This window comes from Ranitomeya variabilis, chromosome 4, assembly GCF_051348905.1.
Source record: "Ranitomeya variabilis isolate aRanVar5 chromosome 4, aRanVar5.hap1, whole genome shotgun sequence".
NCBI lineage: Eukaryota > Metazoa > Chordata > Amphibia > Anura > Dendrobatidae > Ranitomeya > Ranitomeya variabilis.
Window position 1 is genome coordinate 152975305 of NC_135235.1, and position 72089 is coordinate 153047393.

General features: G+C 46.2%; 1 protein-coding gene across 1 annotated transcript; it reads right to left on the reverse strand.

Moving 5' to 3' along the window:
* Positions 1–28054: 28054 nt before the first annotated feature.
* On the reverse strand, positions 28055–53877 carry LOC143770081 (glutamate dehydrogenase, mitochondrial). The gene is made up of 13 exons (XM_077259329.1): positions 53395–53877; positions 47593–47673; positions 43194–43249; positions 43048–43111; positions 39546–39640; positions 35088–35267; positions 34818–34955; positions 32900–33037; positions 32735–32815; positions 31144–31267; positions 30972–31063; positions 29624–29686; positions 28055–29240 (listed from the first exon to the last, which is right to left on the reverse strand). Exons 1-13 carry the CDS (start codon positions 53780–53782, stop codon positions 29121–29123), a joined length of 1620 nt encoding a protein of 539 aa, XP_077115444.1. The 5' UTR covers positions 53783–53877; the 3' UTR covers positions 28055–29120.
* Positions 53878–72089: the final 18212 nt, after the last annotated feature.

Consider the following 72089-nt stretch of genomic DNA (forward strand, 5'->3'; position numbering starts at 1 on the left):
TGGTACACTGGGCCCTGGTGGATTACATCTGGTCTGTGAGGGAGCTCCACTGGACTTTCTATCGCCAGGTCTACCAGCAGGGAGAACCAACTCCTTCTTGGCCAGTATGGAACTATCAACATCACTCGGGCCTGTTCTTCCTTGATTTTCCTGAGAACAGCCGGGATTAGAGCTAGAGGAGGGAAAGCATACGAGAGGGGCTCCGTCCACCTCTGGCTTAAGCCATCTATCCCTTCCGGCAGATCTTGAGGGTTCAGCGAGAAAAACCTTGAGACCTTCGAGTTTCTCCTGTTTGCGAAGAGGTCTATACTGGGAGTGCCCCAACGCCGGCACAGCTCCTGAAAGATGTCCTGGTTGAGTTCCCACTCTGTTGCAAACACTCTTCTTCTGCTCAGGTAATCCGCTACAACGTTCTGGGAGCCCTCTAGGTGGATTGCCGAGATGGAAAGGATCGACCTCTCTGCCCAGCGAAATATTCTCCCTGCCAGCTCTTGGAGAAGATGGTGTCTTGGGCCTCCTTGGTGTTTTAGGAAGGAGACAGTTGTCACGTTGTCGGACAATACTCTGACGTGACGATTCTCCAGAATGTAATGATTCCTTCTCAGGGCTTCCCAGACGGCATACAGCTCTCTGAAGTTGGATGAGTTGCGAGCGACGTCTGGAGGCCACCTTCCCTGGAGGATCCTTCCTTCTAAGTGAGCTCCCCAGCCCCAGGCGCTGGCGTCTGTAGTAACTACTACGTAAGGGTCGGTAGTCCATAGTACTCCTGTTCTTAGCTTCTCCGGGTCTGTCCACCACAGGAGGGATCTTCGTACCGGATCTGGTATATGTAAAGTATTGTCTAGAGAAGACTGACGACGGTCCCACTTGGAGAGGATTAGGCTCTGTAGAGATCTTGAGTGGAACTGTGCCCATCTTACGCATGGTATGCATGCCGTCATTAGGCCAAGCACTCTCATAGCCATCCTTATCGAGACTCTGCGTTCTAGTAGGAGTCTGATCTGAATCTGAATTGCCTCCAGCTTGGATTCGGGTAGTAAGGATATTCTGTTTGCAGAATCTAGACAGACACCCAGGAAGACCTTCTTGTGCTCCGGAATTAGGTCTGATTTTTGCCAGTTTATAATCCATCCCAAGTGCTCCAATACCGCGATGGTTCGGTTCCTGTGGTCCAACAGGATATCTGGTGTTCTTGCTATCAGGAGAAAGTCGTCGAGATACGGGACTATAACAATCCCCTGATTTCTTAGGAACGCTACAATCTCCGACACCAGCTTTGTAAATACACGAGGTGCTGAGGCAAGACCAAACGGCAGGCACTGAAATTGGTAGTGACAGGTCCCGGACGGCAGGACTACCGCGAACCTCAGAAGCCTCTGAGATAGATGGTGGACAGGAACCTGATAATAGGCACTCTTCAAATCGAGAGTGCACATTACCGCGTTCTGATCTATAAGGAGGATTGCAGAACAGATGGACTCCATACGAAACCTCTTGTACCTGACCCAGGCATTTAGAGGTTTCAGGTTTACGATTGTGCGTGAGTCGCCGGACGGTTTTGTTATGGAGAACAGGGAAGAGTAGTGTCCCTGGCCTAGCTCTAGCGGTGGTACTGGTATAATGACTCTTGAGGACAGCATGTCCATTAAGTCTTTTAGCATGGGAGAGTCCTGCATAACCACCGTGGGTACGATGTACCTGTCTGGAGGAGGGGAGTAGAACTCTATACTGTAGCCCTCTGATACAGTGCGGAGGACCCATTGATTCTGCGTGACTGTGCTCCAGTTTACCGCGAAATGGCGAAGCCTTCCCCCTATAAGAGTGGCGTCATTGTGATTTGGACTTAGAGGAGGGGCTGAAGAAGAAACTCCTGTTCTTACTGCTGTGACCGCGGGAACCCCTATTAAAGCCTCTATTGGACCTTCCCCCTCGGAAGTCGGACCTGTAGTCGGACTGTCTCCTAAAGGGAAACCCTCTCCGAAAGGACTGAGGCCTCTTAGGCTTGTCCTCTGGGAACCCTTTTTTCTTGTCCGAAGCCGACTCTAATATAGTGTCGAGGGAAGGACCAAACACCCTTGCGCCTGAGAAGGGGATTGAACACAATTTTGTCTTGGACGCATTATCACCCGACCAAGACCTTAGCCAGACTGCCCTTCTAGCCGCATTAGACAATGAACCATTTCTGGCTGAAAATCTTACAGACTCAGCCGTCATGTCAGATAGAAAGGCAGTAGCCGATCTCATTATTGGGAGAGAGTTTAGGATCTCTGATCTTGGGGTCTTATTAGAGAGGTGCTCCTCTAATTGACCCATCCAGAGGTGCATAGACCTGGCAACCGAGGTAGCTGCGATGTTGGTCTTAATTAGAGCCGCAGAAGACTCCCAGGCTCTTTTTAGCAATATATCCGCCTTTCTGTCCATTGGATCGCGCAAGCTTGATGAGTCCTCGAAAGGAATAGCAGTCTTTTTTGCGACCTTCGCCACCGGGACATCCACCTTGGGTATCTCATCCCAAAGTTTCACGTCATCCGGCTCGAAGGGTAGGCGTGCCTTAAATTCTTTAGACAGAGTCAGCCGACGTTCTGCCTCCTTCCATTCTTCAAGCACCATAGCCTTGATATGTTCACTAACTGGGAAGACGGTCTGCCGACGCGACATAAGTCCCCCAAACATCAGGTCCTGCCTGGATTGCGGCTTAGATGCCTCCTCTACTTGCATGGTGCACCTTACAGCCTGCACCAGCTCGTTTGTGTCCTCCGCCTGGAAAAGGTACTTCCTTTGATGGTCCTGGCTTCCAGATGGAAGCTCGCCCTCTTCCTCAGAGATAGGCTCTTCAGAATCGGACCTGTCGTCCAAACTATAATCCACCTCCCGTCTGGCCCTTTTCCTGCTGGGCATAGGGCTGGACTTTTCCGTCAAGGTGGCCAGAGATGCTTGGACCTCTTTTCTTATTAAGGACCTCATCTCGGACAATAGGGAGGGCTGCTCGTCTCTCATAACCTTAGATGTGCAGTCTGCACATAAGGTTTTGCCATGAGTGTCCGGAAGCTTTGTACTGCATATCGGACATCTACTGGACTTTGCTGAAGCCTTCCCAGATTTCTTAGCTTGACCAGGGGGGACCGCTGAAGTTCCCTTATCCTTAAACAATATAAGATAGGGAAGGTAACAGGGAGGCTCTCACTACCAGGATGCAGGGGGAGTTTGCGCTCTGCGCACTTACCCCATCCTCAGGTGGCATGCTTTCCATAGCTCCGGAGTACTGGTGCTCCCTGCGGCTTGTCGGCGTCTGAGCGCTGTAGTTCCTGAGCTGTTGGCTGGAGCGCACGCCTCCCCTGTATTCTCCGGCGTTACCGGAAGTGCCGGCAACGAATGGCGCAAACCGGAAGTGACGCGGTCCCCGGAACTTCCGTTGGAAGAGTCAGAGCCGCATGGAGGCTGCTGACCTCGGGGACTGCGTCCGCAGCCGAGAGCCCCCCCACCGGGAGGAGCGGCCGCTGGTCTTTGGGACTGAGGGACCCCCCTCTGGAGGGTTTCGGCCCTGAGCCTCTTGACAGGGGGAAGGATCTGGACGAGCCGCACGATCCCCCTGAGCTCCGGTAAGCAGCGCAGCTTTCTCTCATGTGTCCCTTGCAGGGACAGGAAAAACACTGAGGAATGGGGGTGGGACCGGACCTTTTAAACTCTCGTGTGTTTCCTGTCCCAGCAAGGGGGAGGAGGACGTCCTCCCCATAGTGCTGTCAGGATGACGTCCTGGAAAAGAGGCTTTTATTGATACAACACACACATATTTAAAACATAATTAAAATGCAACACAGCAAAGAACCCGGTCCATTAAAGATGATATCCACAGGACAACACATGTATAATATGATACCTTAAACATAGTCTATGCCACTACTGGCTCAAGGGACTGCTAATCTAAGCTTTATAACCCGTCACAAAATTATGACTCACACATAAATATCCTACAGAAGAAGGAATAGGGCACAAACCTTCCCAGGGCTGATCAGCCCCTGAACAGGAAACACATGCAGGATTGCAAAAATGCCCATGAAGCAGAGACCCTAGAGAGCAAATAGAGTATAGATTACCCGTTTGTAGATATTGGCAGGGGCAGGTCTTCCCGTGCACAGTGTGGACGGACCCAGGAACAAGGCCCCACGCGTATCGCCTTCCAGAGAAGGCTTCGTCAGGGGAAGTGTGGTGTACCTGTTAGCCTCTGTTTAAATAGACCACTGTGGGTGAACCCGATAGCAGGATGAATAACAAGCTGCACCTGAGCAGGAAACGGCAGAGTCCAAGCTTGCACCAGTATAGACGGCGGTGCAGTGAGCAAAGCCACGCATGCGCGGATCAATATGCGGCTGCGGCACCTGGGAAAGACGTGCAGCATGCGAATGTGCGGCTGGAGTAAGCAGACACGGCCACGCCTGCGTAGACTGGAGCGCGATGTAGCATGCCATGATGGTGAAATGACGGACCGCAGGGCGCGTGCGCAATGTGCCGTGATTGCGCAGGAATACAGCCGCGGCATCTGGAAGAAGGGCCGTGCAATGTACAGCTGCGCATGCGCGGCAGGAGTGAACAGGAAAAAGAAATCTCGTTCCGCTCTCGCGCAGAGCCGCCGAGAACACCACCATAGTGGGACCGCCCCCAAGATGGCGCCGCGCGTGTGCTGGTTCCCGGAACCCCCGGGAGGCTCCAGTCTTATGCTTTGGGAGGCGGCTTTCATAGTGGGATCGACACTGCCTCTTTCCCCCAGAGGGACCCCCGTGTCGGGATGTTGCTGCTGCTTCACGGGGTTTCCTCCTTGCCGCCTCTCCCCGCACATCCTAGAGGCCTACTAGCCCCAGTGGTGGTGCCTCGGGTCACCACACCAGCTGAGACAAGGGGACCCCCCGTTGTCTGTATCAGACTGATTGGCACCGGAATCCCACGACAAATCGAGGTAGGCTTCTGTGGGTCTCCCATCAAGGACAGGAAACCAAACTGATGCGGGAGAGAGGTACTGCCTTTTAACCTGTAGGTTTCCTGTCCTTGGTGGGCGGACCCCCTCTCTCCGTGGCGCCATCATGGGGGACAGAGAATAGCCGGATTACTTACGGTAATGCTCTTTTAATGAGTCCATGACAGCACCCACTGGAGAGATAGGGATCCGCCCCAAGGAACAGGAAACCTACAGAGACATAAAAGGGGGCGGTCCCCCTCTCCTCAGTTTAATTTCAGAGTACCCGGAGGACCGCCAGTGTTAGTCAATCATCACAATGTATCATCAGAATATAAACTTCATAGAAGTAATTACTTTGGCTTTATTAGGGAGGGATGTGACTGGGTGCTGTCATGGACTCATTAAAAGAGCATTACCGTAAGTAATCCGGCTATTTACCCTTCGCCATGACAGCACCCACTGGAGAGATTTCCAGAGACCAACACGTAGGGGGGGACCACCGTGCTGAGGATAGTCCTGCCAAAGTGTAGGTCAGAGTCAGAAGACAGGTCGAGCCTGTAGTGATTATAGAAAGTGGAAGGAGCCAACCAAGTTGCAGCCTTACATATATCTTCGATTGGCACATTCCCTTTTTCGGCCCAGGAAGAAGCCATGGCTCTGGTGGAATGTGCTTTGATGCCCTCCGGAGGTTCTTCATTTTTCATGGAATAGGCCAACCGGATAGCGTCTCTTATCCACCTGGATAATGTTGCTCTTGTGACACCATATCCTTTCTTTTTGCCCTGGAAGGATATGAACAGAGCCCTACTCTGCCTCCAACTACTAGTTTTCTCAATATATTGCAAAACTACTCTCCTGACGTCTAGAGTATGGAATTTTTGTTCTTCAGGAGTAGAGGGGTCTTTAAAGAAGGTAGGAAGATGTATCTCCTGTGACCTGTGGAACTTCCCTGCTACCTTAGGAAGGTATAGGGGGTCCGGTTTTAAGATTAGTCTGTCATGAAATGTGAGAAGGTAAGGTTGATCTATCGACAAGGCCTGAATGTCGCTGACTCTTCTAGCCGATGTTAAGGCTACTAAGAAGGCTGTTTTTAACGACAAGTGTTTTAAAGATGCTGTGTCTATAGGCTCAAACGGAGATTCTGTTAGAGAGTCTAAGACTAGATTTAGATCCCAAGGAGCTACCCTAGGTATGTGGACAGGAGTAACTCGTTCACAGGCTGTGATGAAGCGGGATACCCATTTATTACCAGCAATATTATGGCCATAGAGGGCACCCAGAGCAGACACCTGGACCTTTAATGTGTTAACTGACAGACCTAACTCTTTCCCTTTCTGTAGAAATTCTAATAAAGATTTTATCGGGACTTCAGAGGGGTTTGAACTAGTATGGAACTGTAGAAATTTCTTCCATACTTTGGTGTAAATTTTTGTCGTAGATGGTTTCCTGCTAAGCAGGAGTGTATCAATTAGGCCTTTTGAAAACCCCCTGGAATTTAATATCTGCCTTTCAAATTCCAGGCCGTCAGGTGGAGGCTGTCCACCTGAGGGTGGAAGAAAGGTCCCTGAGAGAGAAGGTTTGGGATTGAGGGAAGGACCCAAGGATCCGTCACCGACATTGACCGCAGGCACGAGAACCATGGTCTCTTGGGCCAGAATGGCGCTATCAGTATTATCCTGGCCTGCTCTTCCCTGATTTTCCGTATTACTTGTGGAAGCAGAATTATCGGAGGGAAAGCATACGCCAGCTTGAATTGCCATGGTGTTTGAAGAGCATCTAGAATGTCCGGGTGATCTGCACGGGACCGAGATGCGAATTTGTGGACTTGTTTGTTTTGTTTTGTAGCGAACAGGTCTATTTGGGGTTTGCCCCATAACAATGTTATCTTGTGGAAAATGTGAGGATTGAGACACCATTCTCCTTGATGAAGAGTGTGTCGACTTAAGGCCCCGTCTCACATAGCGAGATCGCTAGCGAGATCGCTGCTGAGTCACAAGTTTTGTGACGCAACAGCGACCTCCATAGCGATCTCGCTATGTGTGACACGTACCAGCGACCAGGCCCCTGCTGCGAGATCGCTGGTCGTGTCGGAATGGCCTGGACCTTTTTTTGGTCGTTGAGGCCCCGCTGACATCGCTGAATCGGTGTGTGTGACACCGATCCAGCGATGTCTTCACTGGTAACCAGGGTAAACATCGGGTTACTAAGCGCAGGGCCGCGCTTAGTAACCCGATGTTTACCCTGGTTACCAGCGTAAATGTAAAAAAAAACAAACAGTACATACTCGCCTTTCTGTGTCCAGGTCCCTTGCCGTCTGCTTCCTGCTCTCACTGACTGCCGCCGTACAGTGAGAAGTGAGAGCACAGCAGTGACGTCACCGCTGCGCTCTGCTCTCGCTGTACGGCCGGATCTCAGTCAGAGCAGGAAGCAGACGGCAAGGGACCTGGACACCGAAAGGCGAGTATGTACTGTTTGTTTTTTTTTACATTTACGCTGGTAACCAGGGTAAAAATCGGGTTACTAAGCGCGGCCCTGCGCTTAGTAACCCGATGTTTACCCTGGTTACCCGGGTGCTGCAGGGGGACTTCGGCATCGTTGAAGACAGTTTCAACTATGCCGAAGTCGTTCCCCTGATCGTTGGTCGCTGGAGAGAGCTGTCTGTGTGACAGCTCCCCAGCGACCACACAACGACTTACCAACGATCACGGCCAGGTCGTATCGCTGGTCGTGATCGTTGGTAAATCGCTTAGTGAGACGGGGCCTTTAGAAAGTCCGCTTGTTGATTGTCCTCTCCTTTGATGTGGACTGCCGAGAGGGACAACAGATGCTTTTCGGCCAGGATTAAGGTACTGTTTGCGGAAGACATTAGAGCGTCTGATCTTGTGCCGCCTTGTTTGTTTAAATACGCCACTGTCGTAGTGTTGTCTGAACAGATTCTGACGTGGCTTCCTCGTAGCTGTGGGAGAAATTGACGCAGTGCATAGTTTACCGCATTCAATTCTTTCAGGTTTGATGAATATAAATCCTCATTCTTATCCCAGGTTCCCTGGCAGAATCTATCTCCCATGTGTGCGCCCCACCCGTGGGGACTAGCGTCCGTAGTTATCGTGTGGGATGGTGATATTACCCAAGGGACACCCCCCGCTAGGTTGTCTTTATTTAGCCACCATTCTAAGGAGGATAAGACTTTCTCGGATAAAGTTATTTTCGATTCAAGGTGCCCCAGAAATTTTCTCTGTTCCCGAAGTATCTGATGTTGTAATGTTCGGGTATGAAGTTGTGCCCACTGAACGGCTGGAGTACAGGAGGAGAGGGATCCTAGCAAGGACATTCCTGCTCTCAGGGACATTTGAGGTTTGTGAATGGCCGCCACAACTTTACCCTCTATAAGAGATATTTTTTCTTGGGGAAGTAGACATTTTTGCTTTATGGAATCTAGATTAAATCCCAAAAATGTCTGAAGAGAAAGTGGGATGAGTCTGGATTTTTTATAGTTGACGATCCAGCCCAGGCTTTCTAAGGACGAGACAGTGTCAGCTAATCGTTCCGCACACTGAAGGGATGAATTTCCTACAACTAAAAAATCATCTAAGTAGGGAATGATTAATGTGTCTCTCTGGCGAAGGTAGGCCATTACTTCTAACATTACCTTCGTGAAGATCCTGGGTGCCGTGGAGAGACCGAAGGGCATGGCTGTATACTGGAAATGATGAATCTCCCCCTCAAGAGTTACTGCCACTCTTAAGTATTTTTGATACCTACTATGGATAGGGAGATGGTAGTAGGCATCTTTTAAATCAATGCCGCCCATTCTACAATTTGGAAAAAGGAGCTTAATGGCCGATCTAATAGACTCCATTTTAAACGTATAATTTTTAATAAACGTATTGAGTTTTTTAAGATTTATAATTGTTCGAAATGAACCATCGGGTTTAGGGATTAAAAATAACGGAGAGTAGAACCCTTTACCCTCTTGTCCCTTTGGCACCCTAACTAAAACATTTTTAACTATAAGACTTCTAATTTCCAGTTCAAGGGCCTTCTGTTGCACTGGTGAGGAAAGGGCTGTTAAAATAAAGGAATCATGGGGAATTTGGAGGAATTCTATTTTCATTCCTTCCTTAATAATATTTAGCTCCCAGGAACTTGACGTGATTTTTCGCCATTGGGGAAAGAAAAATTTTAACCTGCCCCCTACTGGGGTGTCTGGTGTTTCAGAATTTGTTGTCTCTACGGAAGGGGGGGCCTTTGAACATAGTGCCACCCTGTTTTCCCTCTCTTGTGGCCCATCGTGACGATCTTTCATTTTGTGTTCTTTTCCCGAACGGCCTCTTCCTAAAGGTCTTCCTATAGAAAGGAATTGAGGGGTCAGGGAAGGCTTTTTTCCTCTCTTTTGCTTTTTTGAGGATCTCGTCTAATGCTTTCCCAAACAAAAACTCACCCTCACATGGAATAGCGCAGATCTTAGCCTTTGACTGCGTATCCCCCTTCCAGCTCTTCATCCATAACGCACGTCTGGCATTATTAATTAGACCGGCTGATCTTGCTGCAAGGCGAAGAGAGTCAGCTGAAGCATCGGCCATGAATGCTGCTGCACCTCTAATTAGTGGTATCGCATCCCGCAATTTTTGTCTGGAGACCCCCTGTTCGATCTGTTGATCCAGCTGATCAATCCAAACAAGCATGGATCTAGCTGTGCACGTGCTGGCAATTGATGGCTTAAATATGCCCGTGGAAGCCTCCCATGATCGTTTCAGTGACGATTCTGCCTTCCGATCTAGAGGATCACAAAGTAGGCCCGCATCCTCGACTGGTAGAGCTGACTGTTTTGAGGTGGAGGCGACTGCAGCGTCCACCTTAGGGATTTTAGTCCATGAAATTAACTCCTCATCATTAAAGGGGTACTTCCTTTTGGAGGCTGACGGGAGAAAACCTCTCTGGTCCTGTTTCTCCCACTCCCTCTTTATCAGTGCCTTAACCGCAGGAATTACTGGGAATGCTCTTCTCTTCCTCTCCGCCAACCCTGCAAACATGATGTCTTTTGCAGTTTGGTCGTCTTTTGTATCCTCACAACCTATAGTATTCCTGATGGACTTTACTAGGTTGTCCACCCCATCAAGGGGAAAACAAGCTCGACCCTCAATGTCGGAATGTGTTGAGGAAGAGGATGATGCCTGCGAGGAGTCTGAGTGGATAACGCCTTCCTCCTCGGACTCAGAGCTGGATATAGCCTTTTCTTTCCCGGATATTTTAGGGGGGGTACTGGCTTGTGAGATGGCCTGTAATTTCTCTCTAATTATGGCCCGTATATCTGTGACCGACATAGATGGACTCTGCATTGTTTCCGCTATACACTGATTGCAGAGTTTTTTGGGGTGGGAATCTGGGAGAGGCTCGTCACATAACGCACATTGCTTGTGCTTAGATTTCTGTCTCTTTTTGGCCTGGGAGAAGAAGACATTTGTGGAAAAGGGTGTCAGCTTTATAGGCAGAGGGGAAATCACACTCACCCAGTGAAGCTGTACGGTACCGAAATAGGAGGCTGCGACTTTCTGGATCTTGAATCCTTGGTCTCACTCCTGTGGCTGGCATCTGAGGACCTTCTGCTGGCTGGCTCACCTGCTGGGTCCACAGTCTTGCCTGGGGACGACATGTTGCATCGCCTGTGCGTTTGCAACTTCCCCCTTTTTATAGGCCAGGATCCGGTCAGTAAACTTTTTTTTTTTTTCTTCCACAGCGGTGCACTGCGCATGCGCGAAACCGCGCTTTCCCCCACCGCTGTGTGAGTGACCCGGAAGTGCTCCTCTACCTCCGGGTCATTCTGGGGATTCTTACACCGCTCCACGCATGTGCGGCCGCCATTATCCCGGCCTGCGCTATGGAGCGGTGTATCGGCTGCCGCTGCAGCTGTGCCGCAGATCCCGGACCCTTTACCTGGTGGTCCGCGTCTGGAGCCTCTTCAAGGCCGCACCTCTGCAGCGTTGCTCTTGTGGAATCGGCGTCGTCTCTCCCGGACTCAGCCATCCCACAGGCCGGCCAGACGAGGGGGGAGCCGTCTAACGGAGTCTCCCCCGACGCTGCATCTGGACTGCATCCCCTGCCGTTCCCACAGAAACCGCACAGGCGGATGCTCCTAGCCCAGGTAAGATCTTCTGTAGTCTTCAGAGATCCTGTCCCCTGGGAACAGGAAACCTAAACTGAGGAGGAGAGGGGGACCGCCCCCTTTTATGTCTCTGTAGGTTTCCTGTTCCTTGGGGCGGATCCCTATCTCTCCAGTGGGTGCTGTCATGGCGAAGGGTAAAAACTGCAGTAACACAAGTAGGAGGAGAACTGGTCATACTGATATAATAGAAAGCTCCACAATATCATGTCTTCAACACATCTAATAAAATGTGACCAACCCCAGTAACTCATTAGCCAGCAATAGACCGTAAGTCCAAATTCACACATTCAGTATTTTACGTCAAAAGTAATGTATCCAGCAAAGGGTCCAAAACCACAATTTTTTTCTTGCAGTATTTTACAACAGCATTTAGAAGCGAAAACCAAAAGAGGAACAATCAGGGGAAAGTATAATGAAAACAAGCCACCATTTCTGTATTTTTCACCCACTCCTGGTTTTGGCCTACAAATATGGATGAAAAAAAAAAATTTAGACTTACCGGTTATTCGGTTTCTAGTAACACACCATGACAGAACACTGGAGGATGTTACCCCTTTCCTAATAGGGACAGGAAATGCCAAAGAGGCTAAATAACCTCTCCCACATCCTTCCCCTCAGTGTTATTAGAAAGAACCACAGGAGAAGGAATGCTTCAAATTATATTTATTCTCTTTAAAGAACAAAAATTAAGCAAAGGGAGGGATTACCCATGCTGTTGTGGTGGGTTACTAGAAACCGAATTACCGGTAAGTCTAATTCTATCTTCTAAAGTAACCCCCCACGACAGCAGTACCCAAGAGTAATGTTTTATGGAGGGCTATATAGAGCTATAGCTGGGAGGACTTTTCTCCCAAAGGCTAAGTCCTCTTCTGACATCAGGTGTAGACTGTAATGCTTGGAGAACGTATGGACAGAGGACCAGGTAGCAGCTCTGCATATCTGCTCAATGGAAGCACTGGCTTTCTCGGCCCAGGAGACAGGTGTTGCTCTGGTAGAGTGAGCTGTAAATTTCTCTGGTGGTGGAAGGCCCTGGACATGATATGCCTCCGAGATTGCTCTTTTGATCCAGTTGGATCTGGATGTCTTCTTTCCCCTTATTCTGGCATCGAAGGTAAACAAACAGCTTTTGGTTCTTCTAGTTATTGCCATCACTTGAAGTGAATGGAATACCGTTCTGTGAATGTCCAAAGTGTGGAATGGTTCTTCCTTATTTCCCGGCTCTTGATAGGAGGGAAGAATGATCTCGTGAGACTTGTGAAACTCAAGATTACTTTGGGAAGAAATGACGGATCCAACCACAGAATAAGTCAGTCCTGCAATATATTCATGTAGGGTTCCTTGATCTAGAGAGCTTTTAATTCACCCACTCTCCTGGCTGTAGTTATTGCTACCAGGAAGGCTGCTTTCCAGGAGTCCGTCTACGTCTATGGATGACAAGGGCTCGAAAGGTGGTAGTGTGAGCCCTTTCAAGACCACATTGAGGCCCCAGGACAGAACTAAGTTCGTACCTCTTGGACGTATGAGAGATGCTGCTGTCAAACCTCCTAATCCATCAGTGGTCAGCCAACATCTGGTCAAAATATGAGCTTAGGGCCGTCAACTGGACTTTGAGGGTGCTAGGTCTGAGACCCTTCATTAGCTCTTCTTGCAGAAAATCCAGGATCAGAGCGAAGTTTGGCTGGTGTGGGTTAGGTCGTTCGGGTGCACTCCATGAGATAAAGGTCTTCCATATCTTCTGGTATATAGAGTTTGTTACTGCCTTTTGGCTTTTCTGTAGTGCCCCAATGACCCTTTCTGACAATCCTCAGGTCTTCAGGATTGAGAGTTCAGAAGCCAGGCCTTCAGATGTAACCTCTCGGGATTCAGATGAAAAATTGGCCCCTGGTGGAGGCTTCTGACTGGGGGTAGCTCTACCGGTCCTTCTATTCTGAGGTTGGCAAGGGTCCCAAACCAGCTTCTTTTGGACCAGAATGGTTCTACAAAGATTACCTTGACCTTTTCCACTCTATCTTTTGTAGAACCCTTGGTAGGATTGGTAATGGAGAGAAGGCATAGGCCAGTCTGAAAGCCCACCCATGGATAAACACATCTACACCTAAGCAGGGATCGGCTGGATTTAGTGAATATTGATCCACTTTCACGTTCTGTCCAGTTGCGAATAGATCTACCTCTGGATGGCCCTACCTTCTGGTCAGTATCTACAAGACCTCGGGGTCTAGAATCCATGCCCCTGGATGGATTTCTGTTCTACTCACAAAATTGGCCTATGTTTACCACACCCTTATGTGCAGAGCGGACAGGGAGAGAAAATGTTCTTCAGACCACAAGAATATTCTGGCTAACATTCCCTTCAGGTCCTCGTGTCTTGTACTTCCTTGTTGACTCCAGCACCTACCATGTGATTAGAGGACCTCCTCCCTCCGATGTCCAGGTGTGGGGGTAGGGCCTGCCAACACCATCTGCGCTGTAATGTGCCTATGCGTTCCAGAACAGAACACAAGAATCCTATGTTGAAGCTGGCGTGTGATGTCACATCCGGACGCAGGCTTCAGACCCAGAAGTGTTCGCTCGTGTGCGCCCAGCATGACACGCTGCTCCACAATGCTGGAGAGCGCATAGGCATCCAGCTAAAGATTCCCCCACAGACCTTACCCAAAGGTGCGGACTGGAGGGGGGGGGGGTCCCGAGTCCAGGATGGAGAAGGGAGCAGCGCCCGGGATGGAGAGGCAAGTCTGTTCTCCAGCCTGAATCTTTCCCCCTGGTTGACTGTTGCCACCACAGCACACCATGGATGACCTCTTCATCCCTAGTAGGAAAATAACACTGAGGGGAAGGATGTGGGAGTGCATATTTAACCTCTTTGGCATTTCCTGTCCCTATTAGGAAAGGAGTAACATCCTCCAGTGTGCTGTCATGGGGGTTACTAGAGAAAATACAATACTGAATGTGTGCATGTGGCCTTTTTATGGAACCCGACTGCAAAAACGGTAATTAGTCTTACCGATAATTGTATTTCCAGGAATCCATCCTGACAGCACCATGGAGGACGTCCTTCTTATCCATAGTGGGACAGGAAACCACGAGAGTTTAAAAGGACCCTCCCCACTCCACCCTTCAGTGATCTTCCAAAGTAACACATCTGGATGGATGCAAACAGAAAATTTATTCCGAACATAACAAGTTAAATACAAATGTTACTCCACATAAGTATATCACATATTTACATTAGGGAGGGAACTAACTGTGCTGTCAGGATGGATTCCTGGAAATACAATTATCGGTAAGACTAATTACCGTTTTCCAGGTCACCACCTGACAGCACCATGGAGAAGTACCAAAGGAAACTTCCTGTTCTAGGGTGGGACTACTGCCTGAAGCACCTTTTTGCCGAAAGCCACTTGGGAAGAGACTACGTCAAGTTTGTAATGTTTTGAAAAGGTGCTAATATTAGACCAAGATGCTGCCCTGCAAATTTGGTCTACCGAGGCCCCCCCTTTCTCTGCCCAGGATGCGGACATAGCCCTGGATGAGTGAGCTTTAAGGCCTTCTGGAGGATCCTTTCCCTGTGCTTGATAAGCTATGCCGATAGTGGATCTAATCCATCTAGCAATGGTGGACTTAGAGGCTTTTTTCCCCCTATTAGGACCCCCGTAAAGGACGAAGAGATTGCTATCTCGCCTCCAAGCGCTAGTAATATCCAAATATTTTAGTACCGTTTCCCTAACATCTAAATTATGAAAAAAAGATTCTTTGTGATTTCTAGGGAATTGGCAAAAGGATGGAAGTATGACTTCCTGGTTTATATTAGAGACTGAAGCTACCTTGGGAAGGAATCCCGGGTCAAGCCTTAATACCAGCCTATCGTCAAATACCTGTAGATAGGGGTTCTGAATGGACAGAGCCTGAAGTTCCCCCAACCTCTTGGCCGAAGTGATGGCTACCAAGAAAACTGCCTTTAGGGTAAGATTGGTGACGCTTATATCTTTTTTTATATCGAAGTGCTCTTTACATAATTCATTAAGGACCAAGTTAAGGTCCCAGGGAGGGGTAACTTTCCTAATTACGGGTTTTAACCTCATAACTGCCTTAGAGAATCGAGCGATCCATGGGTGAGCAGCCAGGGAGGTATCATAAAATACGCTAAGGGCTGAAATTTGAACCCTTAGGGTACTTGGACTAAGCCCCTTCCTAAATCCCTGTTGTAGGAAGTCAAGGATTTTGGGTATGTTAGGACAATCAATGTCGATTGTTGTATCTCCACAAAAGCTGCAGAATGTCCTCCAGATTTTAAGGTATATCCTTGAGGTGACTGGTTTTCTACTTGCTAGTAGGATAGAAATTACATCTTCTGATAAGCCCTTTGCCTTTAGGATCTGCCGTTCAGGATCCATGCAGTTAATTGAAGATTTTCTGGGTTCTGATGGAGGACTGGACCCTGGGAGAGTAGGTCCCTTAACTCTGGAAGATGGTACGGGTCGTCTACTGCTAGTTTCCTTAGGAGAGGAAACCAGCTTCTTCCGGGCCAGAAGGGAACCACCAAGATCACCTGAGCTCTGTCCTCGCATATCTTCCTGAGGACCCTTGGTACTAAGGCCAGAGGGGGAAAGGCATACAACAGACCCCTGCTCCATGACTGAGAGAGAGCATCTATCCCTGCCGGATTCTCCTGGGGGTTCAGGGAATAAAATGTTGTTACCTTTGCATTTCTTCTGGTTGCGAATAGGTCGACAACCGGCGTTCCCCAGCGTCGACACAGGGTATCGAAAACCCTGCTGTTTAATTCCCATTCTGTGGGTGATAATTTTTTCCTGCTCAGGAAGTCCGCGATCTGGTTTCTTGAGCCTTCTAAGTGGACCGCTGAAATTGAGAGAACCGATCTCTCTGCCCAGGCGAAAATCTGATCCGCCAGGAGCTGTAGTTTCGGATGCCTTGGACCCCCCTGATGACGAAGGAAAGCTACCGTTGTAACGTTGTCCGATAAGACCTTTAGGTGTCTGTTTTTTAACAAGGTCTGGGCTGAACGTAAGACCTTCCAAACCGCATGAAGCTCTCTGTGGTTTGATGAATTGTTGCTGTCTTCTAGGCTCCATTGTCCCTGGAAGTATCTTCCGAGTACCTGGCCACCCCAACCTTGTTGGCTTGCGTCCGTTGTCACCGTGACTGCTGGAGTCTGGACCCAAGAGACACCCCTCTGGAGGTTTTCCGACACCATCCACCACTGTAGGGACCGTCTGACCTGGTGGGATAGTAGGAACTCCTTGTCCAACGAAGACTGTCTTCTGTCCCATGATGTCAGAACCGACTTTTGTAACTGACGGGAATGGAACTGACTCCAGCTGACACATGGGATACAGGCTGTCATGATGCCAAGGATCTTCATTGCATCTCTTATTGTCACGCGACTTCTTGTGAACCGTCGAATCTTGTGTATTAGGCCGGATTGCTTTCCCTCTGGAAGAAATGACTTTCTGATCTTTGAATCCAGTATTACACCCAGAAACTGTCTTCTTGATTTTGGAGTTAGATGTGACTTTTCCCAGTTCAACACCCAACCCAGTTTCTGCAGTGTGGAGATTACCAACTGGGAATCGACATTGAGTTGCGCCACTGAGTCTGCTACTAAAAGGAAATCGTCGAGATATGGGATTATCGTGATATCCCGTTGTCTGAGATAAGCCACGATTTCTATGACGAGTTTTGTAAAAACTCTTGGAGCCGACGCTAAACCAAATGGGAGGCAACGGAACTGATAGTGGAAGATTGACCCATCCTTTTCCACCGCAAACCTTAGATATCTTTGATGATGTGGAAATATTGGAACGTGGTAATATGCACTTTTTAAGTCTAAAGTGCACATTACCACGTTCTTTCCTAGTAGGGGAATTGTGGAGCGGATGGATTCCATCTTGAACCTCTTGTACTGTAGCCATCTGTTTAGAGGCTTGAGGTTTATGATGGTTCGGGATTCTCCTGATGGTTTTTTTATAGAGAAAAGACCCGAATAGTGACCCGTCCCTATTTGATGAGGAGGAACAGGACATATCGCCCCCATCCGGAGGAGATCCTGAACATCCAGCCACATTGGGGAGACTGAAGAGAGATGGACGTTGGACACGAAATATCTCTCTGGGGGAATGGATTCGAATTCTATCCTGTATCCCTGAGATATAACCTGCAGGACCCATGGACTTCTGGTAATCTCTTCCCACTCCCTCAGGTAGTTCAGTAACCGCCCCCCTATCCTGGTGGCGTCATTTTTTACGGTACTCTGATCTAGGATTTGAGGAACCCTGATCTCTACTTTTGTTTCTATCACCCCCTTTCTGGTAGCTCCATCTACCTTGTTTACCTTTGCCCCTATAGTCAGATCTCTGACTGTAATAGGGCCTGCGAAAGGGCTGGAATTTTTTCTTTTTTTCTTCTGGAAACCCCTTCTTTTCATCAGAAGCTTTTTCCAGAATGTCATCTAATATAGGCCCAAAGACTCTGCCTCCTGAGAAGGGAATGGAACATAACTTGTTCTTTGAGTGGACATCCCCGGACCAACTTTTTAACCATATGGCCCTTCGAGCTGCATTTGACAATGACTGACCCCTAGCAGTGAATCTTACAGACTCTGCAGTAGCATCTGCCAGAAACCCCGTTGCTAGTTTTAATAAAGGGATAGCATTTACGAGAGATTCCCTAGGAGTCTTGGCTAACAATTGTTCTTTTAGATCGTCCAGCCACAGATGCATTGATCTCGCCACAGAAGTTGCTGCTATATTTGTGCGGATCACTGCAGCCGAACTTTCCCATGCTCTCTTTAGGAGACCATCGGCTTTCCTGTCCATAGGCTCCTTTAAATTTGAGGAGTCCTCGAACGGAATAGCAGTTCTTTTGGACACCTTTGCTAAGGGGATGTCGATCTTCGGTATATCCTCCCAGTCCTTGACCTCCTCATGGTCAAAAGGGAGGCGAAGTCTAAAGTCTCTTGGGATAGAAATCCTTCTCTCTGCCTCTTCCCATTCCTCCAATATCATTGAGCTGTGGGAAGAGGTGAAGGAGAGGTTAACGGTTATCAACTGAGAGCCCCGTGAGTGACCGGAGGCTGAGGCTTACCGAATGTGAGCATTAACCGGGAAGACCATTGATGTCTGAGATCGTAGGCCCCCGAACATCTCGTCCTGGATAGACTGGGTGGTTGAAGGCTCTTCCACCTGCATAGTCTGTCTTACTGCCCCCAGGAGCTCATCAGTATCAGTAGAAGAAAAACGGTAATTAGTTCTTACCGGTAATTGTATTTCCAGGAATCCACCTGACAGCACCATTGGAGGACGTCCTTCTTATCCGTAGTGGGACAGGAACCACAAGTTAAAAGGACCCTCCCCACTCCACCCATCAGTGATTTTCTAAGTACCACATCTGGATGGATGCAAAAAAGAGAGTTTATTTACAATTACACACCAATGTTACATCACATTAGTCAGTAGTAAAAGTTTGCAGTGGGAGGGAACTAGTAGTGCTGTCAGGTGGATTCCTGGAAATACAATTACCGGTAAGAACTAATTACCGTTTTCCAGTCCACCACCTGACAGCACCATTGGAGAATACCAAAGGATGTTAACTAGGGTGGGACTACTGCATGTAAGACTTTCCTACCAAAGGCTAATTGGTCTGATACGACATCTATTTTATAGTGTCTAGCAAAGGTAGAAAGACTAGTCCAAGTCGCCGCCCTACAGATTTGCTCAGCTGAGGCTCCCCCCTTCTCTGCCCATGATGTAGAGATAGCTCGTGTTGAGTGGGCCCTAAGAGTATCCGGGGGATCTTTCCCTTGGTTTGTATATGCTAGGCTAATCATGTTTTTAATCCACCTAGCAATGGTTGATTTTGCTGCCTTGCAACCCCTATTTGGACCACCGTATTGAATAAATAAGTTAGGCCGGCGTCACACTGGCGAGTTTTACGGACGTAAGAGCGCAGAAACTACGTCCGTAAAACTCGCATTACATACGGCACAATTATTCTCAATGGGGCTGCTCCTATTAGCCGTATATTACGGTTCAGTATTATACGGCTTTCTACGGCCGTACAAAATCGCAGCATGCTGCGTTTGTCAGCGTATTGCGCAAATAATACGCCAATGAAAGTCTATGGGGGCGAGAAAAATAGGGATTCCACACGGACCTGCAGTGTGACTTGCGAGAAATACGCAGCGGTGTTAGTGAAAAGTCGGTAATTCAATTGCCGGCTTTTTCCTTCTCCTTCACAAACCCGACATGATATGAGACATGGTTTACATACAGTAAACCATCTCATATCCCCATTTTTTTTGCATATTCCACACTACTAATGTTAGTAGTGTGTGTATGCAAAATTTGGGCGCTGTAGCTGCTAAAATAAAGGGTTAAATGGCGGAAAAAATTGGTGTGGGCTCCCGCGCAATTTTCTCCGCCAGAGTGGTAAAGCCAGTGACTGAGGGCAGATATTAATAGCCAGGAGAGGGTCCATGGTTATTGGCCCCCCGTGGCTAAAAACATCTGCCCCCAGCCACCCCAGAAAAGGCACATCTGGAAGATGCGCCTATTCTGGCACTTGGCCACTCTCTTCCCACTCCCTGTAGCGGTGGGATATGGGGTAATGAAGGGTTAATGCCACCTTGCTATTGTAAGGTGACATTAAGCCAGATTAATAATGGAGAGGCGTCAATTATGTCACCTATCCATTATTAAAGGGAACCTGTCACCTGAATTTGGCGGGACCTGTTTTGGGTCATATGGGCGGGGGTTTTGGGTGTTTGATTCACCCTTTCCTTACCCGCTGGCTGCATGCTGGCCACAATATTGGATTGAAGTTCATTTTCTGTCCTCCGGAGTACACGCCAGCGCAAGGCAATATTGCCTTGTGCAGGCGTGTACTCCGGAGGACAGAGAATGAACTTCAATCCAATATTGCGGCCAGCATGCAGCCAGCGGGTAAGGAAAGGGTGAATCAAACACCCCAAAACCCCGCCCATATGACCCAAAACAGGTCCCGCCAAATTCAGGTGACAGGTTCCCTTTAATCCAATTGTAGGAAAGGGTTAAAAAACACACACACACATGATTAAAAAGGATTTTAATGAAATAAACACAGCGGTTGTTGTAATAATTTATTGTTCTCGCAATCCATTTGCAGACCCTCGCTTGGAAAAATAATAAACGCACAAGATACATACCTTCTGGTGAACCGTCTCGTCCCACGAGGTAATCCATCTGAAGGGGTTAACTAATATTACAGGCAGGAGCCCTGCAAATGCAGCTGTGTGCTTGTGCTTGTAATTCCCCGGCGAATGAATGAAATGTAGGTCATTGACCTACATTTCCTTCAGTCGCGGTGATGCGCCCCCTGGTGGATGTCCTCATATGACCTGGAGCGTGGGAAAAAGTTCCCAGGCTGCAGTTCATGAGAACATCCAGCAGGGGCGCATCACCGCGACTCAATGTAAGTACAGATCCAGCTTTCCTTTCAGCACCCGGGGATTACAGGCACGAGCGAGTGGTTTATCGCAGCTCTGCCTGTAATATTAGTTAACCCCTTCAGATGGATTACTTCGTGGGAAGTGATCTGACATCAGAAGGTATGTATATTGTGCGTTAATTATTTTGCCAAGCGAGGGTCTGCAAATGGATTGCGAGAACAATAAATTATTACAACAACCGCTGTGTTTATTTCATTAAAATCCTTTTTAATCATGTGTGTGTGTGTTTTTTAACCCTTTCCTACAATTGGATTAATAATGGATAGGTGACATAATTGACGCCTCTCCATTATTAATCTGGCTTAATGTCACCTTCCAATAGCAAGGTGGCATTAACCCTTCATTACCCCATAGCCCACCGCTACAGGGAGTGGGAAGAGAGTGGCCAAGTGCCAGAATTGGCGCATCTTCCAGATGTGCCTTTTCTGTGGTGGCTGGGGGCAGATGTTTGTAGCCACGGGGGGCCAATAACCATGGACCCTCTCCTGGCTATTAATATCTGCCCTCAGTCACTGGCTTTACCATTCTGGCGGAGAAAATTGCGCGGGAGCCCACGCCAATTTTTTCAGCGATTTAACCCTTTATTTTAGCAGCTACAGCGCTGAAATTTTGCACATACACACTACTAACATTAGTAGTGTGGAATATGCAAAAAAAAAGGGATATGAGATAGTTTACTGTATGTAAACCATGTCTCATATCATGTCGGGTTTGTGAAGGAGAAATGAAAAGCCGGCAATTGAATTACCGGCTGTTCACAGATATCGCGCTGAATGAAATATAAATACAGAATATATATATATATGTGTCTCAATGACATATATATATATATATACATACTGTATATATGTTTTAATGAACATTTGAGCACATAAATCCATTAGATGTCGGTTTTGCAAGCCTGCGCGAAAATCTCGCAGTACAGATGCCATACGGATTACATACGGAGGATGCCATGCGCAAAATACGCTGACACACCCTGACTACGGATCACTATTTTGGGAACATTTCACCGTATTTCGGCCGTATTACGGCCGTAAAATACGGACCGTATTGTCTTACGCCGAGTGTGACGCCGGCCTTAGTGTCCCGTCTCCAGCTTTCTGTCGCCCCCAGGTATTTTAGAACAGTCTCCCTAACGTCAAGGTTATGGTAGACCCCTTCTTTTGCGTTTTTAGGGTGTTGGCAGAAAGAAGGAAGGATTATTTCCTGATTTATATTGGTAGATGATACTACTTTGGGGAGGAAAGCTGGGTTATGTTTGAAGACTATTCTGTCGTCAAAGATTTGAAGATATGGGTTCTGGATAGAAAGAGCCTGCATCTCCCCTAGCCTTTTAGCCGATGTGATGGCAATTAGGAAGGCGGTTTTAAAGGAGAGATTGGCTATGTCCATATCTTCTGACAGTAAGAAAGGGGTTTTACACAAAGTGTTAAGGACCAGGTTTAGGTCCCAAGGAGGAGTTGATTTCCTCACAAGTGGCCTCATTCTCTGTGTGGCCCTGGAAAACCTTGCTATCCAGGGATGGGAGGCTAGTGATGTATCAAAAAATACACTAAGTGCTGCAATCTGTACTTTTAGAGTACTAGGCCGAAGGCCCTTGTCAAATCCGAGTTGCAGGAAATCGAGGATCTTGGGGATATCTGGCTTTGAAGTATCCACATGACCTTCTCCCAGAAAGGAACAATACCGCTTCCAGATCTTGTTGTAAATCGCCGAAGTCACCGGCTTTCTGCTTGCCTGGAGAGTGGTAATGACCTCTTCTGACAGGCCTCTGGATCTTAAGGTTTGCCGTTCAGGATCCAAGCAGATAGGTGCAGAGAGTCTGGATTCTTGTGGAACACCGGACCCTGAAGCAGAAGGTCCTGCCTGTTCGGTAGAAAGACTGGTTCTTCTGTTGACATCCTGGACAATAGAGAAAACCAGCTTCTTTTTGGCCAGAAGGGAACCACCAGGATTACAGTTGCTCTCTCGTCTCGTATCTTCCTGAGTGTCTTCGATATCAGAGGAAGAGGCGGAAAGGCGTACAGGAGGCCTTCTCCCCAATACTGAGACAAGGCGTCTACTGCTGTGGCTCCATCTAGAGGATTCAGAGAAAAAAATGCTCTGACCTTTGCGTTTGACCTGGCGGCAAAGAGGTCCACCTGAGGTGTGCCCCATTTCTGGCATAGACAGCTGAATACTTCCGGGTTCAGTTCCCACTCCCCGGGATGTACCGACTTTCGGCTCAAGAAATCTGCTAGTTGATTCTTGGTACCTTCCAGGTGAACTGCCGAGATGGATTTGACAGATCTTTCTGCCCACCTGAAAATCTGGTCTGCTAAGTGTTGCAGTGGTGGATGTCTCGGACCTCCCTGGTGTCTCAGAAATGCCACTGCTGTGACATTGTCGGACAGTATTCTCACGTGTCTGTCTCGGACCAATGACTGGGCCTGGCTCAACACTTTCCAGATCGCATACAGCTCTCTGAAATTCGATGATCTTGCCGCAATCTGAGGAGTCCATTCTCCCTGGTAGTATGTTCTTCCTATATGACCGCCCCATCCGTATTGACTGGCGTCTGTGGTAACCGTAACACAGGGATCGAGTACCCACAGTACTCCCTCTCTCAGGTTCCTCGGTCTGGTCCACCAGGTTAGGGATCTCTTCACTGACGGAGACACAAGCATCTTCCTGTCTAGGGAACTCTGTTTCCTGTTCCAGGATCCTAGGACTTCTCTTTGCAACTCCCGTGAGTGGAATTGGCTCCATTTCACACAGGGTATGCATGCTGTCATGAAGCCAAGTATCCTCATTGCATCTCTTATGGAGGGGGTACTTCTTCTGAATTGATGGATGTGTCTGATCAAGGCCTCTTGTCTGTCTTCTGGTAAGAAAGATGTTCTTAGGTTGGAATCCAAGATCACCCCCAAAAATTTTATTCTGGAATTTGGGACCAGGCAGGACTTTTTCCAGTTCACAATCCACCCCAGCTCTTGTAGGATGGAAAGGGTGAAAGTGCAGTCTATCTTGAGGAGTTTCTGTGATTTCGCCATTATCAGGAAGTCGTCCAGGTATGGGACTATGGTCACATTCTGATTCCTCAGATAGGCCACCACTTCCGACATCAGCTTGGTAAAGATCCTGGGCGCTGAAGCAAGCCCGAAGGGGAGACATCTGAACTGAAAGTGATGTACAATCCCCCTGTTCATTATGGCAAACCTCAGGAATTTTTGGTAGGAGAGGTGTATCGGGACATGATAGTATGCATTGCTCAGATCTAGGGTACACATTACCATGTCTTTGTCTATTAGAGGCGTCGTGGATCTTATAGATTCCATCCGGAATCTTTTGTACCGTACCCATTTGTTTAATGGTTTTAAGTTTATAATCGTCCGGGAGTCCCCGGACGGTTTCTTTATTGAAAATAAATGAGAATAATGGCCTTCGCCTCTTTCTGAGATGGGAACTGGCACAATCGCTTCTAATTCTAACAGCTCCTGGATGTTTGTCCACATGGAGGAGTCGGAGAGCGGGCAAGGTCGGGTTACTACAAATCTTTCTGGGGGACTGCCGGAGAATTCTAATTTGTATCCCTGTGCAATTACTTGTAGAATCCAAGGATTCTGGGACACCTTCTGCCAACCCCCTAGAAATTTCTGTAATCGACCTCCCACCTTTATGTCATTTATTTGACTTTGGTGTACCTGCACTAGGGAAGATGGAATCTCTACCTTTTCCACCCTTGGGATAAGACCACCTCCCAGTCTTCCCTTTCCCCTTGTAGTCTGTCCTCTGACCAGGTCGGGACCTACGAAAGGGCTGATATTTTTTGGTATTCTCCTCAGGGAAACCTTTCTTTTTATCTGAGGCCTTTTCTAGAATATCGTCTAGAATTGGCCCAAATACTTTATTTCCTGAGAAAGGGATTCCACACAATTTATTTTTTGACTGGAGATCCCCCGACCAGGTTTTAAGCCATATGGCTCTTCTGGCCGCATTAGACAGGGATTCGCTTCTAGCCGCGAACCTTACAGATTCGGCAGAAGCGTCTGCCAAAAAGCCTGTTGCGAGTTTGAGCAATGGCAATGATTTAAGGATAACCTCTCTGGAAGTTTTGGCTTTGAGGTGATCCTCTAAATCGTCAATCCATAAGTGCATTGACCGGGCTACGGAGGTTGCCGCTATATTGGCCCGTATTATTGCCGCGGAGGACTCCCAAGTTCTCCTTAGCAAACCGTCTGCTTTACGATCCATAGGATCTTTTAATGCGGAAGAGTCCTCAAATGGGATTGAGGTCTTCTTCGCCACCTTTGCTAGTGGGACATCGATCTTGGGTACTTCATCCCACACTTTAATGTCCTCAGGGTTGTAGGGCAGACGAAGTCTAAAGTCCCTGGGAATCACTAGCTTCTTCTCCGCTTCCTGCCACTCTTCCAGGATCATGGAACGAATGTGGTTGTTGACGGGGAAGACTTTTGTCACTTGGGCATGTAATCCGCCAAACATCTCGTCCTGGATCGAGGTCTCCTCTGGTGTATCTTGTAACTGCATGGTGTTACGCACAGCATAAAGAAGCTCATCCGTGTCTGTTGCGGAGAAGAGATATCTCTTCCCTCTGCCCACAGATCCGTCTCTTTCTTCCTGGTCAGAATCCCCCGAAACCTCACCCTCGGAAGAGGGGCTAGATTCCCTCGGCCTCTTCCGTGAAGTCTGCGGTTCTGACTGAGTAGTCTGGGGAAGATTCAAGCTTGAGATAGAAGCCTGAACCTCCTGTCGTATCATGGTCCTCATACTGGATAGTAGCGCTGTCTGCTCATCACCCACAATTTTGGATGTGCATGATTTGCACAATGGTTTCCGCCAGTTTTCCGGAAACTTAGTCGAACATATCGGGCATTTATTTTTCCCCGATTTTTTTCTTTCGGCTGTGGGGATGGAAGGCTCAGCCTAGGGTAAAATAGAGACACGTGGCACCGTAAGTAGGAAGCAGGGGGAGGGGTGAGCTTTGTGGTATGGCTTTGCATAGCCCACTCACGTGCCCCTGAAGCTGGTCAGTCCCCTCAGGTCTGGCAGTCTCCTCCATTAGTGACAATTCTACGTATAGCCGAGTGCTCCCTTTGTCAGGATGGCCGGCGGTATACAGACCCCCCTGGTGAGATTATATAGGTTTTACCTGGTTGATCCTGCCCTCCTTACCCCTCACCGAGGCCGGCGCTGCTGCCGGCGTCATCCTCCATGCTGGTCGCACCGGAAGTGACGCGGTCGTCGCAACCGGAAGTGACGCGGCCGCTGGACCCGGAAACCGCGGCCGCACGCTGGAGCCGGCCGCTGCTGGAAGCGGTCGCCGCATACACCTCCCGGCATGCAGGCACCCGGGCCGAGAGCCCCCCCGAGGAGGAAGCGGACCGGACCCCAGGAGCAGCGCTACACTGGGGAGGCTGAGGGACCCCCCATGGCAGGTATCAGCCGCAGATATCTTGCGGCGGGGAAGGGAAAGGCTGGGCCCCCCGATCCCCACCATCTGCACAGCACCGTCGGAGGGCGTCTTGCAGTTCCTATCCGCAGTGGGACAGGAAAAACACTGATGGGTGGAGTGGGGAGGGTCCTTTTAACTTGTGGTTCCTGTCCCACTACGGATAAGAAGGACGTCCTCCATGGTGCTGTCAGGTGGTGACCTGGAAATGATTAGTCACAGATGCATGCATTCATTTCAGAAAAATAAATAAAAAGTTGTCCCTAAAAGGTGGACAGCCCCTTTAAAGATTACCTTTAACAATTTTTCATGTACAACTGGACACAGGATGTAATAGTGGTAAGCAGGACTTCGATTCAGCTTGCGAGTTTGCTGTAAAAGTCAGTATGGTGGCCGTAGCTTACATTGGGAAAACCTCGTGACTGGTTCCCTTTAAATGGGTTTGGTTTTAATTCATTTGGAACCAAAAACTTCCATTGCCAATCTCTCTGCAACAGCAGGGTAAGGGAAAAAAAAAAAAACAAAAAAAAAAACCACGCACATTTTATTCTACTGTCACCATTACATTGTATGTCCAGTTAAAAAAAAATAAAACAAAAAATTTATGTTTAAGAGTGCTCTTTAGGGCCTGTGCACGTTACAGACTTGTTGATTTTTTTTTTTTACCTCCACAGAAGCATCACAAAAACCTGATGCCAGCAAAGTGATTGAGAATCCTTAAGCCTCATGAACACATTGCTTAAAGGGAACCCGTCACCCCCAAAATAGATGGCAAGGTAAGCTCACTGTCATCAGGGGCTTATCTACAGCATTCTGTAATGCTGTAGATAAGCTCCAATGTTACCCAAGAGAAAAAGGTTAGATTCTTCTCATCCAGGGGCGGTCCCGCTGCCGTCTGGGTCCGATGGGCGTCTCAGATCCGGTCCCTCCCATCTTCATTCCATGACGTCCTCTTCTGGTCTTCACGCCACGGCTGCAGCGCAGGCGCCGGGACAGGTCAGAGGCCCAGTGCCTGCGCACTGCAGTACTTTGCTCTGACCTCAAAAGGGCAGACAAAGAACGCCTGCGCTGGAGCCGTGTGTGAAGACCAGAAGAGGATGTCATGGAATGAAGATGGGAGGCCCCGGACCGGAGACACCCATCGGACCCGGACCGCAGCAGGACCGCCCCCGAGTATAATCTAACGTCTTTCTCCTCTTTCAGGTAACATCGGGGGCTTATCTACAGCATTACAGAATGCTGTAGATAAGCCCCTGATGACGGTGAGCTTACCTCACCATCGATTTTGGTGGTGACAGGTTCCCTTTAATTTTTTCCTTGCAGATTTAAATCTGCAGCTTGTCAATTCTTTCAGCCATTTTTGCTGCAGATTTCACTCATACTAAGGAGTGGGGAAAAATCTGCACAAAAAAAAACAAACAAAAAACCACTCCTATTTTATGCATCTTTTGCCTGTCATTTTTAGGGCTCGCTCACACGGGCATTTAACACCCAGCAGAGTGCTAGGTGAGGTTTTATCAGATAGCACTTGGCCTAAAGCTATATTTTGGGGTAGTGCAGATCTGTTTCGGCATGAGAAATAATTTGCTGCATATGCATCTGAAATGCAGACACCCATACAAGTCTATGTGTGAGTGTGAAACATCGGACTGCATTCGGATGTCAAAGTGCAGTCTGATGTACGCTCAGACAATGGAGAAGTTAAGTTCTCCATCTTCTCCTCCGCATCTGTGATGATTCTCTCATGTGTTCTAATTGGATCACATTAAGGCGACTCAGATCACAATCTGAGCCGAGTGTCATTAGTATAACTGGAGATTCTTTCACATGAGCGAACAGTAGTGATGAGCGAGCCCTCAGTGATTTCCAGATCCCATATATAGCACATTTTCCAGTATTGACTACCTACTTTTTTTGGCTTGAGTTCTTCATTCATAAAAGTAATTAAAAAAACCACAACAAAAAACAAAACACAAACAATTATTTTGTAAAGGAGGAATTTTAATATAGTATTTGATCATTTGTCATGCGGTTACAAATTTCTATAGTCTGACAAATCTCTTTGGAACTACAGTGGCAGTTTTGATTTAAAAAAAAAAAAAAAAAAAAAAAAAAAAAAACTTTGTTAATGTAAGGCATAAGAAGGAGAAAAAAAAAAAAAAAAGTACAATACTTAGGCAAATTGTTCCAGACATTGATGGAAGATTAAGACACATCGCTGTTAACTGCTACTTATGCAAAACAAGATTGCTCAGTGCAAAAATAGACTAAAAACCATTGAAATGTCAATATAAAAACAAACAAACTTAACTGTTAATCCAGAACAAATCACCTTAAAGCACACAGAAAAATGACAAGACTATAAAAAAGAAAAAAAAAGTGTAATATGTTGGACTTAGTCTTAAGTGCCCATTTACAGGAAGTAATCCCTATAGTAAAATACTAACTTTACAGATGGAACAGAATAATGAAAAAAAGGAGATGTCAGCAGCATAGGTTAAAGGAGGCCAGCAGAGATTAATGTGCAAATAAGTCATTGAAAGACTCCCCTGAAACACTCTACCTAGGGCCTTTTCCATTTTTTCCTAACAAATGCACTGATTTAAGGGCTTTGCAAAAACCAAAAGATCCACACATGCAGTCCCCCACTTGGTACAGACTTTACTTTGTCACAAATACACAATGGCCTGGTAAAATTAACATTAAACTGAATGACAGCCATTTCAAAATTGGGTTCAAAGTGGTGATGTATCTCAGAGGGTCCAAAAATGTGAGAAACCAAAATAACCCTATAGCCAATGACCATGGCAATACTTACAAGGGTCTACAACATCTTTGCAAGTGTCATTTATCAGGTCTACACCACTGGTGTAAAGTTTAAGAAAATACATGTATAAAATAAAAATACATGGATGGAAGCATTTAGATGTAGGATCCTCTATGATGAGCGAGGTGGAAAACAAATGAAGTCTTGTGGTTATATGTAAACTTGTGTGTGATATCTTTCTGATATGGAGGGGGTGGATGAGAATCCAGGTGGCCGCCTAGTTTATGTGAAGGTCAGGCCAGCCTCGTTGTACACCTTGAATACTTTCTCAATGGCATTTACATAGGCAGCAGTTCTCAGGTCCAAGCCAAGGTTGTACTTCATCGCAGTGCGCATGATTTGCTGAAAGAAAAAAGGAAAGTGCAACAGTTACATCTAGCAACAATGCTACAGTCAGTGTCAACTTACTACATTTATAGCACCCCCTGGTGCCACAGTAGATTGTGCCAGTAAAGACTTTCACATGCAGTCTATTCCCATATTGTGATTGTGCTGCCCCGAGCAAGAAGTAGCAGCACTCGTTTCGATTTAATATCCATTGCCTACAATACACAGCAGTGTACACAGCACAGTCCCATGGTCAGGAGTGGTCACACGGTGTGACAGCCTTCATTGTGTGACACAATGGCTTTAGGCCACAAGATCTCACTTCTCACTGCTGTGCGCTTTACTACAATATCTTTCCTTGGGGAATTTAAGCTTTACTATATTATTTTTCAACTTACTCTTGCAGACCGTTCCATGGTATAAGCCAATCCAGAGTGAACAATATCTTTTTCAGAAGCACCCTGTACAGAAAAACAGCATGTTAAATTTAAGGATGAATTATGGTATATGTCCAAGTTTGTATAGAATAGAAAGAACCATTACTCTCCAAGAAATACTAGCTCCAGAGCTTTGAACATGGAGAGTACCACCTTATACACCTGGCATAGCCAGATATGCCATAAACCAGCAGATGAGCAATGCACGGGAATGCCAACCATCTCACCACTGACCATGGTGTATGGCCCCATTCCAGAGATCACTGCACATCCCATTTGTAGACCCATAATCTTATACATCCGTCACATCCTGAGTTAGGTCATTAATGTATGAGTAAGAATAGATCAATTAAAAAAATAAATAAAATCTGGTTTGACATTATTACTAAGGATATTGTGAAATGTTAAAAAAATTTTCTATGATTTTTTTTTTTTTTTCAATTAAAATTACAAGTGCCAACAGCTAAAATTCTTTAAATTCTTTAGTTCATGTTTGTACATATCTTAGGGCTGCTGCACTCTCTGGTTTGAAACTAAACTGTCACTCAGCCTCAAAAGTAAGCAGTTTAAAGGGAACCTGTGAGCATGAAAATGCAGTCCAATTCTACTTGGCTTCCCCTGCAGATGATATACAGTTATTGTGAGAAAAGACTCAGGATAACCTGTGACTTCATTATTTAAACCTCTTTCTGGGATTTTTGGCCTAGTGAGTTCTGATCAGTGACAGACAGCTTTCTTTACATAAGAGTATATAGCTGTCAATCGCTGATTGGTCCAGTAGGCGGTCCTAAAATCATAGAAACAAAAAAAGGTTTAAACACAAGTTATATGAACACCTATATAATCAATGTACTTCACACCCCCTGCAGATTGGACTGTGTTCAGGGTGACAGATTCCCTTTAAAACATTGTGGCATTTCTGCACAACAATGACAAGTTAAACTGACCTATGCTGAAAATAAAACTTGTATTTCCAGCTGTAAATGTAACCTAGCAAAATGAATTTGAATGAAATTTCATTTATTAGATATATCCATGTACATTTATGCCCAAAAATGACAAGTCTTCTAGCAGTGATGCCTTTATTGGATAACCGGAAGGATTATATTTGCAATCTGTAAACCTGGCTGCCTGCAAACATTCAGGTTAGCCAATAATCACTCTGAATACTTGGCATTTTTGGACACGAAAGTAATGAATAATTCTGGTACTACAATTGATTTTATTGCACATCACATGTCTGAGTTTCTCTTATGATCTCTGTAGTATGTCAGTGCAAATCATTTCCACATGTGCAGAAGGCTCTTACAGATATTCTAGCCTGGAACTCGGCAGTAGGCACCACAGGAATGGATCCACCATGTTTCCCAAACTTTCTCTCCAAGCTTTCCTGGACAGACACTAAAAATTAAACAGAAGACATTGTTAATGCACACGTTACCCTCTTGTGGTCAGACTAAATAGGGATTAGAAGTACGTACTGAGCAAGTGGTAGTTGGAATCCCGCTCATATTTGAAGGTCAGCCTTCCATAGCTTACATGATTAAGATTCTTCAGCCACTCAAAGTAAGACACTGTAACACCTCCAGCGTTCAGATACAAGTCCTGTTAGAGGAGAAATAGAAAGTTTTCCAATGTCCATTGTATGGGAAAATTGCTCAAATCCGTAAACCAGCTCAACGGCTAAGGCTAGCATTACATGGCAGCTTTGGCCGGGACTACCATCGCACAATCGTATAGTGCTGTGATGTAACCGTGACAGGAGAGCAAACTTCAGGCACTCCGTGCATATAGTGTCCATGGAGTTGTTCCATTAAAGGGAACCTGTCACCAGAAAGAATGCTGTAAACCTGCAGATGCACGGTTAATCTACAGGTGTACAGCATTATGAGGATACCCAGCCTCTGCACACATGGGGGAGAAAACAATCTTTATTCTCCCCGCCAGCATTCAGTCATAAGGGCGGGGGCGGCACAGGTTCAGTCACAAAGTATACAGAGTGGCTGCTGTAACCGTGTCCCCTATTCTGACTGACACTGGCTCTACATTGAGGCTGGCTGTCAGGTTCGGGGCACCATTTTGTTGAAGAAAAAAAAAAAGGCAATTCTGGCATTCTGAATTTTTTTTCTCGTTACATCGTTTAGCGATCAGGTTAATTTTTATTTATTTTTTTAGATTGATCAAATGGGAGATTCTGAATGCAGAATGTGTACGTTTGATTTTTATTTTGAATGGGGCGACTTGAAAAAGTTTTTAAAAATAGTAAATATATATCGCCTGTATGCAGTAGAAGTGCTCACTTGCTATGAGCACCGACCACCGGCTTTGACAACCATAGTAGTCTGCAGGACCTCTGCTTGTCATGCTGATCCATCGGTGACCTGCAATCATGTGACAGGGGTTACTGATGGGTGGGGTTTTTGGAAGCGTGCGTTAAATACCGCTGTCTGAGTTTGACGGCACCATTTGGTTAACAGCCACAGGTGGATTGCGATTCCACCCACAGCTGTTCCAGGAATGTGTCAGCTGTTCTAAACAGCTGACATGTGCCAGGAAAGGTGGGCTCACCGCCAGAGCCCACATCAAAGGGGGAGACACGAGTTGCACAGTACATGTACGGCGAATTTTGTGAAGGGGTTAAACAACAACCACAAGACAAATATAAACCAAGGTACATTCTAATCAGTATAACTGCGTCGACCTGACACTGTCTGTAGTTTACGAGCACAATCCTGATGACAGGTTCGCTTAAAGGTGCTCTTCCCTCCTAATGATTGGATACAATGGTGTGGATGGGTAGACGTGACAGCCAGGGACTTACTGAAGCCAGCCTTTCTGCAGTAGTCTTCTACTGCTTGGATCTTTAGGCTATGCATGCATGCTCCCAACTAACGCAGGAAATACCTCCCACTACTGAAGGATTGGTTCCGCAGCTGAGCACACCGTGCCTTTCATGATCATATGAAGGTATAAATGCTCTCATCTTAATAAATGCCATAAGTTCTGTACGGTCAGACACATTGCAAAACGAATTGTGAGATATTCATGAAGTGTTACTTCTGACATACTTACTGGAATCACCATAATATTTCTCTCAAGGAAGATTTTATCGGCTTCAGGAGTTGTAGGGCCATTGGCTCCCTCTGCAATAATCTAATGATTTAAAGCAAAACAACATCTTAGTAAAGAGGAGAGCCGCTGGGAGTTAGGTGTCAGAAGTGGACGGCATCACTGCACCTTTGCTTTAATTCTGTGGGCATTAGACTTGGTCAGCTGCTTCTCACTGGCTGCTGGGATGAGGATGTCACAGTCCGCTTCCAGAATGTTCCCATCATATGGCTGGGCTTTGGGGAACCCAACAATTGTCCCGTGTTGCTGGTAGAATAATGACATTTGATTTGTAAATATTTACAATTATTAACAAGCAATAAATTGGCATGAATAAAGAAAATCTACTGCCCTGATCACTGATCTCAGGCGTTACATGGTCACCCATCATATGGACACTACACCTCATATTAAACTATTAAATTAGGACTACAGCTAGAGCTCTGCACCTACCCTGGTGACAAAACCAGGTTCTTCAGTGGCCTGACTACAACTGATCGCCAGCTCAGCTGAATTCTAACAGTTGTCAAGTCGATAGATGCATCTCAATTCTACCAGGGACATCAAGTGTAGGAGCACCATTTAACAAGGATAGCACGAAAGCCTGGATTACACTGCCACCCTGTGGTAATGAGGAGTCATGCAATGTTTTACAGGAAGCTAGGGCTAATGGCGCCCTCTGCTTTATTCTGTCAACTTGATAGGGTGGAGGCGAGTCACTGAAATTGTAAAGCAGTATAGCAATCTGCCACTAACCATATTACTGAGCCCATTTGGGGTAAATAAACAAAAAAAATGCAAACCTAAACAAAAACTAAACAACCTGCACTTGGAGACAAAGCTTTTCAGAAACCAGAAGACCCCTTTAAAGGCCATCTGCTAAGTCTTTTAGGCTGTGCCTTGGCAGGCGGGGGGTCCTTTGTTCAACCCTTGAAAACCCACAATCATGTTGGGTGCAAACGAGGGCAACAGAGGGAGCCCGTACATTGATATCTGCCTAGATCATGTGGTCACAACTGACCATGGCATCCATGGGTTAGCATTGTGTTTGTGCTTCACTATCGCTGCAGGCAATGCCTCGTGATTGGAAAGTACAGAATTCAGCTGCCATATACAGAGTGCAGCCCACAAACCTACAGCCACAATGTACTGTACATCGTGAGGTTTGCTAGATCAGAAAGGTTAACGTTGCTGACTTAGGCTGTGTGCACACGGTGCAGATTTAGTGCAGATCTGCAGCTTTATTTTCTGCTGCAGAAACGCTGCAGATCTGCACTGTGATTTACAGTACAATGTAAGTCAATGTAAAAAAAAAAAAAAGCTGTGCACATGGTGCAGAAAAATCCGCGCAGAAACGCTGCAGATTTCAAAGAAGTGCATGTCACTTTTGTGCGTTTCTGCACCCCTCCATTAATGGAAATCCGCAGTGGTAAAAACTCAGTGCAAAAAAACACATCAAAAACGCAGCTGCGTTTTCTGCCAGGAGATGCAGATTTTGTGCAGAAAGTTCTGCATCCAAATCTGCAACGTGTGCACATAGCCTAACACTTCTGCTGTAACCGCACACTGCATTGTTAGGGCAAACATACACACAGGGCTACATGTAGATACAAGGAGATGGGGAGTTGTTGCTTGGGACTAAGGCTATGTGCACACTTTTTTGTGGTTTTGACGCGTTTGTGCGTTTTTTTTTCCCGGAGATTTCCCAATGCAATGATATAGTGGGAAATCCGCAAAATTAATGAACATGCTGCATTTACACGGAAAAAAAAATGCATCATGTGCACAAAAATAGCAGAATGCATTCTAAATGATGGGATGCATGATGTATGCGTTTGTGTTTTTAAAGCGAAAAAACACGAAAAATCCGCAACGTGTGCACAGCCTAAGAGTTAGAACCTATACATTGATTGGTCACTGTGCAACAACTGGCACCCTCGCCAACTAGCTGATATGTGCAGCCATATGTAAAACTACTGGTCAGAAACCCTATAGAAATGTAGACTGCGCACCCTGGACGATTAATATCTAACAAGTGGCAACTAACCAGCTTATAGTCTTCAAGCTCTTTGGGGTCAATGCCATCTGGATTCCAGATCGTTCCATCTATTTCACCAATGCCGACACATTTGGCACCAAAGCGATGAAGATAGCGCATTGAATGTAGACCTACATTACCAAACCCCTGGGAAAAACAAAGCATGTCAGTGAGATTGCTGTTCATGGGAAAAAAAATAATAAATTTAACAATCACCACAAGCCATTTATTATTTTTAATTTTTATTTCTAATAATAATTTACAAGTTTAAGTATTTACCTGTATAACAAAAGTCTTATCACCAAAACCTGGGGTCATTCCCAACAGACTCATGTACGATGCCTCATTTATAAAATTTTCGATCCCGTGAAAGACCCCACGTCCTGTCGCCGAGATCCGCCCATGAATGCCTCCTTGGCTGATGGGTTTTCCAGTTACACAAGCATGTGCATTAATATCCTAACAATGAGGAGGAGAAAAATCGAAAAGAAATTTAGTCTTCACCATTAGATCAAATTTAACCATTTCAGAGCAGGCCATTTTCCCCTATTCTAGACCGAATACAGTTTGGGATTTTTGTGAGGTGTGGCTTAATTTTTATGATTTTTCACTTTAAAGGGAACCTGTCACCACGTTTTTGGAAGATGGGATAAAAATAGCGTTAAATAGGGGCAGAGGTGGGCGTTACATTAGTGTGTGTGTTATGCGTTTATTACCCACCTAAGTTGCCGAAATAACTTTGCAAAGTCTCCGTTTTCGCCTGTCAATCAGGCTGGTCAGGTCGCATGGGCGTTGTCTTCCCCCAGATTTGGCGTAGTTTTCCGTTGGTGGCGTAGTGGTGTGCGCATGCCCAAAGTCCGGAATCCTCTTCCAGGGGATTTAAAATAGCGCGGTGTTCGTTATTGCATTGGTGATCGGTGGGCGCGGCCATCTTCCTTTGGCCGCGCGTGCGCAGAAGCGGCGCTCTGCTGGCCGCGGCTTCAGGAAAATGGCCGCCGCGATATCCATCTGCGCACGCGCGGCATCCCGCGGCCATTTTCCTGAAGCCGCGGCCAGCAGAGCGCCGCTTCTGCGCACGCGCGGCCAAAGGAAGATGGCCGCGCCCACCGATCACCAATGCAATAACGAACACCGCGCTATTTTAAATCCCCTGGAAGAGGATTCCGGACTTTGGGCATGCGCACACCACTACGCCACCAACAGAAAACTACGCCAAATCTGGGTGAAGACACCACGCCCATGTGACCTGACCAGCCTGATTGACAGGCGAAAACGGAGACTTTGCAAAGTTATTTCGGCAACTTAGGTGGGTAATAAACGCATAACACACACACTAATGTAACGCCCACCTCTGCCCCTATTTAACGCTATTTTTATCCCATCTTCCAAAAACGTGGTGACAGGTTCCCTTTAAGGCAATAGCTTTTATTTTCTCCTTATTTTTCCAGCTTGTTATTTAATCATGTGATACATAGTTACCTAATCTTATGGGGGGCAGATATTTCGAGGCATTTCAATTTTTATTTTTAAATCAGACATGTCCTGTAACTGGGGCCATTATATTAGTCACAGTTACAGGGGACTTTCAACCTATTTGCTGCATGGTAGACCTTATCCCAGATTCCTGCTCCCTCCCATCACCCAAAGATTGCAGGGCCAGTGGGTCTGGAGAAGGAACAGCTGTTAGCCTTTCCAGTGCCATGTATTACAGCAATCAAAAAAGCAGATATGGTAATCTCTGCCTTCCCTGTGGATGTCTTGCATTTCCTACAACCGGCACTTTGTGCAGCAGCTTACTTTGACGGACATGCTAGAATGTCACTGCTGATTATTGCTCTGACTGCCTTGGTGTTCAGAGTCTATGGGTGGTCTGCAAGTTGTTACATGACAACTACAGAATTACTTCGAGATACCCAAGCAAAATTCAGTTGTGAGAAAGGGCAAAGATCAGCAAGTTATAATGTCAGCCTGCACAGCAGTACATCAGTTTTACTTTGATATATTGGTACGGCCATTGTGGTCAATATACAGCCCAGTCAAAAAGGATCAATGTTTTGGTTATTTTTACATTTTGGGTTAATCAGTGTACAGCATTGTTGCGCTGGTCGAAGGACAAAGAAGCAGATAGGTTAATTGGTACGTATGAGTGAATGATGGAAATTCAACTGCATCTCAATAAGGGACAATTGCAAGCTCTGTAATAGCAGTATGGGATATGATGCTGCCGTATAAGCAACAAGAAGCAAAACTCACATCATTCTTTCCAACATGAAGTCTAAGGGGTAGAGTCTGACATGCCAGTGTAAGGAGACTTCTAGGCCATGCAAAGCTCCTCTGAGAAATATGCAAAGTGCCTCTTCAAAGAAGACTTCAAATCTAGTGCCATCCATGAAAAGTAGCAATCCCAAAAGTCAATATTGACCCCATAGTGAGCCATGTCACAAGGCTTCCAGATTTCAGTTTGGCTTTTATCCTTACCCATGTAGCAAGTAAAGCTGGAGTTACACTAAACGACTTACCAACGATCACGACCAGCGATACGACCTGGCCGTGATCGTTGGTAAGTCGTTGTGTGGTCGCTGGGGAGCTGTCACACAGACAGCTCTCTCCAGCGACCAGGGGAACGACTTCGACATCGTTGAAACTGTCTTCAACGATGTCGAAGTCCCCCTGCAGCACCCGGGTAACCAGGGTAAACATCGGGTTACTAAGTGCAGGGCCGCGCTTAGTAACCCGATATTTACCCTGGTTACCATTGTAAAAGTTAAAAAAAACACAGTACATACTCACATTCTGATGTCTGTCATGTCCCCCGCCGGCGTCCACAGGGTTAAAACTGCTTTCGGCAAGAGCGCTGCTAATATGCACGCGCTGCTGCCGAGAGCTTCCCTGCACTGAATGTGTCAGCGCCGGCAGTAACAGCGGTGATGTCACCGCTGTGCTCTGCTTTACGGCCGGCGCTGACAGTCAGTGCAGGGAAGCTCTCGGCAGCAGCGCATGCATATTAGCAGCGCTCTTGCCGAAAGCAGTTTTAACCCTGTGGACGCCGGCGGGGGACATGACAGACATCAGAATGTGAGTATGTACTGTGTTTTTTTTAACTTTTACAATGGTAACCAGGGTAAATATCGGGTTACTAAGCGTGGCCCTGCGCTTAGTAACCCGATATTTACCCTGGTTACAAGTGAACACATCGCTGGATTGGCGTCACACACGCCGATCCAGCGATGACAGCGGGTGATCAGCGACCAAAAAAAAAGGTCCTGATCATTCCCATCGACCAACGATCTCTCAGCAGGGACCTGATCGTTGGTCGCTGTCACACATAACGAGATCGTTAGCGGGACGTTGCAACGATATCGTTAACGAAATCGTTATGTGTGACTCAGCCTTTAGTTATAGGGATGAGGTTGACTTATGACTGCTACTTCTAATTAGTGGCACTAGATTTCAAGTGTGTTTTTTTGAGACAATAGACTTCGACCCTATTCATAGTCACCTGTAATAATATGTACCACTCCACTACTCTGATACAGAAGAACTGGAATATACCACAAAGACCCCCCAAGATATTATATAGGCCACAGAATGTTTAGTTCAAAAAATATAAGCTTTATTTTACATCAATAAAATTATTACATTTCTTTAGTATCCATTTTATAATGTGCAAAAGTACCTCCAATCCAAAAAACTAGTCATATATGCTTAAAATTAATAGTTATAACAATCTGACTACCTGTTGCATATATTACATGAATCTTCTTTTTTTGTCAGATCAATATTTTACTATATCTTTAGGTAAATGTACTTCAATTCCAAAGAATGCCATTATACGTAAATAAATAGCAATGCCCAAAAAGCTGCAACAGCCTAATTGAGATGATGCCTTAAATAACATCCATATATAAATAAATAGAGTAAGGCTATATGCCTTTTTGGCGTTATTCCCACAAAAGTGAAACTTATACCGAGTTTATCCTATGCATTTTGGAAGAGAAGGGAGCATGATATAAATTATCTAAACATATTTACCGTGCAAGCACATATGAACCAGGAACCCCATATGGTTCATATATGGTTCATATGTGCTTGCACGGTAAATATGTTTAGATAATTTATATCATGCTCCCTTCTCTTCCAAAATGCATAGGATAAACTCGGTATAAGTTTCACTTTTGTGGGAATAACGCCAAAAAGGCATATAGCCTTACTCTATTTATTTATATATGGATGTTATTTAAGGCATCATCTCAATTAGGCTGTTGCAGCTTTTTGGGCATTGCTATTTATTTACGTATAATGGCATTCTTTGGAATTGAAGTACATTTACCTAAAGATATAGTAAAATATTGATCTGACAAAAAAAGAAGATTCATGTAATATATGCAACAGGTAGTCAGATTGTTATAACTATTAATTTTAAGCATATATGACTAGTTTTTTGGATTGGAGGTACTTTTGCACATTATAAAATGGATACTAAAGAAATGTAATAATTTTATTGATGTAAAATAAAGCTTATATTTTTTGAACTAAACATTCTGTGGCCTATATAATATCTTGGGGGGTCTTTGTGGTATATCGAATTTTTGGATGTGTTTCTTTCTATATGGACTAATATGTATAAACAGAAGAACTGGAATCACTGCAATAAAATGCTAGAAAACGCCACAATATCTTTCAGGTTATATAAAAAAAAATAAATAAATTAAAAAAAAAGTAAAATTAATAACTTACCGTGTACCCAATTGTGTTTGCATACGTGTCAGCAATCCACGACATCTCCCTCTCTCCAGTACTCATGTCAGGAGCGGGAACATCAATGCCAGGCCCTACATAGAAAAAAAAAAAAAAAAAAGTACATTTTATAGGAGCCACCAAAAGTAAAAGCTATTCTAACAAAAGGACAGGATTAAAAAGGTTCACCATTTTGTATCACATCTTGCTCATATGCTTTCGTTATCAAAGCGCAACCAATTTCTTACCATCAGCGCCAAATTCACCTTCATGAATCAGTAGGCAGCCAGTAGGTATAGGAAGGTGTAACGTCTGACATGCTCAATGAAATTGGTCATGCTTTCCAGTGTTTAAAGGGGTTGTCCAGGCAAGGCAAGTCTTCAGTCACTATGTATAACTGTAGACTTCTGAATCGCGATTCAGGATTTCCCAGTATTGTGATTTGTATAGCAGCAGTCTCACACCAACTAGACTTATCCAGCTTCGATCACACTTCTATTGGGAGAGGCCAAGCATGTCTAGTCGGCATGTGGCCGCAAGCATGTGAATCACATACATGCAGTGACTGACCATCCACTCACACTGGCAATACAGAGAATACAGAGTTGCGATGAAGTTTCCAGTCTCTGTGCTGTAAAAGACTAATAAATGCAGGGCCCAGCATCTAACAAAATGTATCTGTTTATATTATAGTATGTTTCCCCATTTTAAAAAAAGAAATAAAAAAAAGTCTTCACATTGTGAAAGCCAGAAAGAAGTATAAGGGCATATTTCTTGTGGGAAAGCTGCAGTTTATTGGTACAATATTTCATGGTATATACGTTTTTTTTGTTGTTGTTTGTTTGTTTTGTTTTTTTTTGTTTTTTTTTTTTGGGGGGGGGTAGTTCCCAATTCATAGCAGCCCAGGCAAATTTTGTTCCTTATCTAAAAAAACACCATTGGAGGAAAACCTCCACTAAACTCAAAAAAAAAAAAACACCAGAACACAGGCATGCTTACCTGTTCAAGGCCTCCAACAATTGCACTACCCAGGGTGCACCAGGCCCAAGTAAAGATAGCAAACAACACAGGTGCAAATAATACCGATGCAGCCAACCTACAATCAGGAATTGGCTGCTTGGAGCACCCATGCAAAAAAATAGTCTGTAAGTGGCATGTTCACACAGGACTGCAAAGTATATGGTGAAAAGCCTATTAATGAACATGCCACTTACAGACTATTTTTTTGCATGGGTGCTCCAAGCAGCCAATTCCTGATTGTAGGTTGGCTGCATCGGTATTATTTGCACCTGTGTTGTTTGCTATCTTTACTTGGGCCTGGTGCACCCTGGGTAGTGCAATTGTTGGAGGCCTTGAACAGGTAAGCATGCCTGTGTTCTGGTGTTTTTTTTTTTGAGTTTAGTGGAGGTTTTCCTCCAATGGTGTTTTTTTAGATTAGGACTGCCAAGATACAAGGACCCTTGACGTGGGTTGGCAGCTTCAATATTGTGGCCATAATATCAACCAATACCTTGCATACATTGTTATGTTTTTGGTGCACTGTACATTTTTCCAGGGTGCGCCTGGGCCCTAGATGGCTCTGTACACTGTGGCCTCTGTTCACACAGGATGCATCATGGTTAGCCCGCTATATTTATGGCATCATTAATAGGCTTTTCACCATATACTTTGCAGTCCTGTGTGAACATGCCACTTACAGACTATTTTTTGCATGGGTGCTCCAAGCAGCCAATTCCTGATTGTAGGTTGGCTGCATCGGTATTATTTGCACCTGTGTTGTTTGCTATCTTTACTTGGGCCTGGTGCACCCTGGGTAGTGCAATTGTTGGAGGCCTTGAACAGGTAAGCATGCCTGTGTTCTGGTGGTTTTTTTTTTTTTTTAATTTTGTTCCTTAGCATGCTCAGCATGATAAAAAAAGAACTAAAAAACTAATTTAATTAAAAATATGATTTTGTGTTAGAAATAAAAAAATAAAAAAATGCTATCAACAAAAAAAGCTAATCTTTCGAATATATTAAATGAAAATATATTAGAAAGATTAGCTGTTTTTGTTAATGCCAATTTTTTTTTGGCCACTAGAAAGCACTTGAGCAATACTTTTCTCAATTGCAGTAGTTACAGTGCTGGTTTTTCAAGTGAAAACTCCCCAAATCCTCCTGAAAAACGTAGGGAGTTCCTGATTCGTTTCCTATACAAAAACTCAGCATGCATGTCCCCCAAGAGTGGGTACCTAGAGTTTACAGAGCAGAATCAGCTCTTGATCTCACTTAAGTTTCCCTGTATGCAAGTAGTCATACATGCAAGACTGGTCTTAAAAAGGGGCTTAAGGAGAAATTTTAAATGTATTCTCACATGAGCAAGGAGAATTAGAAAATACAACTTAAGGGGTATTCCCATTTCTCAAGATCCTACCCCAGTATGTAGGAGGTGTAATATTAGCAAATACCGTATTTTTCCGACCATAAGACACCTGGGCTTTAGATGAGGAAATTAGGGAAAAAAAAAAAAAAAAAAAAAATAGAATAAAAAGAAATGTTGTTAATTCTGTACTTAATATCCCCTATCCTGGTATATATGGTGCCCTCAACCCCATCCTGGTAGGAATGGCCCCCTCATTCCTATCCTGGTATGCATGACCACTGATATAGTGACAGTGGACAAAACAATGTATATTTAAGGTCCTGAAATGTCTGCATATGAGGTAAGACATAACGAATAAGGAAAACTAAACTACATTTCTAATTGGATGTATTTGCTAATACTACACCTTCTACACATTAGGGTAGGATCTTGGGAGATGGGAATACACCTTAGATCTTTAGCAAAAAAAAAAAAAAATTTGAACAGTAAATTAAAGAGCTGTAGTTGATCAAAGTTGAATAATAGTCATTGTGGATGAGTAACAACTTCACTGCAGTTTTCTGGGGTCAGTGGGGGTCTCAACTGTTTTACAGATGAGGATGAATTCTACTATAAATATCTGTACTGGTAAATATTTTGCTGCAGGTTACAGGTGGCATTTGTCGTTGTCTTTTGATCCGTACACTTGTGATCTACAGTGATACACTTAAATGATGTATTTAAACTGTCTCACAATTTATTTTTTGGTTTCCAAATGCAACGTTAAAAAGGGGTTATCAACTGCTGAACACTTGTTTTTATCTCATATGGGGCTCAGAAGTTATTACACAATTTATACATTCACGTCCCACTCTGCTTGGTGGGTCATGTGACCGCTGCTGCCAATCACCAGTCACTGACTGGCTGCAGCTCAATTTTCCATCAGAGCAGAAGTCCACTCTGATAAAATAGTAAAAGCTGCCAGAGGTCATGACAATAATGTGATGTCACCCACCAGGAACAGAAGAGCAGACATTTCTGGAACAGTGCTACTGCAGGAGGGGAACACAGGTTTTTTTCTTAAGGGGAACTGAACCGATTAAGCCTTAGTGTCCAACCTCCTTAGGTTTACTGTACATTGCCATGTATGTGCCAACTTACCAATGAAGCCTTTCTTGGCAAGTTCTATCGTAAATCTTCTCGTAATTTTCTCAAGTTCTGCATCCTGTTTAATAAAAGATAAATAAATAAACCTATGTATATATTAAAAATAAAAGATCTATATATCCTATCTATAATGCACTTACTGAGTAATTTCTAGTATTTATTTTCACTCCAGCTTTGGCTCCTCCAAAAGGCACATCTGAAAAAGTTACATTATAAAGAAACAAAGATTACATACAAGTTTTACCAAAATCTGAAGCATCAAAGCGACTATGGAGTCTACAAAAAGCACAGTATGATGACCCTAGAACTAATGGAGATGCAGGTGGTGAATTAGTGTGTGGTGTACAATTATTGAGAAGTACCACAATTCCCCTGCAACAACTAGCTGCCTTTGCTTCAGATAATAGCATTTGTGAACGATGGCTAAGAAGTAACCTCTGTAAGACAAATGTGATCCATCACAATGGCAGTGTTGGAGCAGCTTCGAACTGTATGCTTTACTTAAATTTTATACCATTTAGTATCATACACTAAGCTCGCTTTAGAAAATTATAATTATATATATATATTTATATTAAATCAAGTGGTGGTTTAGCAGTACACAATACAATGTGCCAAATCCTTCTATCCAATATATTCAGGTGAGAAAGGACATCTGCTGGTTGATGAGTAGAACCACAATACAGGATATGGCATCTGCAGAGCAGGTATGGGTATACATTACACTAGTCACACAAACAAAAGGAGACTTAAATACACACTAATATGTAAACAAGCGCATACAATGCCACCTGTTAACCCTTTAGGGTACCGTCACACAGTGCCATTTTCATCGCTACGACGGCACGATTCGTGACGTTCCAGCGATGCATTTACGATATCGCTGTGTCTGACACGCTACTGCGATCCGGATCCCCGCTGAGAATCGTACGTCGTAGCAGATCGTTTGAAACTTTCTTTCGTCGTCTAGTGTCCCGCTGTGGCGGCATGATTGCATTGTGTGACACAGGTTGTATACGATGTGCGCACAGTAACCAACGGCTTCTACATCGCAAATACGTCATGAAATTATCGCTCCAGCGCCGTGTATTGCAATGTGTGACCGCAGTCTACGACGCTGGAGCGATAATCATACGACGCTGCAACGTCACGAATCGTGCCGTCGTAGCGATGAAAATGGCACTGTGTGACGGTACCCTTAGGCTAAGTTCACACATTGCAGAATTGCTGCGGAAATTTCCGCAGCAATTCTGCGCCTCCTGCCGCGGGTATATCGCATGCAGAATTAGCATGCATATACCCGCAGAAAACTAGCTTGCAGAATGCTAGAGTTTTCCAAGCGATCTGTAGCATCGCTTGGAAAACTGACTGACAGGTTGGTCACACTTGTCAAACAGTGTTTGACAAGTGTGACCAACTTTTTACTATAGATGCAGACTATGCAGCATCAATAGCAAAAGATAGAATGTTTAAAAATAATAAAAAAAATAAAAAACATGGTTATACTCACCTGCAGACCTCAGCGGCGTCCGTTCCTATAGCTGTTGTGCGGTGAAGGGCCTGTGATGACGTCACGGTCTTGTGATTGGTCACGTGACCAGTCACATGCGGTCTCGCGACCAATCACAAGACCGTGACGTCATCGCAGGTCCTTCACCGCCCAGCAGCTATAGGAACCGAAGCGGCAGCGTGCAGCGGAGAGGCCGGAAGACTGCGGGGGACATCGAGGGCGATTATATCGCTATCTTTTATTTTTTACCACTTATATGGTGCCCAGTCCGTGGAGGAGAGTCTCCTCTCCTCCACCCTGGGTACCAACCGCACATGATCTGCTTGCTTCCCGCATGGTGTGCACAGCCCCGTGCGGGAAGTAAGCAGATCAATGCATTCCTATGGCTGCAGAATCGCCGCGATTCCACAATATTAATGAACATGCTGCGGTTTTTTCTGGAATGCGATTCCGCTCAGGAAAAAAATGCAGCATGTGCACAAAAAATGCGGAATGCATTCTGTTACATAGGATGCTTAATGGTAGCGTTTTTTTTTTGCGGTTTTATAGCGAAAAACCGCGAAAAAACCGCGAAAAATATGCTACGTGTGCACACAGCCTTAGAGACAAATTTTTGAAATCTAACCAGTGTCACTTTGTGTTTACATATGCTTTACATCAGCACCATTTGTAAAATGGTATTTTATTTTGTTACCATTTTACGAGGTTTAAAAAATGTAGCAGTAATTGTTCAAGGGAATTTTTTTTTTTTTTTTTTTTTTTTTTTTTTTTTAAAAGGGACCTATCCAGGTTTGAAGTGACTTTTGGGGTTCTATATATTGGAAAACTCCCAAATGTGATTAACATTTTAAAAATAGCACCCCTCGACACACTGCTGTCAGGTAGTTTATTAACCCTTCAGGTGCTTTTCAGGAATTAATGTAAAGTAACATGACAAATGAAAAACTATTTTTACCACCTAATGTTGCCAATTTCTGAACAGGCCGTTGGTACCAGCAGACTCCAAGGCCGCTATTTGGCCATGAATTGCCATGGCAGACACCACGACCACACAATCATGACCTCTGCGTACCGATGGAGTTAAATAGGAAGCCCCCATGCTCAGTTACGCATTTATATGATGTAGTCACTATTAACAGCAGCATTTAAGAAGTTCAACAGATATGGACGGCACCAACACTGATCGTGGCTGATGCAGCAAGTTGTCAGCTATAGTGTCTCATATCTCAGGTCAGTAAAAAAGACGTATTGGTGGTCATCAAGGGGTGCGCATAAATAGCAATTTTCATTTGCCTATTTAATCCCATAATCTAAAGCCATTTTATAAAAATACTTTAAGCAAAAATTCTTTAGCTATACCATTTAATATCCTCTTTTTTTTTTACTACCAAGTTCCACCAAAATAAACCCTAGCATGATTTCACAGGATTTTTGGAGAATGCCTGAAATATACCCTAATCTACAAATAAGCCCCAGTTACAGTCAGGATGGGGTTAATGGACAATTGCCCAGGTCCCCCAGCACTTATATTCAATGTTAAGACTGCCGAAGGACATGATGTCAAGAAACTATATAATTCTAGAGGGACTGAGGAAAAAAAAAAAAAAAAATGAAATAAAAAAAAAAAGAAAAAAAAAAAAAAAAAGACAGGCTGGTATGCAGGGACAGCATACCTCTCTATCACACATGGTGACATTATATTTGTATAATATTTTTTTTGTTCAAGAATGAATGGTTGTTCATGGGATATAAATAAGACGCCCCCTGAATATAAGCCCCAACTCATCTTTTAGGAGCAAAATTATAGTAATCCCAGTTCATGCTGAGACACTCAAATGAAGCGTCGTTATGGGGCAGGGGCTGGTTCATGAAGCCACTTTCAGGGGCAGTGGTAGTTCTAGCAAGCCGGGTATTTGTCTTACAACGCACACTGACAGTGCACTCTGTTGCCACCTCATTATTTCTGATTTGAGCCGGCAAGAGCGAACCGTTCACATAAAACATTGCGCAGGGACTAGTCCAGCCCCTGAACTTAAAGGGCCACTGTCACCCCCTCCAGCCGTTATAAACTAAAAGAGCCATCTTGTGCAGCAGTAATGCTGCATTCTAACAAGGTGGCTCTTAGTTTTTGGTTAAAGTATTCCCAAAATAAAGCGTTTTCAAAGTTAGCCAAAATACCTGTCTCTAGCCAGGGAGGCGGGTCCTCACTCCCCAGCTTGAACCGGTACTCTGCCGTCACTCCAATCTTCAGGGGCTTTCGTCGCCGCCCCCCTCAGCGCTGTTTACGCTTCAAAACCGGCGCCTGCGCTGTGTACTACTGTGCTGCGCAGGCGCAGTGAGCTCTGGCCGTCTGACGTCACAGCCAGGCTTGCAGACTGCGCCTGTGCGGCCGCCCTGCTTGTGAATCCCAGGCCCGCACTCTGCATAATGCATAACACACTGCGGGGCTGGGATTACCAAGGTGGGTGGCCGCACTCGCGCAGTCTGCAAGCCTGGCTGTGACGTCAGACGGCCAGAGCTCTCTGCGCCTGCACCAAACAGCGATACACAGCGCAGGCGCCGGCTTTCATGGGTAAACAGCGCTGAGGGGGCGGTGCCCGGCACCCCTGAAGATTTGAGTGACGGCAGTGTGGCGTTACAAGCAGGGGGGTGAGGACCTGCCTCCCTGGCTAAAGAAAGGTATTTTGGCGAAAATATAAAACCCTTTATTTTGGTAATACATGCACCTAAAACTAAAAGAGCCACCTTGTTAGAATGCAGCATTACTGCTGCACAAGATGGCTCTTTTAGTTTATAACGGCTGGAGGGGGTGACAGTGGCCCTTTAAGGTGGTCGACTCTCCATGGTTGTAGCATTGATGCACTGGGATTCTCAAATGAAGAGTCATCAACAATGAAGTAGAAAGAAAAAAAAAAAAAAAAAAAAAAAAAAAAAAAAGTGACCACTAGTTAGTGTAGGGAAGGACAAGAAAAACAGCTTAGATTAAGACCACCCCTTTAAGCCATCATCTTATTAAAAGGCCAGCTTACCTACAACGGCACATTTGTATGTCATTAAAGAAGCCAGGGCCTTCACTTCATCCACACTCACATCTGTGCTGTAACGAATACCTGCAAGAGAAAAAAAAAAAAAAAGTGATATCATGCAAGAATGGTTAGCAGTTTTGTTTGCTAAAAAAATAAAATTAAAAATGATAACGGAAACCAGCTTTAACGCTCCACATGACGGCGTAATAAATCAACCTGGAGCGTTCAGGCTGCAGCTCCGGCCATATGAACACTACTGTTCCAAAAGAAAAGTGAAGCGCACAACGTTACCAAGAGTAACCATTACACAAGCTGCAAACATATCACAGGAAAAGGAAAGTCTCTGAATCACTGCCAATTATATCCAACCACTAACATTTTCCACTCAACATAAACCTAACTAAATGCTGCCACTCCCTTGTAATAGAAACAGACATCCACTATATTCTTGGTGTAAAAACAGCCATACTGCAGTATTTGGCAATTAGGAAGGTAGCAGGGTCATCAGAGCAAATATCCCAACTTTATGCTAACTCGTCATTACTGCACCGCGTTGTGAATTACACCCAACTAGAAGGCTGGGTTCACATTGCGTTTTAGCAGTCCGTTAGACGGACTGCATTACACCACGGCATAATGCGGTGTAACAGTCCGTTAACGCTGACATTTAGTTCTATTTAGGGTGCATCGCTAGCGCACGCCCAAAATGGGCATGCACTAGCGATGTGCCGTCATTGAGTGACGGACCCTGGGACGCTGGCTGCAGCGTTTCCGGGTCAGTCACTGCTAGCACAGATAGAGCATCTGCTAGCTCTATCTGCGCTAGCGATATATCGGCAATTGTATTAACAGCAGCCCGTTAACGTATGTGTTGAACGGGCTGCTCTTAACGCAATGTGAACCTACCCTAAGAAGGTAGGACTGCAAAAACAACTTCTACACATCTTGTCTAAACTTATTAGAGGTTTCTCCATAGTGCTGGCCACTAGAGGTCACCCTACAGCCCAGTGTCAAACTGCCTGCAAATAGCCTCTTCAGGGAGGAGGGGAACTCTAGTGCCATCTATTGGAAGTCAATCCTAGAAATCAACATCAACCCTTCCAAGAGCCTTTCCACATGGCTTAAAGGGAACCTGTCACCCCCAAAATCGATGGTGAGGTAAGCCCACCGACATCAGGGGCTTATCTACAGCATTCTGGAATGCTGTAGATAAGCCCCCGATGTAACCTGAAAGATGAGAAAAAGAGGTTAGATTATACTCACCTGGGGGGGGCGGTCCGATCCAATGGGCGTCGCGGTCCGGCGCCTCCCATCTTCATAGGATGACATCCTCTTGTCTTGCGGCTACGGTGCAGGCGTACTTTGTCTGCCCTGTTGATGGCAGAGCAAAGTACTGCAATGCGCAGGCGCCAGGAAAGGTCAGAGAGGCCCAGCACCTGAGCACTGCAGTACTTTGCTCTGCCATCAACAGGGCAGACAAAGTACGCCTGCGCCGGAGCCGCAGCGTGAAGACAAGAAGAGGACGTCATCCTATGGCGATAGGAGGCCCTGGACCGGACGGTGAAGCCCATCGGATCGGACCGCCCGCCCAGGTGAGTATTATCTAACATTTTTCTCATCTTTCAGGATACATCGGGGGATTATCCACAGCATTACAGAATGCTGTAGATAAGCCCCTGATGACGGTGGGCTTAGCTCACCTTCGATTTTGGGGGGTGACCGGTTCCCTTAAGAGAAAAGCCAAACCAGACACTATTTGAAGACACAGGTTTAAGGGCGTTTGGCCCTCATCAGTGCAAAGTCCTATAGCAAGGCCAGTTAGTGTCGATACAGACTTCGGATTGTTACTTCGGATAGGTGACATGAGTTCTAGTTCCCAACCTCTGAAGAGGATAGTTGCAGATCTAATTTTTCAGAGGAGCCCTGTATGGCCTTTAGTCTTGCTAAGGCCAGTTTGGCAGCCTACACATGGAGAAGTCTGACCTGTTTAATGGTCTGCAGGTCTAACAGAGGTCATGCTGAGAAGCGGGAGAAAGGAGTGTCAGTAGCTATAGAAGGAAGTCTCCGAGCACCAGAATCAAGACAGATCCTGGACATAGACTGGGGTTAACTTGCAGTGGAAGAAGAGGGCTGCAGTACTCCACTTTTATACAGGATGGGAGCACAGGTACACTATACAGGGAGTCAGTCTCACACTGCATATTAAACTAAGTACAGATAGTAAAAAATGACCTGCCTCCCTTGTGAGTCAAATCCATTTTATTTCAGATAATTAGAATGCTCAGGGCATCTTTGGCAAGTAGCCTCAGTACAGCAGGTAAAAGCTGATCCCTACAGATCCCACGAGGCTGAAATCTCACAGGCCAGACAGCCCATGTGACTAGTTTGGGTTTATCAGATGTGTGGCCGACAGCGGGGTGGAAAAGTCATCCTCTCACAATGACCAACAGTGGCTCAGTTTGGTTTCATTAAATTGGCCAAGCTCACATTGGGTCTTACTCTTTATTGTGGTTGCTTATACAGAGTCATCACATTCTGCAGCACTTTACAGGCCTCAATACTGTCCCCATCGGTGCTCTCCCTTTTACTGCAGCCATATTATTGTAAGTTTTCAAAGCAGTTTTTATGCTGAGGTCTAGGTGTTCACTGCTTTCCTCCTATTTGATTAAACCATCATTTAAAAGGGGTTATTATTTATTTATATAGCACCATTAATTCCATGGTGCTGTACATGAGAAAGGGGTTACATACCGGGTTATAGATATCGTTTACAGTAAACAGGTTTACAGTGACACACTGGTACAGAGAGGAGAGGACCCTGTCCTTGCGGACTTACATTCTATGGGATAGTGGGGAAGAGACAGAAGGTAGGGGTGAGGCGGCGGCGGCTCTGGTGGTGGTGAGGTGGCGGCTCGGTTATTGTACGCTTTCCTGAAGAGATGGGTTTTCAGGTTCCGTCTGAAGGATCCGAGGGTGGTGGATAATCAGACGTGTTGAGGCATGGAATTCCAGAGGATGGGGGGATATTCGGGAGAAATCTTGGAGGTGATTGTGTGAGGAACGAATAAGTGTGGAGGAGAGTAGGAGGTCTTGGTTTGAACTGGATTCGTTGGGGGATTGGGAGCCAGTGGAGGGATTTGCAGAGGGGAGAAGCAGGGGAGTAGCGAGGAGAGAGGGATTAGGCGGGCAGCAGAGTTGAGGACAGACTGGAGTGGTGCAAGAGAGTTAGCGGGGAGGCCACAGAGGAGGGTGTGGCAGTAATCGAGGAGATGATGAGAGCATGCACAAGAGTTTTGGTAGATTGTGGGCTGAGGAAGGAACGGATTCTGGTAATATTTTTGAGTTGGAGGCGACAGGAGGTGGCAAGAGCTTGGACGTGAGGTTTGAAGGACAGGGCAGAGTCAAGAGTTACCCCGAGGTAGCGGGGTTCTCTGGGAATAGACAAATCCTAGATGCCAACAAACATTTCACACTCCTTTGTTTGTAGAGATAATCAGTATGGAACATTAAAATAGCTGCAATCTTATTACACTGACAGATACCTGTGGCTACCCCATGCATGGTCATGCCACCTTCCCACTGCACATGCTCTTAGGAGCCGGCCTGAATATTCTGGGACAGGATTCTGCCAGTGTTATAAGTCAGTGAGCCACTTTAATAAACTATAGTGATAACCTCCCAACACAAACAAGTGAAATATTTAGGAATCTTGTCGTCACCCCACCCCCCAAATTGAGCAATACCTAAAGTCATCCCCTTGGAAAAATTAAAAATGCACACCCTACTCTCCTATTCCAATGCTGTTCTTGCAATATTGGCGCCAGGTCTGCCAGGGTTCGTGCCACAATTCTGCCACATGGGTCCTACAGCCATTCTGTGGCCAGTGTTGGGCTGCTGCGCTCTTGCCAGGGACAATCAGAAGAAATGTAAGTGCAGAAGCCACAGAATGGCTGCAGGACCCACACAGCATAACACGGTCATTCGAGCCCCGGCATTGCTGGAACAGTGCTGCTGTGGGAGGAGAGTATATATATTTTTTATTTTACAGGGAGAAATACTTAAGAATGGGATTGTCTAGGTTGTACAGAACCCCTGTAGATTAAACACTTCACCATACGTGTATAATTGCAGTGCAGTCACACTCCCTCCAGTCTGTCCCATGCTCCATGCCAACCGGCACTGCATCAGTCTTCATTAGAAGCATCCCTTGGCAGTGTTCTCAGCACATGTTGCAGATTTGCCTGCAGATTCGAAGCAGTTTTCCATCCGGTTTACAGTACCATGTAAACCTACGGAAAACAAAATCCGCAGTGCATATGCTGCAGAAAATACCGTGCGAAACACTGCAGTTTATTTTCCGCAGCATGTCAATTCTTTGTGCTTATTCCGCAGCATTTTACACCTGCTCCTCGATAGGAATCCTTGGGTGTTAAAACTTAGGTGAAATCCGCACAAAAAACGCTGGAAATCCACAGGGCAAACTCAGTGCATTTTACCTGCGGATTTTTCAAAAACTGAGTGGAAAAGTCTGCAACGTGGGCACACAGCCTCAGTGTTCCTACAGTTACAGACCATAGTGATGGCAGTCATGCCCCATGCCATCAGTGCTTTGCTGGGAACCGACAAGTCTCCAGCCAACACCCATCCTGATGTTCTAGATGCAATGAAAAAGCAATAAGATGAGAAAACACTCTTGGCAGCGGTGGCTCAATCCCTCATTCTTCCTTCAGCCCCCCTGCCTCACATGTAGCAGGCCTAGCTTTATGATGGGCAATTTGCTTATCTGATAGGGTTTCTACAATTCTTCTAACTGGCCCAACAGGTCTTTCGGCTCTGCAGTTCACCAAAACCTCCAGTTCCCCAGGGTCCTGTGCAGACCCACATTACATTGTCGCTATCTTTCCGGTCATACAAGTTTAGTGCAGAAAAGTCATGGCTGAGCCCATTGTGTAGTCACCTGTGCTGCTGAGCACTTCGGTAACACCTGACATCCTCCTGATCTGGCCAAAGGGCCGTCACCCTGTGCCCACCTTACCACCGCTCAGCTGCTGCAAACCCTACTTGTCTGCCTGCCCACGTGCGACACCCATTCTGACACTTCTATAGCGCCAACATACTCCACATCGCAGTACAGATTGTGAGCCCAGTTCTGTTTGTGGAGAGTAGGATGAAGCCTACTTATGAGCGGAGAGCTCATAAGGGGGAGGTACAGCCGTGGACTGAGCCCCAGACATCTATACAGCGCCAAGACGGGGACTATCCAGTGAGATCAGCGAGCGCGTCCTCCACCCCAGCGCCAGCTCCGTACAATCCAAAACTTATACAGGGTAAAACTTTTATTTTTCCAGCAGACAAGTTTTGGTGCCCCAGGATAATCCCTGGCAGAGGACAGTAAGGGACATGTCCCACCGGCTGACAAACCTTCAATCACCCTTCACATTCTTAGCGGGGCATTTAGAGCCAGAGTGACGTCTGTCCCCTATATAAGACAGCAGCATGGCTTCCAACCCACAGACTGTGCCCCTGACAGCAGCAGATCTGATGCCCGGGCACTGGCCAGCCATTCCAGGGCATGCCTATACACAGGGCAGCACTCTGCCCTGGGGTCAGTGCGCCCCCCACATGAGCAGCCGTCCATGAATGGCCATGTTACTATGGGGGTGGGGTGGAAAGTTACACAAAGACTCAAACTTAGCAGGAGTGATTCTCTTCCTATAGCTCCCACAGCCTGCCTCGTGACGGCTCAGCAGCTGAGGTCCGGCACAAGCAGGAGGTGGTGCAGCAGCTGCGCCGCCGGGGACTCACCTCCCTTGCAGGGTGTGCGGTGCTGGCTGTGCTGGGCCCGGTAGCCCTCCACCACCTCCCAGTCGCCGTTGTCCCTCTTGATGGGGAAGCTGACGCTCAGGACGTGGTTGCAGGGCTTGATGATCCGCAGGATGCCCTTCACCCGCTTCCTCTTCTGCTCCTCGGTCTCCCGGGTCCTCAGGTCCTCCACCAGCTTGTCCTCCACAATGCCAGCGCCCCGGTCGAAGAACCCCTCCACCATCTTGAAGAAGTTGGGGTCGTCCTCCTGATCTACGGCCTGACTGTACCGTCGGAGGAGCGGGGAGGCAGCGGCCGGCAGAGCAGTGTCTGCAGCGGAGGCCAGAGCACCGCCGCCCCGGGACACGAGCTCCCCCAGATAGCGATACATGGCTGCGAAGTGGTGGGTGACCGGCGCCGGGACACAGGACAGGAGCTGGGGTGGGACAGCACCGCCGAGCAGCCGCCTATATAAGGAACGCCCCGAGCGCGGCTCCGGGGGGCGGGACAGGACGTCCTCTGCTGAGGTGCGCGTTCACGGCAGGAGACGCGGGAAAAGCGCGGCCACGAGCGGCTGGTTCATGTCCTGCGCGCTGTGGCTATACAGAAATGAGGAAAGAGGGACGTGAGGACTCGGAGTGCAGACAATGGCACGACACCAGAGGGAGGGACGTGTCGGTAACGGCCGGGGCTGCAGCACTACATGCTCATACCAAGCCTAGTGTTACACCCGCCACAAGCCCTGCACTGGGCTATGTCTGTCACTGACCGTGGCCCCATCCACGTGAGGTACTCCTGACTAGAGTTGAACGAATTTGCTTGGGTCTCTTATAGTGCTTACAGAATAAGCTGTAGAAGGAACCCGGCTTCCTGGATCAGGCTGGCCGATCAGCTGGTCAGCTCTGCAGCTGCTTGTGGCATGGTTGTGTCACAGTTAAAACACATGTGTGGCACCCCCAGAAGTTCAGGTACCACAGTACTGCTGCCTTCCTCTCGGGAGGGTAGTGCTATGCCTGGAAACAAGAGGGATCTCTTTGGCAGGTAACCACACACACACCTTCTGAATCCAGGCCAGGAGGGGGAGCTCAAAACACGGTTTTAGGGCAGCTTCCCTGACTAAGGATCCTGGTCTGGAGGAGGCGTCACAGTTGGTCCGGAGAGTTCAGTTCAGTCTGGAGCAGACAGGAAAGGAGCAGAAGAGAGATTGAGGGCTCAAGGAGGTGACGATTAGGCTCTTAAGAGCCAGAGCGCTTAGCTCGGGCATCAGGAGCCCGAGGTTGTGGATAGCTGTTAGGTCCACAGCAGAGCCGGACGGCATAGGACTATCAGTATACTGCTGATACCATACCTGAAGCAAAGCAGCAGATAGAGCCTGGAGTCACCATGTAAGAGACCACCAAGAGTACTTCTCAAGCTACCTGCTGTGCAGGTTCTGTCCCAGGACAGGAGAGAGGAAGGAGTACTCTGCCAGAAAACCACAAGTAGCAAGGTACGAGAAACCTAGCGCATAGAGGAAGGCTCCTGACCTGCCAAGGGGACTTCTTGTTTCCGGTCTGCCTGGACTGCTGTACCTGTTGCCGGTACCCTGGACAGAGGCAAACCAGGTAAAGACTGCAACCCTGAGTTATTTACCAGCAACACATCAACCTTGCCATATACCTGGAGACCCTGCTTCACCTGTGGGGATTGTCACCAGCCACCATACCATCACCCCAGAGGACCCCTTTAAGTGGCGTCGGTCCCTACTGACCGAGGACCACAGGTGGCGTCATGAAAATAAACTTTCACAATACCCCTTAAAAGACCGTTCCCCTTTAATTGAGTCCCAAGGCCACGGGCCGGGTCGCAGCCACCGTGACATTCCCTTTGAGAGCAACCGGTACCGAGTACCCCACTGCCCTAGTGGGCGACTCATTCTTTGGCGTCACAAACAGGATTTCGTGCCCTGGCATCGCCACGCACTGTGTGCCAGAGACTGTCGCTGTTTGCAAACCGCCATTGCCGCGCCGCGTGGAGCGCGAGGGGAAAAAGGAGGCGTACCTTCGTGGGCGGAGCCGGCCAAAAAGAACGCAAAGAAGGAAAAACGGGTGCCGCTCTGCTAGAGGAACACCGCAAGTGACGACGCTGTGCAGCAGAGCCGGAAGTGGAGACGCCGTACAGGGGCCCTGGACGGAGGACCGTGAAAAGTGCCCGACTGAATGAGAGGAACTGCTGCAGACTGTGCATCGGAAGAACCACTACATACTCCGGAGGAGAGACACCGGCCTCTACCAGGTTAGCACGGGGGAGAAGCTATGTCCGACCCGGGAGGAGAATTGGCGGCGGTCGCAGCCGCAGGCCCCATGGTACCCCCAGGCCCCGCAGCGGACACAGCCACAGGCCCTATACTACCACCAGGCCCGCAGTGCCCGCAGCTCCTACAAGCCAGGCGGACCCTGCCACAGCTACAGCGCCCATAATGCCGCTGTCCATGCCATATATTCCTGGAGCAGCCTGGCTTCCACAGTATTCCGGGGAGCCCCATACATTAAGTGACTTTAAGGAAAGGCTCTGTAGCCTATTTCAGGTATATCCCCTGACCGAGCATCAAAAGGTTAACATCTTAACTGGCCAACTGATTGGCGCAGCCCTAAGAGAGGTTAAATCCTGGCCAGATGTGGAAAAAGGAACTGTGCAGCAGATATTTGCCACACTAAATATCACCTTTGACACCCGCACCGCTGCAGAAATCAAAATGAAGTTTTTCGGGTGCAAGCAAAAAACAGGATGGCATACAGGACTATGCCTTTAATCTGCAAGAGGCACTGTGGGTCATCAAACAAGTTGACCCTAACAGCGTACAGCACGGGGAAAATCTCTTAAAGGAATAGTTCATTGAGGGACTCCTGTCCAGCACCCACAGGACACAGCTGCGGATCCTGGCATTGCAAAACCCTCACCTGGACTTTGCACAATTTAAAGACGGCCATCCGGGTGCTGCATGAACCTCAGCCCAGCTGCACCGTGCCCTCTAGGCGTCTAGCCCTCACGTACCACCAGGAGGTGGCATATCCTCAGGTCCCCGTTGAGGCCTATGCACAGATCCTAGATGATGACCCCTCCGCAGGACTGCGCCTCAAGGAACTGACTAAAAGCGTAGCTGCACTTGCCCGGACTGTGAAGTCCATTCAAGTGCTCCCAAAGGAGAAGATCCAGCTGGCCTCCAGTCCAGGAGGATGCAGGACCGAGGACCTGCCCGAGAACAAGAAGTAAAAAAAATGTTATTAATGTAAATATGCTCCTGTAACGTTCAAGCCTAATTACCTCCCATAAAGGGAAGCCAAAGTTTTACCTGTTACATGCATTTTAAAAAATTTTGTATGTCTTTTATCTAACCTGTAACTTGTTTTCTTTTCCCAGTCCAGGAGTACTGGATTTAATGGGGGGGGGGAGTGTGATGCCCCAGGGTCCTGGTTGTCACAGTGGCATTGCTTTCCTCACGGGGAGAGTGATGTCACGCTTGGAAGTGATGGAAAATTCCTTTTGATAGGTAGTTAGCACATACAACACCATTCTGACTCCAGGCCAGAGGGGGGAGCTCTACACCGGACTTCAGGGGAGCTTCTCTCTCTGGTTGAGAGGAGGAGTTAGTTGCTAGTTAGGAAGATTTAGAAAGTTGGTGCCAGACAGCAGACTGTAGCAGTCTGAGGCAGAAGGACAGGTAAGGGGCCATACAGTCTGAGGTGCTATAGCTCCTAGATAGCGAGATACAGAAGGAAGAACGGCCTTTAGCTAACATGCCGGAGAGAGAAACACAGGAGAGTGACAACTAGGGAGAATAGCTGCGACTGGGCTACTTCCCTGACAGAGCGCAGATACCGGTAATCGGAAGACCGAGGTTGTGTCATACTCTAGGAGGCACAGCAGAAACCAGTAGGACAGCTAGACTACACGTAACCTGTCTGCCCTAATGCTCAGGAGACACAGTGACACATAGAGCCCGGGTCATGATAGAGACTCTGTAAAAAGGCTCGAGTCACCTGTCATACGGGTTTGTGTCCCACTTCACTAAAGGACAGAGATAACTAAGAGGACCTTGCTAAGAGGCCATAGGCAGTAAGGGACTACAACAACAAAGTGCTAGAAGGAAGGCTTTTATCTCAACCTGGTAAAGCTGGACTCTGAACTCGCTTCCAAGCCGGCCAGACCCTGCCTGTACCTGTGATCTGGACTGTGGCTGCCCACTACCATCAGTAAACCAGGTAAAAAGACTGCAAACTTGTGTCCTTCGTTCTTTAACTGCACCACTCACCATCTTCCATCTATTCACCGGGAGCCCTGGGGACCTACTTCACCTGTGGGAAGTTATACCATCTGGCTGCCATAACATCACCCCAGAGGACACCTCTGACCGAATACTACAGGTGGCGTCACAAACTTTCTTTACTTCAAAAACCCCTTTAAAAAGACTTTCCTTTTAACATGGGCGACCAGCCTCCTCCCTCTATGTCACCCCTGACTTCACCCCCTCCCCTGTATCACCCCTGACTGAGCCCTCTCCCACTATATGACCCCTGACTGCACCCCTTCCCCTGTATCACCCCTGCTGAATCCCCTCACCCCGGAATCACACTGAGCCCCTGTATTACCCCTGACTGTCCCACCTCCCTCTATATGACCCCTGACTTCACCCCCTCTCCGGCGTCACCCCTGCTGAATCCCCTCGCCCCGGAATCACCCTGAGTCCCTCTACCCCTGTATTACCCCTGACTGCACCCCCTCCTCCTGTATCACCCCTGACTGTGCCACATCCCTGTGTATCACCCCTGACTGTACCCCCCTATATCACCCTGATATACTGCCCTCTTCCTGTATCACCCCTGGCTGACTGTCCCCTCCCCCTGTATCACCCTGGCTGCGCCACCTCCTTCTGTATCACCCTGACTGTGCCTCCTCCCCCTTTATCACCGACTGCACCACCTCCCCTTGTATCACCCCTGACTGTGTCCCCTCCCCTGTATCACCCTTATTGTGACCCCTCCTCCTGTATCACCCCTGTCTGACTCTGTCCACTCCCCCTATATCACCCTGACTGCACCACCCACCTCCTTCTGTATCACCCTGACTGCACCACCTCCCCCTGTATCACCCCTCACTGAGCCCCTCCCCCTTTATCACCCATGACTGACTGAGCCCCTCTCCCCCTGTATTACCCATGACTGACTGCATCACCTCCCCCTGTATCACCCCTAATTGAGCCCCGCTCCCCCGTATCACCCCTGACTGAGCCCCTCTCCCCCTGTATCACCCCTGACTGACTGAGCCCCCTTCCCCTGTATCACCCCTGACTGACTGAGCCCCCTCCACCTGTATCACCCATGACTGACTGAGCCCCTCTCCCCTGTATTACCCATGACTGACTGACTGCATCACCTCCCCCTGTATCACCCCTAATTGAGCCCCGCTCCCCCGTATCACCCCTGACTGACTGAGCCCCTCTCCCCCTGTATCACCCCTGACTGATTGAGCCCCTCTCCCCCTTTATCACCTCTGACTAAAACTTTTCTTCCGCTACTACTAACAAAATGAGGTCCTTCATAAAACATGACCTTATAGGTGGCAGAGAGATTTTTGTGAAAAGTGTATGGAGGGATGTGAGGGAAAACTCATTTGATATTACTCCAACGTCATACATAAGTAATTTAGGAGCCCCACCACTTTAAGAGGGGACATTCACATAATGTATTTGCTGCAGAAATCAAACAGAAAATTAACAGCGGAAATATTCCATGCAGATATTGCTGCGTTTACTATTATGTAATGTCAAACCTTTACCACTGACCTGATCCTTTGTATTGCAAAGGATGAAATTGGTGGTGAATATGTTAAATCTGCATCTGTCAATTCCCTCCGTGGATTTTCTCAAGATGAGATGTCATAAAATTCCCTCCACTACACTGGTGCTATAACACATTAGCCTAGTGGTTAATAAACACCAGGGGACATTTATCATTGAGTTTGAACCAAACTGTGGGCGCCAACCCCTGCTATATCATTAAGACATGTACTACCTTATGTTATGCCCTGATATTAACATGTTATATCTCACAATTGGTGGACTTGTGTATAATTCTATATAGCTACATAGAGGGCCCCAAGAATGATTTTCTCTGGTGGGCCCAAGGTGCTCCAGTCCGACGCTGCTAGAGGGGTCCCCACGCCATATTTTTTTAATTATTTAAATAAATTTTAAAAATTGTGGTGTGGTCCCCCCTGTTTTTGACAACCAGCCTTGCTAAAGCAGATAGCTGGGGGCTGGTATTCTCAGGCTGGTAAGGGGCCATGGAGAGTTTTTTCTCACAGTGTTCGCGGGGATGTCACCAGGTCACGGCAGTTCAGCCTGGCAGAGGTTGCAGCCTCAGTGACTGGAGGTAACCTCGATGACGTCACTGCTGGTCAGTGACGCCGAGCTCGCAGCAATTCATTCAACAGTGGTTCTGAGCCTGGACGGTCGCATCTTGGCACCATCCAGGTTGGAAGCTGTTTATCCCCCCAGACATGGATTACGGCGTGGGACAACGACAGACAGGTGAGGGATATTTTTTTTTTTTTGGCTTATTACAGGAGAACAAGGGCTTCAGTGGAATAGGCATTAAAGGGAACCTGTCACCCCCCCCAGGCCTATTAAGGTAAAAGAGCCACCTTCTGCAGCACTAAGGCTGCATTCTGTGAAGGTGGCTCTTATGTTTTTGATCCCTAATAATGCTGAAATATTCACTTTTATAAATTGCGCGCCATACCTGTATTGAGTCCGGGGGGTACGTTTTCTTCCCCTGACTCAGCCGTCTCGCACCCGTCCATCATCCCCTCAGTGCACCAGGCGCCGCCTCTTCTGTTTCCTCACGTCACCGGCGCCTGTGCTGTGCTCTCATTCTTCCGGCATGCGCCGTGCGCGCTGCCCTAGAACACACATCAGCTGATGTACTGATATCGCGCCTGCGTATAGCGGAGGCCCGAGATCCCGCCCCGCAGTGTGTTATGACTTATTCACACTGCAGGGCTGGGAATCTCGGGCATGCGCAGTTAGTCTCTGCGGCTGTCCCCATCTCTCTCCGCCTCTTTCCTGCAGCATTATACGACTCGTCTGCAGCATCAGAGTTATCACAAGCTGAATGATGGTGTGTGGGTCTGTGTGTGTGTGTAGGTTGGGCATAAGGCAAAGATGGGGGTGATGGGGACAGCCGCAGATACTAACTGCACATGCGCCAGATTCCCAGCTCTGCAGTGTCAATAAATCTTAACACTGTGGGACAGGATCTCGGGCATCTGCTACACGCAGGCGCGATATCAGTATATCAGCTGATGTGAGTTCCGGGGCAGCACACAATGGCGCATGCCTGAAAAATGAGAGCACAGCGCCGGTGACATGAGGAAACAGGACGCTGCGCAAGGCTTTCAGCGTTATTAGGGATCAAAAACATAAGAGCCACCTTCACTGAATGCAGCCTTAGTGCTGCAGAAGGTGGCTCTTTTACCTTAATAGGCCCTGGGGGGTGACAGGTTCCTTTTAAGCGAGTATAACTGTGTTTATTATTTTTAAATGAAAAAGTAAAACTGTTTAGACTTATTTCTAATAAAGGACTTTAATCTGGCTGTGTATTTACCATATAGCTATAGGATAAGTAATGGATAGATGCCTCATAGGCACTTCTTCATTAGTAATTATTATTTATTATTATAGTGCCATTTATTTCATGACGCTTTACATATAAAATCCGTGGGCTTGATGTCACCTGACAATACAAAGGTGACATCAACCCCACAAATATTAACCCCACTTGCCACCGCTCTCAGTGGGAAGAGCCGGGCAAAGCACCAGAATTGGTGCATCTAATGTTCCTTTTCTGGGCAGCTGCAGGCTGCTATTTTTAGGCTGGGGGGAGCAATATCCATGGCTCCTTACCAGCCTGAGAATACCAGCTGTCTGCTTTAGCAAGGCTGGTTTTCAAAAATGGGGATGCCACACAGTTTTTTAAATTACTTAAATAATTTAAAAAAACTGTGGGGACCCCTCTTTTATTGATAACTAGCCTTGTTGAAGCTGACAGCTGAGGGTTGCAGCCCGCAACTGTGAATTTTGCCTGGCTGGTTATCAAAAATACAGGGGAATCCACACCGTTTTGTTTTAAAAGTATTTACAGCACAGGAGTTGTCCAATGGATACACCCATCAGTCACTCCTGTTCTTGATTTTATTAGCAGCAGCAGGTGTCGGATGGTGGGAGCTGTAGTCCCATCTGCTGACACCAGTGACCAGAGGTAAACTTTATACCTCCGATCACAGCTGAGCTCTCAAGCTGTCTTTTGACAGCGTGGGAACAGCAACTGTCTAACCAGTGGGGAAGATTTCACCGCCGATCAGAATTGATGTTTGCCCCCCTGCCTTGCACATTACAGCGCGACAAACACCCGGTGTTCGGGCAGCCGAACCCGAGCAGTAACAGACTTGCTAGTGAAGTCTGTGTTCAATGTCCATGCCTGAACAGTAGGTGTTCGGTACAGATGCCGAACTATACTATTCGGGTTCGCCCATCTCTAGTATACAGCAGTCTCGGTGTCTCGCATGTGATGTGTATACAGCAGTCCTCCCACTTCTTAAGTTTTATAAATGTAATATCAATTTTCCAATGTGAGGAGATATGCAGTGCAATTTTATTTGTTAGCAGAACAACTTAAATGCTGCTAGAAGTTCTTTATAAATCTCATCACAAAGTATCACTCCAGATAGACACAAACCTGGAAAAGCAGTTGTGAAAGCCACATCATCCATACCCCCTAAGATCACCTCACCAAAGAGAAGCAGCTCCAGCCATCGCACTAGGACTAAAATTTGACCAAACAACAGCAGACACATTTAAGCTGATAATTTTGTACAGCAAGCGAATGATTGTATAAATATCCAAATGGCCCTAAGTAGAAAAAAGGTTCCTCACGCTGTTATAAAGGAACCATCAGATAAATGCCTTAATGATAACCGTTGCAATGAAAACTGACAGAGCAATTAACTGTAGTACGCCTCTGTGTACTCTGATCGCTCTCCACAGCAATTATCACTCGTCAAATAAACAGCAGCACACTTCAGAAATGCTTATCAATGCTCGATACCTTGTGACCCATTCAGCACAATTGTCTGTGCCTGTACAATACATAAATAACCACCATATTCACTGTAGTGGGCTCTTGCCAAATTCCAGGTGTGCAGGAAAGTTAAGGTTATAAAACCCTGTGCAGAGAGGTTGAGAATGGACCCATCACCTGCAGCAACATTTCTGGGTCCATTTTTTTTAGATTTCTCTAGATCAAAATTAACAATTCATGGGTACATTGAAAAAAAGCAGACAGCATACTGATTACCTTTGTCATCCTAGTTCTCTCCATGTAACGTAATTCTGACATTTTATTTCTTTTCTCGCTATGCCGTTTACCGGTCGGATTAATTCTATTTATATATTGATAGATTGGGTGATTTTGAATGCGTCAATACCAAATATATGTTTTATTTTGAATGGGTGAGGTAATTTGAACTTTTATATTTTAATTGTTTTATATTGTTGAAAACAATTTTCTTTTACTTTTTACTTGCATCAATAGTTTCCATGGGAGATTAGAAGCTGAGATCATCTGATCGCTTTGTGCTACATAGAGCAGGGCTTCAGAGTTTGACAGCAGCATTTAACATGTTAACAGCCGCTGGTGGATCGTGATTCCATCCGCGGCTGTTAGGGGCACATGACAGCTGATCAGATCAGCTGTCTTGGGCGGGAAAAGGTGTGGACTCATCACCAGAGCCTGCACCAAACAGGGAGGCATCCAATGTCGGATATATCCATCGTTGGATGTTAAGGGGTTATGGTGATATTCTCATCAATATACCTAATTTGGACGTGTCTGTGCACAATGAGTCATCCACAGCTCTACTGTGTGTGTGCAATGAGTCATCCACAGCTGAACAGTAACTTGGGTATCCATAGTTTTTACCACTAGCAGCTAACTGCGTGGGCATAACCATGGATACCTAAGGAGAGGAGCTCTCCCTGGTGACGAGTTAAGGCATAAGACTTTTTTGAACGTTAACCTGTGAGGCATCACTGAGAGACAACATTGTGTGGCAACACTGTTAGGCAACATTGTGAGGCAACACTGTGAGGCAACATTGCAAAGATGGATCAAATTGAGCGCACTGCTGCATGTAGAGAAGTGAATCGCATACAGATGCGTAACCTGCGTCTTAAAGAAACAGAAGACGAACAAAATTGTAGAAGAACTGCTGATGCAGCCCGACAGAGGGTGGCCAGGGCAAGAGAAAAGAATGAAGTAACTGAATCAGAGCATCTAATGCTGGATGACAATGAGCAACACGCAATGCACAAAGTGATACACATATTTCACAAAAAAGAGAGCAGGATAGAATACGTGTCCAAAATGCAAGAGCCACTCTTTGACGGCAAGATACATTTGCCGCTAGAAGACTTCTCAATCAAATTGATAGGACACGTATTGAAGAGCACTATGCTGGCGAACTGACATCGATGTCAGTTCTGCCAATCTAAAAATTTCAAAGACGAAATGGCGTAGGACAAAATATTCCCTTCCTGCTGCAAGAGAGGGCACATCCAATTACGTCCCATTTGTATGGATGATCAATTAGTCAAGTTGGTAAAAGGAGAGCATCAGCACTCCAATAATTTTATGGCTAATATAAGGCAAAACAATAGCTCGCTTGCTTTGGCATCAATGGGAGCACAAGTAGCGCCTACTCCACAGAACCGCCTCATTGCATCCCACTGTGGGTAGTGGTACCAAGTTTGCCCAGATTTATATCTTGGACAATGAAGAAGCATTAAGTACAAGAAGTCAAGCAAATAAAAAGTGCCTCCCAGCACTGCTATCAACTCTTGGGGAGAAAACAAAATCAATTAACCCACTCGCAAGAGCCTTCACAATGATGAGGGAATTTGAAATAGAGGAAGAGAGGATTGCTTAATTAGAAAATCGCGATCCACTCGAAATAACAATGTCAATTATAAATGACTACAACGATGACCAGAGGCGCTACAATGCACCAAGGTGCAATGAAGAAGCTATAATTTATCAAAATGCAATGGGTGAACCCCCATTTAATAGGGACATCAGAATTCACCTCAAAAGTAAAAAACTGTTCAAATTCGCTTTCTTCACAGAAAGTGTGATGCAATGACATATCCACTTCTATTTTCATATGGGGACAGTGGATGGACAATAAATTTGACAACTCCAATTGCCCTAAGTGTGCAATATCAAAGAATTGGTGACATTCATCTACAATCCATACCAGTGGATCAAGATCGACAAGAAAAAATCACCCTGTTGCAGTACTATACATAAAGGCTTGCCAATCATGATGAGTTCAATCCCCTTTTAAATGCTGGGAAGTTGATGCAACAATTTATCGTTGACAGTTACGTCAAAATTGAATCCGACAGGATCGAATATATAAAACAAAATCAAAAGGCATTACGAGTCGACAGTTATGCCAGTGTTATGGATCACACCCATAATGCTGCGTTACACCAAGGGCTAAAAGCTGGGACACCAGTAATTTTACCATACACTTTCATTGGAAGCCCAAGAGCTATGCAGCAAAATTACCAAGACGCCATGACAATTGTCCAAAAATTCAGAAAGCCAGATCTTTTTGTTACGATGACCTTTAACCCAAAGTGGAAAGAAAGTACTGAAAACTTAGAAACATAGCAAAGGCCAGAGTTCAGATCAGATTTGGTTGCACGAGTAATTAAAATCAAACTCCAAGCCGTGCTTAACAAGATTTTGAAAAAACACATTTTTGACTGTGTAGTTGCCTATGTGCATGTAATAGAATTTCAAAAGCGTGGACTACCACACACTCACATGCTCTTAATCCTCAGAGAGGAAGATAAACCGAGGGACAAAGAAATAATTGACGAATTGGTCTCTGCTGAAATCCCAAATGAGACAGCAAATCCAAAACTGCATGAGGCCGTGATGAAGCACATGATTCATGGCCCATGTGGTGATGATCAACCCGGTGCTATATGCATGACAGAAGGTCAATGTGCAAAAAAATTCCCAAAGGAATTTAATACAGAGGCAAACCCCAATGTTGATGGTTACCCACAGTACCGTCTACGCAATACTGGGAAAACCAGATGAGGAACGCGAGAAATTGACAATAGATGGGTAGTTCCATACAGCCCCTATTTATTACTCAAGTACAATTGCCATATCAATGTTGAGATATGTGCTTCAATAAAAAGTGTTAAATATCTTTTCAAATATGTATACAAAGGACATGACTGTGCCAATATCAAGTTTGATACATTAAACTGGAATGAACCAGCTATGTACCTAGATTCTCGGTATATAAGGGCCCCTGAAGGCATGTGGAGAATCAGAAAAAATAAAATGCATGATGCTTCACATTCCACTAAAAGGCTTGCTGTTCACCTTGAAAACATGCAGCAAGTGTTTTTCGAAGATGGTAATGTTGATATGGTTATTTCGGACTCAAAAGCCTCTACTCTGCAGGCTAATTTGAGCTAAACAGAGTTGACGCTTCCGCCCGTCAGTATTTGTACAGTGAAATCCCTGAACACTATGTCTGGGATAGAAAAGCTGTACCAGAAGGATGGAAAAAACGACGGGCTCAATTTGAGAAAACAATTGCCCGAATGTATACAGTCTCTTTAACAGATGGTCAGCTGTATTACCTAAGACTCTTTTTACTTCACGTAAGAGGAGCAAAGTCTTGTGCTGACTTAAGGACTGTCAATGGAGTCATACATGACACGTATAAAAATGCATGCATTGATCTTCATCTTTTGGAAGACGATTCCCAATGGGAAGACAGTATAACGGATGCAATTGCTTTCCAAATGCCCTACCAACTTCGCAAAATATTTGCTATAATTCGTGTATATGGGGAACCAGCTAAACCATTGGCATTATGGCAAAAATATAAAAACAAATTTATGGAGGATTACACCAGGCGGTATACTCAAGAAATTGCTGAGCAACTGGCTCTTCATGATATTAATGAAGTGCTCTTAAGTAATAAAAAGTCCTGTGCTGACTACGGATTGCTAACTCCAGTAAATGTTCCAGATGAAATCCTGGACCAACTGAATTATGCTGTAATAAAGCAGGAGGCTGAGCAATTGAAAGCTATGCTTAATGAAGCTCAGAAATCAGCTTTCGATACAATTATGCAAGCAGTCAATGCTGCATCACAGCCAGACGACACTAGCTCACAGTTTTTTTCTGGACGGCCCAGGAGGCAGTGGAAAGACATTTTTGTACAACTGCTTGCACAAGACACTACAAGCAGAAAATAATTCTATTTGCTCAGTAGTCTCCACTGGATTGGCGGTTACATTACTACAAAACGGTAGCACCTACCATTCCAAGTTTGGCCTTGGAATTACAACAAATGAGACCACAGTGTCAAAAATTAAGCCAACCTCACTTCAAGCAAAGGAGCTTAGGGAGTCATCTGTCGTTATTTGGGACGAAGTAACAATGACTCCCTGTTTTAATATGAACGCTGTGGTTAATTTGTTCCAAGACGTGTGGAAAAAAAACACCATTTGTGAAAAAGTTTTCATAAACGGTGGTGACTTTCGTCAAACCCTACCAATAGTGGAAGGTGGAAAAAGAGCCCAAATTGTAGAGTCCACCATTAAATGCTCAAAATCTTGGGATCAGTTTTCATGGTTCCAGTTACAATCGAATATGAGAACATCTTATGACGAAGTTGAGTACAACTCATGGTTACTGAAACTTGGCAATGGAGAGTTGTCATATGTATATGGTCTACCAGAAGACACAATTGAAATCCCTAATTCTTTTATTAAAGAGGGTGTTTTAATTACAGCTATTTTTGGTGACTCAATTGAGATTACCGATGCAACGGTAGAAGCAATTGCCAATAAAGCTATTCTTACGCCATTGAATGATGACGTTCATGTCGACACAATTGCAGAAGAGGAGGGTGTGATTCTCACAGATTACCCTGTATAGTTTCTTAACTCTTTGAATCCCACTGGGTTGCCTCACGAACTAAAGCTGAAATCAGAAGCTGTAATTATGCTCCTGCGTAATCTTAACAGAAAGCGTAGCCTTTGTAATGGCACAAGGCTTTATGTGAAAAGCTTAAAAGCAAACGTTATTCATGCCATTGCTTTAAATGGATTTAAAGGGAAAATAAACTCCAAGCAAATGTGGCGCTTAGCACCTTAGGATTTTTTGAATGCATCCACTTCCAGTGAAAAATGTTAATAAAAATTCATTTATTTGTTGTCTTCTGTGGGAGCCCAGGTCTTTTTGCATTGATGAGTTCACCAGTGCTTTCTTTCTTTCTCAGGATGTACCAAATTGTAGATTTTGCCACTCCTAATATTGTAGCAATTTCTCGGATGGGTTTTTTCTGTTTTCGCAGCTTAAGGATGGCTTGTTTCACCTGCATGTAGAGCTCCTTTGACCGCATGTTTACTTCACAGCAAAACCTTCCAAATGCAAGCACCACACCTCAAATCAACTCCAGGCCTTTTATCTGCTTAATTGAGAATGACATAATGAAGGGATTGCCCACACCTGTCCATGAAATAGCCTTGGAGTCAATTGTCCAATTACTTTTGGTCCCTTTAAAAACAGGGTGGCACATGTTAAGGAGCTGAAACTCCTAAACCCTTCATTCAATTTTAATGTGGATACCCTCAAATGAAAGCTGAAAGTCTGAATTTCAACTGCATCTGAATTGTTTTGTTTAAAATTCATTGTGGTAACGTCTATAACCAAAATTAGAAAAATGTTGTCTAACTGTATATAATTTTGAAATAGAAACACATGTCATTATTAGGGTTGAGCGACTTTCATTTTTTTAAGATCGAGTCGGGTTTTGTGAAACCCGACTTTGTCCAGAGTCGAGTCGAGTGCAGTCGGCCGATTATCGCTAAAAGTCGGGGATCGACCGAAACACGAAACCCAATGCAAGTCAATGGGGAAGCATAGTCGGCAGTGAGTGGAGGCCAGGAAAACACCTACAGTGCCCATTTTAATGCCAAAAACATCCATTCTTGTTTCTGAAGCTTGTCAATCTTAATTAACTTTATAATAATAGTTGGGCATAGGAAATTGGGGGTCATTTGGCAAAAGTTGTGGGGGGTAGGGCTGGTTCAAGGCTTTAGTGGGCCCAGGAAACGTGGACTACGTCACGGCGGTGGAGCAGGGAGAGGTAAGTATTTCAACGTTGCAAGTGCTGTGATCCTGAGCAAGCAGGGGGGCACACTTGTTCGCATTGGCACTGGCACAGGGCCCCTCAAAGTGCAGCGGTGTGTTTGCACGGCCGGGGCGCCTCCCACCAGCAGCGACACTTTTGCGTACTCTGAGGGTCCCTGTGCCAGTGACGTCGCCAACGAGTATGCCTCCCCACCTGAAGGAACCTGCACTTTCATCTGCACCTTCCTCTTTGTCCCTGTGTAAGGTGGTATAACATGCGGGAAGGGGAACCTTACTTTCAGCAGGGTCAGATTCTGGCTGTGTAGAGTGCAAGGGGAATGTAGTGGTCTAGGTCAATGTACCAGCAGACTCATCTAGCAGTGGCTGGGCAATGGGCAGGATGAGGAGGAAACAGATATAGGGCCAAAGAATAAAGTAGGCTAAATGCAGTTCAAAATTGGTAACAGGACAGGACTAAACAGGCGGCATTGCTTTGTTCAGTGGAGTAGCAAACCCAGGAGCAGCACAGACTGTTTTAAGGGCCCAACCACACTAGTAGGCCAAATGCAGTTTAATATCTGCTACTATAGGCCGAAAGCCAGAAGGTTGAAGCTCAGCTTTATTCAGTTGAGGAAAAACACCAGGGAGGGGCAGACACTGTTAGTAGGCCCTAACCACCAATTTTTAAAAACACAGCACTTAATGAGAGCCAGAAGGTTGAAACTCAGCTTTATTCAGTTGAGGAAAAACACCAGGGAGGGGCAGACACCGTTAGTAGGCCATAACCAAAGTTGAAGGCCAAATGCAGTTTAATATCTGATACTATAGGCCGAAAGCCAGAAGGTTGAAGCTCAGCTTTATTCAGTTGAGGAAAAACACCAGGGAGGGGCAGACACCGTTAGTAGGCCCTAACCACCAATTTTTAAAATAACAGCACTTAATGAGAGGCAGAAGGTTGAAGCTCAGCTTTATTCAGTTGAGGAAAAACACCAGGCAGGGGCAGACACCGTCAGTAGGCCCTAACCACCAATTTTTGAAAACATAGCACTTAATGAGAGCCAGAAGGTTGAAGCTCAGCTTTATTCAGTTGAGGAAAAACACCAGGGAGGGGCAGACACCGTTAGTAGGCCCTAACCACCAATTTTTAAAAACACAGCACTTAATGAGAGCCAGAAGGATGAAGCTCAGCTTTATTCAGTTGAGGACAAACACCAGGCAGGGGCAGACACCGTTAGTAGGCCGTAACCAAAGTTGAAGGCCAAATGCAGTTTAATATTTGATACTATAGGCTGAAAGCCAGAAGGTTGAAGCTCAGCTTTATTCAGTTGAGGAAAAACACCAGGGAGGGGCAGACACCGTTAGTAGGCCCTAACCACCAATTTTTTAAAACACAGCACTTAATGAGAGCCAGAAGGTTGAAGCTCAGCTTTATTCATTTGAGGAAAAACACCAGGGAGGGGCAGACACCGTTAGTAGGCCCTAACCACCAATTTTTAAAAACATAGCACTTAATGAGAGCCAGAAGGTTGAAGCTCAGCTTTATTCAGTTGAGGACAAACACCAGGCAGGGGCAGACACCGTTAGTAGGCCGTAACCAAAGTTGAAGGCCAAATGCAGTTTAATATCTGATACTATAGGCCGAAAGCCAGAAGGTTGAAGCTCAGCTTTATTCAGTTGAGGAAAAACACCAGGGAGGGGCAGACACCGTTAGTATGCCCTAACCACCAATTTTTAAAATAACAGCACTTAATGAGAGCCAGAAGGTTGAAGCTCAGCTTTATTCAGTTGAGGAAAAACACCAGGGAGGGGCAGACACCGTTAGTAGGCCCTAACCACCAATTTTTGAAAACATAGCACTTAAAGGGAACCTATCACCCCGTTTTTTTCGGTATGAGATAAAAATACTGTTAAATAGGGCCTGAGCTGTGCATTACAATAGTGTAGTTTGTGGACCCCGATTCCCCACCTATGCTGCCGAAATACGTTACCAAAGTAGTCATTTTCGCCTGTCAATCAGGCTGGTCAGGTCGGATGGGCGTGGCTTCTTCCCCCAGATATTGCGTAGTTTTCTGTTGGTGGCGTAGTGGTGTGCGCATGTCCAAGGTCCCCAATCCTGCACGGGGGGGTGAAAATAGCAGCGATGTCCGTTATTCCATTGGTGGTCGGTGGGCGCGGCCATCTTCCTTTGGCCGCGCGTGCGCAGAAGCGGCGCTCTGCTGGCCGCGGCTTCAGGAAAATGGCCGCCGCGATCTCCATCTGCGCACGCGCGGCATCCTGCGGCCATTTTCCTGAAGCCGCGGCCAGCAGAGCGCCGCTTCTGCGCACGCGCGGCCAAGGGAAGATGGCCGCGCCCACCGACCACCAATGGAATAACGGACATCGCTGCTATTTTCACCCCCCCGTGCAGGATTGGGGACGTTGGACATGCGCACACCACTACGCCACCAACGGAAAACTACGCAATATCTGGGGGAAGAAGCCACGCCCATCCGACCTGACCAGCCTGATTGACAGGCGAAAATGACTACTTTGGTAACGTATTTCGGCAGCATAGGTGGGGAATCGGGGTCCACAAACTACACTATTGTAATGCACAGCTCAGGCCATATTTAACAGTATTTTTATCTCATACCGAAAAAAACGGGGTGATAGGTTCCCTTTAAGGAGAGCCAGAAGGTTGAAGCTCAGCTTTATTCAGTTGAGGAAAAACACCAGGGAGGGGCAGACACCGTTAGTAGGCCCTAACCACCAATTTTTAAAAACACAGCACTTAATGAGAACCAGAAGGATGAAGCTCAGCTTTATTCAGTTGAGGACAAACACCAGGCAGGGGCAGACACAGTTAGTAGGCCGTAACCAAAGTTGAAGGCCAAATGCAGTTTAATTTCTGATACTGTAGGCCGAAAGCCAGAAGGTGGAAGCTCCGATTTAGACAGTGGAGGACAATTTGAATTAGGGACTGCAGACAGACTTAGTAGGCTGTCCCCTGTGGACCATGCATCCAACACATTAACCCATTGCGCCGTAATGGACACGTAATCTTCCGTGGCCATGCCTACAGGTCCATGCGTCTGTTGTCAGGTGCACCTTTGTACTCACAGATTGCCAGAGTGCATGGACAATGCGGTCTTCTACATGCTGGTGGAGGGTTGGGATGGCTTTTCTCGCAAAACAAGTGTCGACTGGTTAGCTTGTAGCGTGGTACAGCGTAGTCCATCATGGCCTTATTAATAGTAAATAAAATATATAACTAGGCTCTATGAACTTTTAAATAGGTTCCAGGGGTACACGGGCAGGATTGGTGTGGTCAGTGGAGGAGTATTGCAAGTAAAGGCCACAGACAGGCTCACAAAGGCCTAAAATAACAAACAGTAGGCTCATGGCAGTTTTAGATCGGTTACATGGATACACAGGCAGGCAGCATTG

Excerpts from the sequence above, each read along its gene's own strand:
- LOC143770081 (XM_077259329.1), bottom strand. The coding sequence starts at position 53,782 with ATGTATCGCTATCTGGGGGAGCTCGTGTCCCGGGGCGGCGGTGCTCTG. Across the intron at positions 47,674-53,394 it reads CCGCACACCCTGCAAGGGAG|GTATTCGTTACAGCACAGAT; the intron begins GTGAGTCCCCGG and ends TTTCTCTTGCAG. Across the intron at positions 33,038-34,817 it reads AGCTTGAAGACTATAAGCTG|CAACACGGGACAATTGTTGG; the intron begins GTTAGTTGCCAC and ends TTATTCTACCAG.